Here is a 69,747-nt window from a genome sequence, read left to right as displayed (position 1 = left end):
TTGGTCCCAGAGGCCACTCAGCCAGTCTCCTCTCTGGACACCCTGCCTACTTCTCAGCTGCCATAAGGCTGGGCCCTCTTCGTGGGGTCCCTCTTCCCATCCTTCAAAATCCAATCCAGGGCTTCCCTGGTGGCGCAGTGGTTGAGAGTCCGCCTGCCGATGCAGGGGACACGGGTTCGTGCCCCGGTCTGGGAAGATCCCACATGCCGCGGAGCGGCTGGGCCCATGAGCCATGGCCGCTGAGCCTGCACGTCCGGAGCCTGTGCTTCGCAACGGGAGAGGCCACAACAGCAAGAGGCCCGCGTACCGCACAAAAAATAAAAATAAAAAAAATAAAAAATAAAAAAAAATGATTTAAAAAAAAAAAATCCAATCCACACAGTTGTGCCCTCCAAAGTCGCCCTGATCTGCCCAGGGTTCTGCGAACACTGTTTCCCCAAGGCCAGGCCTGGAGACCTTTGTCCCTCCTGTGGCCTGAATTCCACAGGCCAGCAGTGCACCCCAAATTCCCAGATATTTCCTAGAGAACTATCTTACCGCAATCTTAGCCAGTAAGAAAGACAGACACTGTATGATCTCACTTAGATGTGGAATTTAGAAAAACTACCAAACTCAAAGAAAAAGGATCACATTTGTGGTTACAACAAGCAGGGGTGGGGAGAGGGGAATTGGAGGAAGGTGATTAAAAGGGTACAAACTTCCAGTTATCAGATAAATGAGAACTAGGGATGGGGACTTCCCTGGTGGTCCAGTGGCAAAGACACACTCCCAATGCACGGGACCCGGGTTTGATCCCTTGTCAGGGAAGTAGATGCCACGTGATACAACTAAGAGTTCACATGCTGCAACTCAGCATCCCACAACTAAGACCCAGAACAGTCAAATAAGTTTAAAAAAATTAGGGATGTAATGTACAACATGATGACTCTAGTAAACACTGCTATGTGATAGACAGGAAAGTTGTCAACAGAGTAGATCCTGAGTTCTCATTGCAAGGAGAATTTTTTTCTTTTCTTTTGATTCTATTTGAGATGATGGATGACAACTAAATCCACTGTGGTAATCATTTCACAATACAGTTGACCCTTGAGCAGCAGGGGTTAGAGGAACTGACCCTAGGGCAGTGGAAAATTCACACAGTACTTTACAGTTGGCCTTCCCTATCCACAGTACTATTGTGTACTACCGTAGTATGTACTCATTGAAAAAAATCCAGGTATAAGTGGACCCCCAGTGTTCAAACCCATGTTGTTCAAGGATCAACTGTATGTGTCAATCAAACCATCTTGCTGTACACCCTTTGTTTTTTGGGGTTTTTTTGGCTGCACCGGAGGGCATGTGGGATCTTAGCTCCACCACCAGGGATCGAACCACACCCCCTGCATTGGAAGTGCCTAATCTTAACCACTGGACCACCAGGGAAGTCCCAACACCTTATAGAGTGATGTATGTTAATTATTTCTCAATAAAACTGCAGAAAATAAATTAATTTTAAAAAGCCAGCAGAAGGGGTCCAGTGCACCCTGCGCAGGCTGTGAGCCCGTTAAGACAGGCTCCCCTCTCTTTCTCCCCATGCCTACAGTAGCCCCTGGGGTTAATGAAAAAAACGATTGAACCTGCCCCCTCCCCACAAAGATTCACCTGCCTGGCAGGAAGGCCTATGTGAGGGCGCTTCCAGGCAAGCCCCTTCCAGCAGGCAGAGGGAAGATGCGGGTGGGTCCATCCCTGAGGCTGGCGTCTCCACTCGCCCAAGCCCAAGGCCAGACGGGTCAGGGGGCTCTAGGCGCAGAAAAAGCGCTGAGTCATGTTCCGGGCACGCGACACCCAGAGATCGGGGGCCTTCCGCGCGTGGGGATGCGGGTACGCGAGCACGCCCGGGGCTGCAGGGTGCGCGGGTGCGCAGGCCGCCCACCTGCGTGTGTGGGGCTGCGGGAGCGCGCCCCGAGCGGCGGGGGCGCGCGGGTCGCCCGGCTATGCGATGACCGCAACCTGTCCACCGGCGTCCTCAGTTACCAGGAGTTTCAGGGCCGGAGTGTGGCGGGTGTCAGCACCTGACGTCACCGCTGCCCGCCGGCCCAGACCGTCCCTTTGGGGCCCGTTTGGGGAATGGCGGAAGGGGAGCCCCGCAGAAAGGCCCCGAACGTCGGCCCCAGCCACCCTGTTAGTGCCCCTCTTCCCGCAGGTTCCCTCCTCCGTGTCCTCTCAAGATTTGTCCTCATTTATTTGCTTTCCACGTTCCTCTCCTTTTCAGGGCCCCATTTGCTCCCGTCTTTTCTGTTTCCAGCCATCCACCTGCCTTTAGAGCTCTCTCCTCCTTTCCTTGCACCCCCCGGAGATTCTCGGAAGCGGTGGGAGAGGGTCGCGGTGGAAAGGTACCGGAGGGCGTCGGGCGCCCCCTCGCGGCCCACTTTTCCCGGCCTGGCCTCCGGCCTGGGAGGCGACCGGCCACTCGCCACCCCCCAGCCCCCACCTCCTACCCGCCCAGGTCTGGCGTTCAGCTTCTTGGTTAGCGGGAGCCGCGCGCCCCCCAGCGGCACAGCCACATCCTCAAAACCCACTCTCTGGGTTCTTGAAAGTGGAAAGTGGCTTCCAGAAAAAAGCACCTTGAGACTGAAGATAAGCAGGCTGGGGAAGAGGCAGATGTTGCTGCTAGCTAAGGTAGAAGGAAGAGTAAAGTGTCAATTTTTTTAATAGCTGTTTTGCTATTTTTTTAATTTTTAAAATTTTATTTGATAGTAGAGTATATTTGATTTACCATGTTGTGTTAGTTTCAGGGGTACAGCAAAGTGACTCCTTTATACATATACATATATCCATTCTTTATCAAATTCTTTTCCCATGTAGCTTATTACAGAATATTGAGTAGAGTTCCCTGTGCTCTACAGAATATCCTTGTTGATTATCTACTTAATGTACAGTAGTGTGTATTTGTTAATCCCAAACTCCTAATTTATCCCTCTCCGCCCCACATTTCTCCTTTGGTAACCATAAGTTTGTCTGTGAGTCTGTTTCTGTTTTGTAAATAAGTTCAGAAAAGTCTCAAAATTCTTCACCCATTTTTCCATAGAGTTAGCACAGGGATGTGCTGGGAAGTGTGCAGTTTGAAATGGAGGGAAACGTGTGTGTTTTGGGACAGGGGCAGAGGTGGGGGAATCGAGCCACGAGTAAAGGGACAGGGAGGGAGCAGTAGCCACGAGGAATCATCTGGCCTTGGTGGACTGGGCCTCCCCAGCTGGCCTTCGGCCAGGCCTTAACCCTGGGATCAGAAGAAAATCCCTGCCGTCCTCCAAGCCCCACTGACGAGAGTTTAAAAAGCGAATGGGAAATGTTCCCTCAAGTGTCGGTCCCCCTCCAAATCCAGACAGTGGAGAGCCTCTTGCCTGGCGACCAGGGTCCCTGAGCAAAGGCTCACCAGGCCCAGGGACAGCAGCAGGGCTGTGACACACAGACTCCAGCAGCAGGGAAGTAGCTGGGTGCCTCCTTGACCCACTCTCTCTCTTTGGGACCCGAAAGGCTGAGTCCTTCAGGGTCTCCCCAGGTGGGACGGTGGCTGTGGGCCTGAAGTGTTCCAGCTAGTCCCAGGAGGGTCATTCTGATGTATCTGTGTGAGCCAGCCTGCCACATGATGAAGGATAAAAATGGAGCATCTGCTTCCTGGCTCTGGCATCTTCCAGACACTTCTGTGCACCTTGGTTCCCCCTCCCATTAAAACAAAAATACTCACCTCCCCCCGCAGTACACACAGGTGGTTGTGAGGACTCGGAGGTGACCATTTTAAAGGCTCAGCATGGTGCCAGCACATGGTAGCACTCATACCTCAGGCTTACTTCCTGGTCTGTAAAATGTGGTCAGTGTCACTCATGTGTTCCCCTCAGCCAGTGCCTTGTGGCCTCCGCTCTTTAAACAATCCATCAGCATTTGGGTCTCACTACCTCTTTTTTCCTTTAATTGAAGTATAGTTGATTTACAATGTTGTGTTCGTTTCAGGTGTACAGCAAAGTGATTCAGATATATATATTTTTTCTTTTTCAGATTCTTTTCCCTTATGGGTTATTACAAGATATTGAGTAGAGTTCCCTGTGCTATACAGTAAGTCCTTGTTGGTTCTCTATTTTATATATAGTATTGTGTATATGTTCATCCCAAACTGCTAATTTATCCCTCCCCCCTTTCCCCTTTGGCAACCGTAATTTTGTTTTCTATGTCTGTGAGTCTGTTTCTGTTTTGTAAATAAGTTCATGTGTATCATATTTTAGATTCCACATATACCTGATATCATGTGGCATTGGTCTTTCTCTGTCTGACTCCACTTAGTATGATAATCTCTAGGTCCATCCATGTTGCTGCAGTGGCATTATTTCATTCTTTTTATGGCTGAGTAATATTCTATTGTATATAGAATAGATGTATAGCACATCTTCTTTATCCATTTATCTGTCGATGGACATTTAGGTTACTTCCATATCTTGGCTATTGTAAATAGAGCTTCAGCGAACACTGGGGTCCATCCTTGATCTTTAAGAATGACCTCAGTGGATGGGACCAGGGCCAGGCCACTCAGGATGCTGTCGGTGACTCAGGACTGTTTTGGGGGCAGACAGCAGGAGTTGGTGAGGTTCCAAAGTTCTAGATAAATCAACAATTTGGATCTCAGAACACATTTCTAGGGTACTTCCCTGGCAGTTCAGTGGTAGGGCTCTACGCTTCCACTGCAGGGGGCACAGGTTCAATCCCTGGTCAGGGAACTAAGATCCCATAAGTTGTGCAGCACAGCCAAAAAAAAAGTTCTATGCAGAAATCAATTTAGTTCCTAATATACTCCAGCTATAGCTGGAAAGGCCAGCCAAGGAAGGGCTGGGGTGGACACTGGTTAACATCCCTTGAGCACCTGTTATGTGCCGGGCTCCTTATATTAGCTGTGTCACCTAATTCCCGTGAAATGTTATTTAGAGGGTCCCTCCCTTGGCTGAAGTCACATGGCTCATGGGTGGCAGGGCTGGGAGCAGATGAGCCCATCTGACCTCACACCTGGTTCTCACTCTCCCTATCTCTGCCGTTATCGCCCTGGCTGTGATTGTCACAGGGGTCAGCAACCACGTGGAACACACTCCTATGGGAACACGTGTCCAAAGCCAGACCCCCACCTGCTCCACAGACCTCTCCTGGCACCTCCCCTGGGTAAGGGGACAAGTGAGGGTGGGAGGCTGGGGCGGGGGTCCCCAGAGGGGCAGGAATGGTCACTGATTCTCTCCAGCCACATCTCTGTGGGGTGTTTCTGCCCCTCCTGAGTGGGTTGCTGTAATTCTCAGGGCAGATAGTCTCACGGTGGCCTCAAAAAAGTACACCTGCCCTCTTTCCCCTGCTTCCCCATTCTGGAACACATACCCACCAGTTTCTCTCAGCATTTTGGTCCTCCCTCCAGGCCCCTGCTCCTCCCTTGCCCTCCTGGATTTAGCTGTCACACACTTATTTGTTTCTCACAGATTTGCTGGGCATCCTCTCTGTCAGGCCAAGGCTGGGTGCTCTAGACAGCCCTTTAGAAGGCTGGCCCAAGGTCTTCCTCTCACCTAGCTTTCCTCTCGCTTTTGTCACTCAACTGTGAAGAACAATTGCTTCATGCCTGCCTCTGATCTGCCTTCAGCAAGGCTCCCTTGTCCTGGCCACTCCTCACTCCAGCTCTTGCCTGTGAGGTCCGTCTTCTAGGCGTGGCCACTTAACAGGCTCCACTGGAAGGACTGTGGTCCAGCCTTCCAGCCCTCCCTTTCCAAGCTCACTTTGCCTCCATCCCTCAAGCAGGCATGAATCCCCAAGTGATGTCCCAGCCTTTTTGAGGACCTTCATTCAAACCAGTTTACTCTGGGGACATTCAATTTGCAGTTGTGAAAATAATGTTAAAGCTCACCTGAAAAAAATAAACAAAATTAGAATATCTAGGAAGTTTTTATTAATTAAAAAAAAGGGGAAGAGGGAAGGGTATGCCCACCAAATATTAAATTAAATATAATTAAGTCATAAAGCTACATTACCTTAGCTGGTTTGGTACTGGTGCTGAAATAGGTAAAAGCAGTTCATTTGAATAGAATATGCCCCAAATATCTATGGGGAGTTATTTATGATATAGGTGGCGTTTCAAACCAGTGGTTGAATAATTATTGAAAAAATGATATTGGGACAATTGGGTGTCCATCCAGGAAAATATGCAGATGGCTCAATGTTGTAAACATTAAAAAAAAGCAGATGAAGAAAAAGGAAGAAATTAGTAGAAAAAAACAAGAGCGTTTTTTTTAAAAAAAGAAAGGGCTTCCTTGGTGGTGCAGTGGTTAAGAATCCGCCTGCCAATGCAGGAGACATGGGTTCGAGCCCTGGGTCGGGAAGATCCCACATGCTGCAGAGCAACTAAGCCCATGCACCACAACTACTGAGCCTGTGCCCTAGAGCCCATGAGCCACAAGTACTGAGCCTGTGTGCCACAACTACTGAAGCCCGCATGCCTAGAGCCTATGAGAAGACCGTGCATCGCAATGAAGAGTAGCCCCCACTCGCTGCAACTAGAGAAAAGCCCGCATGCAGCAATGAAAACTCAACGCAGCCAAAAATAAATAATTAAAATAAATACATTTATTAAAACAGAAAAAAAGAAAAAAGCTTAGACCTGGGCAAGCCTTTACAAGCAAGGCACAAAACCAAAAATCTATAAAATAAAAAGTCTGATCAATATGAATAAATTAAAAAATTAAAACACTAGTAGAAAAAAATTAGCAAAAACCAAAATCTAAGCCACATAATAACATAAAAGGAAAAATATTTTCCACATAAATGTTAAAGGCTAATTTCTTTAATATATAAAGAATTCTGGGCTTCCCTGATGACGCAGTGGTTGAGGGTCTGCCTGCTAATGCAGGGGACACGGGTTCGTGCCCCGGTCCGGGAGGATCCCACGTGCTGCGGAGCAGCTGGGCCCGTGAGCCACGGCTTCTGAGCCTGCGCGTCTGGAGCCTGTGCTCCACAGCGGGAGAGGCCGCAATGGTGAGAGGCCCACACACCGCGATGAAGAGTGGCCCCTGCTTGCCACAGCTAGAGAAAGCCCTCACACAGAAACGAAGACCCAACACAGCAAAAATAAATTAATTAATTAATAAACTCCTACCCCCAACATCTTCTTTAAAAAAAAAAAAGAATTCTGAAAAACTAATATGGCCATTAAACAAGAAAGATACTCAACTTTTTTAAAAATATATTTATTTATTTATTTATTTTTGGCTGTGTTGTGTCTTCCTTGCAGAGTGCGCGTTTCTCTCCAGTTGCGGTATGCGGGCGTCTCTTTAGTTGTGGCGCACAGGCTCCAGAGCACAAGGGCTCTGTAGTTTGCAGCACGCAGGCTCTCTTGTTGAGGCACGTGAGCTCAGTAGTTGTGGCACACGGGCTTAGTTGCCCCACGGCATGAGGGATCTTAGTTCCCTGAACAGGGAAGAACACCTGTCTCCTGCATTGTAAGGTGAATTCTTTACCATTGGACCACCAGGGAAGTCCCTCAACTTACTTTTTTTTAAAAGGATTTTATTTATTTATTTATTTATTTTTGGCTGCATTGGGTCTTCACTGCTGTACGCAGGCTTTCTCTAGTTGCAGCGAGCAGGGGCTGCTCTTTGTTGTGGTGCACGGGCTTCTCCTTGCAGTGGCTTCTCTTGTTGCAGAGCACAGGCTCTAGGCGCACAGACTTCAGTAGTTGTGGCACTTGAGATCTAGAGCTCAGGCTCAGTAACTGTGGTGCACGGGCTTAGTTGCTCTGAGGCATGTGGGATCTTCCCGGACCAGGGCTTGAACCCACGTCCCCTGCATTGCCAGGCGGATTCTTAACCACTGTGCCACCAGGGAAGTCCCTCAATTTACTTTTAATTGAAGAGAAAAATTGAACATGAGATGCCATTGAAAGATTTTTTATTAATAGACTTTATTTTTTAGTGAAGTTTTATGTTTACAGAAAAAAAATTGTGCAGAAAGTACAGAGTTCCCATATGCCCCTTCTTTTCTTATTGCATTACCTAGGATTTCTAGTATGATGTTGAAAAAGAGTGGTGAGAAGAGGACATCCTTGCCTTTCTCCCAGTCTTACAGTGAAAGCATCTAGTTTCTCACTATTAAATATGATATTAACTGTAGGTTTGTTGTAGATGTTTTTATCGAATTGCAGAAGTTATTCAGTATTCCTAGTTTGCTGAGAATTTTTATTGCAAATGGATATTGGATCTTGTCAAATGCTCTTTTTTTTTGCATTTGTTGATATGATCATATGATTTTTCTTCTTTAGCTTGTTCATGTGATGGATTACCTTAATTGAGTTTCAAATATTGAACCAGTCTTGCATACCTGAAATTAATCCCGCTTAGTCATGCTGTATAATTTATTTTTATACATTGTTGGATTCTATATGCTAACATTTTGAGTATTTTTGCATCTGTATTCATGAGCGGTATTAGTCTATAGTTTTTCTTTCTTGTAATGTCTTTCACTTTTAGTTAAAGACATTAGTACTAGGGTAATTCTGACTTCACAGAATAAGTTTAGAAGTATTCCCTCTGCTTCTATTTTCTGGAAGAGATTGTAGAGAGTCGGTATCATTTCTTCTTTAAATGTTTGGTAGAATTCACCAGTAAAACCATCTGGGCCTGGTGTTTTCTATTTTGGAAGCTTATTAATGACTGATTCAATTTCTTTAATAGATATAGACCTATTTATTTCTCCTTGTGTGAGTTTTGGGAGATTGTGCCTTTCAAGAAATTGGTCCAATTTCACCTAAGTTATCAAATTTAGGGACATAGAATTGTTCACTGTATTCCTTTATTATCCTTTTAAAGCCCATGGGATCAGTAATGATGACCTGTATTTTATTTCTGATATTAGTAGTTTGTGTCTTCTTTTGGTCTTGTTTAGCCTGACTAGAGGTTATCAATTTTATTCATTTTTTCAAAGAACCAACTTTTTTTTTCTTTTTTTTTGGCTGCTCCATGCAGCAGTGAAAGCACAGAGTCCTAACCACTGGACCAGGGAATTGCCTCAAAGAACCAACTTTTGATTTTCTTGACTTTCTCTACTAATTTCCTGTCTTCTATTTCTTTTCTTCTGCCTATTTCAGATTTAATTTGCTTTGATTATGCTTGTTTCCTAAGGTGGAAGCTTAGATTACTGATTTTAGATCTTTCTTTTCGAATGTATCTATTCAGTGTTATAAATCTCCCTCCAAGCACAATTTTCACTGCATCCCACACGTTTTTGTTTTATTTTCCTTTCCATTTAGTTCAAAAATTAAACATGAGGGACTTCCCTGCTGGTTCGGCGGTTAAGACTCCACACTCCCAATGCAGGGGGCCCAGGTTCGATCCCTGGTCAGGGAACTAGAGCCCGCATGCTGCAACTAAGAGCCCACATTGCCACAAATAAAGATCCCACATGCCACAATGAAGATCCCGCTCATGGCACTGTGCTGCAACTAAGACCCAGAGCAGCCAAATAAATAAATATTTTAAAAACTTAAACATGATATGCCATTTTTCATCTATCAGATTGGACAAAATGTTAAAGCTTGATAATATTTAGTGTGGGTTAAGGTGGTATAAGGGAGTATAAGGCACATTTGTACATTGCTATTGGAAATATAGATTAGTTCAACCATTTTGGATGGCAATTTGTACATATCTGTACAAATTTAAAAGGGGTATACATTTTGATTTAGCAATTCCACTCTCAGAAGGCTGAGAGCAGAGTGTATGTACATACAGGGGGCAGAGTTTGCAATAGTAAAATACCAGGGAACAACCTAAATGTCCAATAATAGAGACTGCTTCAATATATAATATCTATTCAGTGAAATACTATGCAAAGGCTATGCAAAGAATACCCTGTTATTGAAAGATGGTCAAGGTATACTGTTAAGTGAACATGCAGGCTACAAGAATAGTATGTTTAATGAGATAGCATTTGTGGGTTTTTTTTTCTTAAGGATAACTTATTCTGTTTATAATATGCTTGGATTTGTATGGATACATCTGGAAAGTCATAACTGCGGTTATATCTTGAACAGAGGTGCTTGGGGCCAAGGAGGAGGTGGGCACTTTCCGTTCTTCACTTTATACCTTCTTTACAGTTTGAATTTTTAACCTTGAATAAGTATTACATTTAATTTGAAGAGCAGATTTAAACCCAAATTGCAGATTTGAGCCCACAGGTGGCTTGAAGGATGCTAAGCATTTCCTTTGCTGTCTCTGCCTTATATGAGAGCATGAGAAAGGCTGCCGATCCCTGGGCTTTGGGCACCCTGGTCCTTTCTCTCATTTTATATATAAGAGGATTTCAAGAGAAAAAAAAGAAAGAAAACCCTCCTGACCACTGTGTCAGATGGCACTGTTGATGGCTGGCTGGCGGTTTGTAAATGAAGAAAAGAGAGTCATTTTAATCACTACAGAAAAAATGAAGATTTGTTTTCTTCCTTTTGGTTTTCTTTTTTGGCCATGTGGGATCTTAGTTCCCTGACCAGGGACTGAACCTGAGCCCTTGGTAGTGAAAGTACAGGGTCCTAACCACTGGACTGCCAGGGAATTCCCTAGATTTGTTTTCTTAGATGTGTTTTTATAGAAAGGTAATTTAAACTCATCATCTTTAGAAACTAGAGAAAAAGAATCATCCATCTCCTCTACTTACCATTTTAGTGTTTTGTGGTGTTTTCCTGACTTTTTTTTTGCAATGCAGCTATCATATTTTAAATGGCTGTCATCCCAGGGAACATATACTCTTGTGATCTGCTTTTGTGGCTGTTATGTCATACCGTATTCATTTTCAATATTGCTGCAGGGCCAGGAAACATTAATTTAGAGGAATTATATAGCTAATTCCTCAGAAAGAGCACAAAGTCCAGAATTCGGAAGTTACCAAACTAAAGAACAGGCTGTTGGGACTTCCCTGGTGGTGCAGTAGTTAAGAACCTGCCTGCCAGTGCAGGGGACATGGGTTTGATCCCTGGTCCAGGAAGATCCCACATGCCGCAGAGCAACTAAACCCATGAGCCACAACTATTGAGCCTGCACTCTACAGCCCGCAAGCCAAAACTACTGAGCCCGTGGGCCACAACTACTGAAGTCCACACACCTAGAGCCCATACTCCACAACAAGAGAAGCCACCTCAATGAGAAGCCCACGCACTGCAACAAAGAGTAGCTCCTGCTCGCTGCAACTAGAGAAAGCCCACACGCAGCAATGAAGACCCAATGCAGCCAAAAATAAATAAAATAAATAAATTTATTTTTTAAAAAAAGAACAGCCTATTGGGGAACAAGCTCTTCCTCCCCCCTCCCTGTGGAAAGAGCATCTCTGTGAGTGGGCAGCTGAGGGCTCCCTGGTGACCTGCACCTTTGTGTTCTGAACAAGTTTGCGAATGAAAGCCAAGCTTCTGAGGCTGCAGCTGAAACAGCACTTGCTCCTTTTGCTAAAGCAGCTTGTGCTGAGCATAGTTGGGGAATTACAGCTTTTACTGAGTCAATGTCCACTTGTCAACATCAGCCTGACATTGGATTGGGAATCATTGGAACTCATCTTTTCATTCTGTCTACCCTTTACTAGATATGGTTGCTATAAAAATAATAACTTGCTTTTCACAGTGGATTTTCTTGAAAATCAGATTGGCAGTTTTGCATAACAACAATCAGAACTCCTAAGCTACCCAGCATGGGGAGACCGAGAACAGCCTTAGCTGTACCGTGTCCTGGCCAGCTGTGCTGACTCAGTGCAGCTGACCTCTCTGAGCCTGACCTTCCTTGTCTGCAGAAGGGAGACAATAGCTGTGCCTGACTGGTGAGTTTATTGTGAGGATTAGACAAGATAACACAAGGTGGGGCTTGTAACAGAGATGGGCAAACAGAAGGCTCTCAACTGAGTTGGCTACCAAATTACCCTTAGAGAAGGAAATTGGAGAAAATATAAAAACCCACACACATGTGTAGTTTATTTACAAAATTGCAGTGATAATATACAAAGCTCAAAGTATTTGTTCACAACCATAGAGGATTTTTATTTTAATTAATTTATTTAGTTTTGGCTGTGTTGGGTCTTCCTTGCTGCGTACGTGCTTTCTCTAGTTGCGGCGAGCGGAGGCTACTCTTCGTTGCGGTGCATGGGTTTCTCATTGTGGTGGCTTTTCTTGTTGCGGAGCATGGGCTCTAGGCATGCAGGCTTCCATAGTTGTGGCTCACAGGCCCTAGAGCGCAGGCTCAGTAGTTGTGGCACATGGGCTTCGTTGCTCTGCGACATGTGAGAACTTCCCGGATCAGGGCTTGAACCCTTGTCCCCTGCATTGGCAGGCGGATTCTTTTTGTTTTGTTTTGTTTTGTTTTGTTTTTTGGGGGTACGCGGGCCTCTCAGTGTTGTGGCCTCTCCCGTTGCGGAGCACATGCTCCAGACACGCAGGTTAATCGGCCATGGTTCACGGGCCCAGCCGCTCCATGGCATGTGGGATCTTCCCAGACCGGGGCACGAACCCGTGTCCCCTGCATCAGCAGGCTGACTCTCAAGACACTGCGCCACCAGGGAAGCCTGGAAGGTGAATTCTTAACCACTGTGCCACCAGGGAAGCCCCATAGAGGATTTCTTCCTGAGACCTATAGAGCAAGATGTTATCAATAGTTTCTGAAGCATTTTTTTGTCTTGTTTTGTTTTTTTGGCTGTGCCGCATGGTGTGTGGGATCTTAGATCCCCCACCAGGGATTGAACTCGGGCCGTGGCAGTGAAAGTGTCGAGTCCTAACCACTGGACGCCAGTGCCACCCTCTAGCCCACTTATTCTTTACTGTGGCCCCTAGCAGTTTAAACTTCTCCCTTCACTTAGTTCTCAGGACTGCACAAGGACCACCTCAGCTAAATCATCCTAGGTATCCTTACACAAGGACTCTGCCTTTTTATCTCCCTCATCTGCAATAGGGCTGCACCTCCTGGATATTTCCTTCATCAGCACTTTCACGGCCACCCACCAGATCTGAAATTGTCCTCTTGCCCCAGAAGAGCTGCCTAATCCTCCTGCAGGCTCTCTGTCCCACTTCGTTCTCCTCTTTGTGGAACTGGGTCCTGGGAGGGCCTTGGGAACTCTATGGCTTGGTGCCCACCAGCGTATGCCTCATCGTCTATCTACCTGTACCTGGATGTCAGGTCCACAGACGAACTGAACAAAGCTGTGTGGCCACTTACTTCCCCAGGGCTGGGGGCAGAGACAGGGTGAACAGGGAAGGGATGGAGGAAGGAGTAACTAGGTTTTGCAGGAGCTGGCTCTGGTGGTGAATCCAGAACATCCATCCCTGCAGGAACCTTGATTCAGGTCCCCCTTCCCGCCCCAGAGCTGTACTTAGAGGAGAGTCTGGGCAGAGGAACTGAGACATTCTGGCACCCTGCAGCAGGGACCCTAGCAGCTCTCCAAGCCTTTCTGATTTCCTCAGAGGCCCTGTGAGCAATGCTCCCCGTGTGTCTGAATACCTGCAGGCAGGCCTCAACCTCTCCTTAACTGACACCACCACCTGGGCCCCAAGCCCTCAGACAGGTCTGGGCTCTTTCAGCCTTCCCCTTGCACTGTTTCCAGGTGTAGGAAAACTCCCCGCTGAAGCCACTTCTCTACCCGTCCAGGTCCTCAGCCCCGTCACCCGCCCCCTCCCCCCAGCAGGGTCCTCACCACCAGCAAATAAAACCACACAGTTCTCTACAAAACAGACTGCTTCCAGTGGAGCTTGGGGCTTGCTCTCCGGTCCCATCCAAATCCCTGGGATGGACGCACCGAGAACTCCCGCCACAGGAATTTGGCTGAGCCCCTCCACAAGGCAGGATTGTAGTTATGGGTGCCGCTGGGACCATGGGCGACCACTCTGTCCCCATACGAGGGCTTGCACACAGGGCCCGTTCCATGAGCTTTAGGGCCGAAGGTGGACAAGATTATACAGGCTCCTTGTTCATTAAATGGGCACACATTAGGCGCCTGCTGTGTGATAAACTCTGTGCTATGCTTTGTGGGGAGTGCGACATCGATGCCTGGATCCAGACTTCGATCTGGAGAAACGAATTTGTCATTGATCTTTGTGAGAAGAGTCAGCCTTCCCACGAAGACGACAAGTGAGTTGTAACTGTTGTGACAATACACCGCTCAAGAGAACCTTCTCTGTTGAGGGTGGAAACCCGCATCAAGGATAAACCCGAACACTGTTCTCTGCCACACCCAAGATGGCCACCTGCCCGGTGCCCCTGTACTGAGTTGCACGCAGGCGCACTCAGCCTGCCACTCCTAACATGGCACATCAGCGCGGCAACTCAGAGCGGGGCCACGGGCGGAAGTGGGTGTGACAGGAATGGGAGCCCAGAGGGCACTCGGAGGCGAGGTACTGGGCAGTGAGAGCCGCTGGGAGGGTCGAAGTCATGATCCCCCCACAGGAGGCGTCCACCTGGCGGCGGGAGATCGAGGACAAGCTGAAGCAGGTGGGGCTGGAGCTGGGGAGGCGGGGGAGGAGGTGAGGGAGGGGGGCGAGATGCGGGCCGGGCCTCTACTCAGGGAGGCGGCGGGAGTGGGAGGGGGCCCTCCCTGCGAGGAGACCTTGTCTCCTAGGGGCGAGGCCGTGGATCTAGGACGCGGTGGTCTCCTTTAGCCTTCGGCTTCTGGTGATGTCCTTGCATGCGCTCCCCCCAGGAGGAGGAGACGCTGTCCTTCATCCGAGACAGACTGGAGAAGAGTGACCAGCTTTCCAAGAACATGGTGAGTAACCCCTCAGCTGGGAGGGCTTCCAGACGCTGGAGGAGAACCCTGCGACCCGGTAGTTCTGGCACCTAAGGCCTGGAGGTGTGGGTCTGGGTAGTGGTGGTGGTAACCTGTGGGTTTCTCTAGCAACAGTGTGACACGTCTCTTAACACTCCCTTCCCCTTGTCCGCCCCTTCGCTGAGGATGCTGCAGCCCCCACTGGCCTGGACTTTCTGCTTTCTGCCTAAGTTCTCCATTCTTCCTTCTCTCCTTCTGCAGACATTTAGTGAGACTGACTTAGGTGGGCTGGGTACTGGCCATGCGTCATCGTCAATTCAAGTGAGGGTTGGACGGCTGGGTTACCACTTCTGAGATTACTGAGGGCAGAAAAAGACTCAGCCTTCACCCCAGAGGGCTTGAGGTGTAAAATGAGCTCTGAAGTCAGAGAGATCTGGGGTCTAGTCCCCGCCCCTCCACCTATTTGTGTGTGGCCCCTGACAGGTAACTCTGAGCCTCAGTTACTTCCTCTGCTAAAACAGACGATGCCAACCTCCAGTGTAACTGTGAAGGTCATAGAAGCCAATGCATGCAGATGCATTTTCATAGTACCTGGTATACAATAGGTCCTCAGTAAATATGAGTTTCCTTCCTTGTTCCTAGAGAAGACTGGAAAAGCACAAACTGAGCAGATACAAACTTGAGTATGTTTTTAATAATACAGTCATCAGGTGCTAGGCCTTACTTAATGAGATTCACTCTTAGAGAGAAAGGGTTTTGAAGGTACCAGCAATGCATTTGAGGCTACTCTGTATGAAACTATTTCCTGTTCAGTCCAGGAAAGCATCAGAGAGAATAGAGATTGAGATTTGGCTTCAAAGGTTGGAAGGGAAGCCATCCTGAGGTGTTATCTGAGGAGGAGTTAATTTAATGCTTGACTTGCCTTCAAATCAAACTTCAGCCAATTTATTTGGGCCACCTCCTATGTGCCAGGCACAGGGTAGGTTCTGGGGATACAGTGGTGAACAGATATACCCTGTCCCTTCCCTCATGGAGCTTATTGTCTAGAAAACCAGAGAAGAGGCAGCAATTGCCAAAGACCTGGTGGGTGGCAGAAGCAGTGCTGGGACAACCCTGAGGCCTGAGAGCATGGAGCTTCCCCCCGCAGGTGTCTATCCTGTCATCCATTGAGAGTCGCCTTATGAAGCTGGAGAACATCATCCCTGTGCACAAACAGACGGAGAACCTGCAGTGGCTGCAGGAGAATGTTGAGAAGACCCTGTCCTGTCTGGACCACGTTATCAGCTACTACCATGTGGCCAGTGACACTAAGAAGATTATCAGGGAGGGGTGAGCTAGGGCCAGAAGGTCACATTCCTAAGGCCTCTTGCACCAGTGGCTGTAGGCCTTGGAAGGGAGGAGTAGATATATTTGAGCCTCGAGTCCCCTGTGTTAATTCTCTTCTCCCCTTTCCAAATACCATTCTCTTGGTCCTTCCTCTTCAACTTCCATCTGCCCAGGCTAATAGGACTTTTCTCCTTTCCAGCCCCCCAGGTAGGCTGGAAGAGTACCTGGGCAGCATGGCTAAGATTCAGAAGGCTGTGGAGTATTTCCAGGACAACATCCCAGACAGCCCAGAGCTCAACAAAGTGGTAAGGGGCCAGCAGAGTGATGTGAGAGGTTTGGGGACACGAGTCACAGCCCTGGTCTCATGAGAGACACTGAACCAGCTTAAAAGAGAATATAGTAGAATAAACAGAAGTATATAATACCATACACATACTGTAGGCATTAAGATCTCTGTCTCAGAAATTACAGGTATACATTTTTATTGCATCTTAATAATTTAACTAAATTATAAGTTAAATATGAAGTATAAGTTTAACATTTGATTTTTATAAATGCATGGGTATTTTTTTATTGTAGCAAAAAATGCATAATATAAAATTTGCCTTTTTAACCATCTTTAAAGGAACAGTTCAGTGACATTAAGTACGTTCACACTGTCGTATAACCATCTCCAGAATTCTTTTCATCATCTCAGACTGAAACCCTGTACCCATTAAACACTAACTCCTCTTTCTCCTCCCCACCAATCCCTGGCCATCATCACTCTACTTTCTGACTCAATGAATTTGACTAGTCAGGGGACCTGCATTCATGTTTTCATATTCAATTTTTTTGTGTCATATCTTTGTGTTTAAGTTTTGGGGTCTTTAGATCACCAGAGGGAGATGGAGAAGGGCTGGGAAGTGAGATTTACTCAATGCATTGAGGAAAGGAGAGAATGCAGACAGGAGAAAAGGTGGGAGCAGAGGCCCAGACATCCCAGCCACTGAGGAACATTAGAGGGCAGGCCAGCTTGGACCCCCAGTCACCTGGCACACCTTCCTGGTGGCACCACAGTTCTTGCCCTGAGGCGTGTGTCTTACCCAGAAGAGGGGGTGGGCTGGGGAACAAAGATGGGAAACTGGCTTTTCTCCCACCCAGAAAGCTGTTGCTTAGAACAGTGCCTCCCAGCTTTTCTCCCATCGTGGCTCCATCAGAAATGAGAATGTTTGTGTGGCACACTGGGGTAAAGTAACTAGCCAGTGGTCTCTGGCTGTACACAGCGCCACCTGGCTACCCGGAGGACTGATAAGATCAATACCTCGGCACACCAGTAATGCAGTGGGCACACACCAGTAAAACCATAATACTGCAGCCCTTGGGTGGGCAGCCTGGACTCAGAGATTGGGATGCCAGGGGCTGGAGAACTTGATTCTTGAGGGTCTCTACCAAGTTTGGATCACAGAGTGAAGAGCTCTGTGCTAGAACTTGGGTGTGGGAGTGGATTAGAGAAGGAGAATACAAAAAATATGCTATAGGTTTACCCTAGGGGACGTACTTTTCATTTAAGCAGAAATGCTCCAACTCCTCTCTCTATTTTTAAAACATCTTTACTGAGATATAATTCACATACCATAAAATTTACCCATTTAAAGTATAAAACGCAGTAGTTTTAGTATAATCACAGAGTTGTGCAACAACACCGGAATAACTTTTATAACATTTTCATTGCCTAAAAAAAGAAATCCATTGGCAGTCACTCTTCTTCCCTTCCCTCCCCCATTCACCCAGCCTCTGGTAATCACTCAGCTATTTTCTGTCTCTGTAAATTTACCTATTCTGGACTTCTCCTGAAAATGGAATCACACAATATGTGACCTTTTGTGTCTGGCTTCCTTCACTTAGCATAATGTTTTCAAGGTTCATCTATGTGGTAGCGTGTGGCAGTGTTTCATTCCATTGTATGGTTGAATAATATTGCATTGTATGGATCTGCCACGTTTTGTTTATCCGTCCATCACTTGGTGGACACTCCACTTTTTGGCTGTTATGAACAGTGTTGCTATGAACCCTTGTGTATGAACTTTTCTGTGAACATATATTTTCAATTCTCTTATCTGCTCTGGATACCTGTCACTTGTCAGATACATGACTTGCAAGTATTTCCTCTCATTCTGTGAATTGTATTTTCACTTTTTTGATGGTGTCATTTACAGCACAAAAGTTTTTAATTTGATGTAGTCCAATTTATCTATTTTTTTTCTTTTGCAAACCCTTTTCTAACAAGAACACAAATTAATGGTACAATGAGAAAATAATCAGCTGATATCTGTGAAGCACCTACTTCTTGTAAAACTCTGGGTTTCACCTATGAACATCCATTTTGAGAGAACACAAGGGAAATAAATAATCAAGGAAAGCTTCCCGGCATTTATTCTCTGGGAAAAAGGAAGTGAAGGCAGAGGAGGGCCGAGGCCCTGACTCAGGAAGGCAAAGGAAGGGGATGGGGAGGCGAGGGCCTGCTGAATGCTGGAACAGCCGTGGACCCTCTTTCTTCTCTCTGTCCTCCCTTCCTTCCTTCTTCCCTGTAGAAGCTGCTGTTTGAGAGGGGGAAGGAGTTGCTGGAGTCCGAGTTCTGCAGCCTGATGACACGGCATAGCAAGGTCTTGTACCCTGTGCTCACCCTGGATCTGATCAGCGGTAAGGACGACCTGGAGGTACAGGAGGAGGTGCCCCTAGAGCATCTGCCTGAGAGCGTGCTGCAGGACGTGATCCGCATCTCCCGCTGGCTGGTGGAATATGGATGCAACCAAGGTGAGGTGTCCTGGGGAGGCGGGGGCCCAGGTGGCAGGGCCAGAGGGAGTGGACTTTGCCCTCTGTTTCTTTAATCCACCTGCATTTCTTTTAAAACAAAGGAGTTTATTAGGAAACAATATGAGCAATAAGTCTACAGCTTATGTATCAAATTATGAATCTAGCTAAATTCAAGCTTTTTTTGTATACCTTACTTTCCTGTTTCTTTCCTTTTTTTGATTAATTATAAAAACTTCAAATGGCACAGAAAGGCTTAGGTGAAAAGCAAAAGTCCATCTCCCCACTTCCCTGATGCTTGCAGTATCATAACCCAAAGATGAGTACTGTTAAGGTTATTTATACCCTTCCAAAAAATTCTTTATGCCACTGTGTGTGTGTGTGTGTGTGTGTGTGTGTGTGTGAGAGAGAGAGAGAGAGAGAGAGAGAGAGAATAAATATGTGTGTATCTGCTCCTCGTTCCCAAGTGGAAGGAAGCATACTAAACACTCCCCTAAGATTGTTTTTTTGGATTTTGCTTTCAAATTAGTATTATATCTTGAGTGTGTTCCACATCAGTACATGTATATTTGCTTCATTCTTTTTGGCAGCTGCATAATATTCCATGGTATGTTGGTGCATCATTTCTTTAAATCCAGTCCCAGAATTTTTTTCTAAATCCCAAGTTAAGCAAAAAATTAAAAAACACCCCAACAGTAATGAATATTCAATTTTAAGCTTTTTAGCCCCCCCACACCCTTCTTCTCTTTGTTAGTTTGTACACATACCAAGTTGTCAGTGTGCGTTATCACTATCCCTGCCTTCCCTCAAGGACTCTGTGGTGCCAGGTCTCAGGGCCGCCTGTACTGACCACACGGCATGTCTGAGGCTCACGAGCTGCACTGTGGGAGCTGAGGGCTCAGCAGGAGCTTTTCAGGGGCTCCCTTGGGATAAGCCAGAGGCCAGTAGATGCCTCCAGACCCCTCAGTCCCCTTCAGTCAGAGCCTCAGTGCTTTGTTCCATTTTTCACATTGGCGACACACTCGTTGGGAACTGCTAAAATGTACCATGGCATATTCGTATCTTTTTCCTTGCTCATTTGCATTTTTGGATTTTCCAGTTTTCCAATATCGACAAATAGTGCTGCAGTGAGCACAATTGGATGGCTTGCTTTTCTTATTTAGGAAGTTCTCTGAGATATTTTCTCAAAGGTGCAGTTATCAGGCAGAACTGTCTGAACAGATCTGAAACCTTCTTGCTGTCTTGAGTTCATCTCCGGGTAGGTGGGGCCAGTCAACTGACCCATCGAAAATCCCACAGCTATTTGTTCTTCATTAGCTTTATTTATCTTAGCTATTTGACAGGGTTTTCACAATCCTCTAATTTTTTTAAATTTGCATTTCATTCATGGCTAAAGAAATGGTGTGTTTTTAAATTCAGTGACACTTGTCTCTTTATCGCATATACATTGCTCACATCCTTTGACCCCTTACCAAGTTGAAGCTGGATGTTAACTTTACATTTTTTTAATCTAAAAAAAACCTTACTGTGGACTTCCTTGGCAGTCCAGTGGTTAAGACTCTGCACTTCCAGTGCAGGGGACATGGGTTCAATCCCTGGTCAGGGAAGATGCCATGTGGCATGGCAAAAAAACAAAACAAAACAAAAACCTTACAGGGAATTCCCTGGCGGTTCAGTAGTTAGGACTTGGCACTTTCACTGCCAGGGGCCCGGGTTCAATCCCTGGCTAGAGACCTAATATCCCACAGGCCACACGGCGCGGCCAAAAATAAATAAATAAAATAAAAAATAACAACTAACTGTTGGTTCTGTTGGGGGATACTTTCCCTTTTAAGCCTTTGATTTGGGACGGACGAGGCCATGTGGGAGGCCACTAGAAAGGGGGTAGCAAGGAGCAGTGGCGGGCACCAGTGCTGCCCTGCGGAGCTGCGTCTGGAAGTGAGAGGGAGGCCCTGGGCCAGGCAGAGGCAGGGACCCCAGCTGTCGCCCATCTCTCCTCAGACTTCATGAACGTCTACTACCAGATCCGCTCCAGCCAGCTGGACCGCTCCATCAAAGGCCTGAAGGAGCATTTCCGGAAGAGCAGTTCTTCGTCCGGGGTCCCCTGCTCCCCTGCTGTCCCCAACGAGAGGAAGGACACACCTACCAAGAAGCCGGTCAAGCAGCCAGGTGAGTCCCCACCCTGGCCCACCTCAGAACCAGACAGAAGCTCTGTGGGACCCGGGTTACCTTTGGCCACCCTGGGGGTAGCAGCCGCTACAGCTTGACCTCACAGCGACCCCCAACTATAGGTATGCAGGACAGAAAGCAGGTGTCTGCCCACCTAGCAAGGCCCCATCCGGTGAGCTTCTCTCTACCCAGCCGAGTCTGGGGGCTACATAAGTGTCCTTGGAGTGGAGGGTCACAGGCACGGAGAGGTGGGCTGACAGGGGTGCCGGGGCAGAGCCCCTTGCTGGACCCCCTTCTCCTCCCTGCGTCAGGAGGCCAGGCACGCTGCTGCTGCCAAAACCGTGGACAGGACAGGGGCAGGCACTGCAGCCGTCACCTTGCAGAAAGCCAGGGTGGCTTGAAAAAGTGGATAGGGGAGAGTTTCCACTTTCACAGTCACCCAGAAAGGAAAATAACCCCACGCCTTCTCCAAAGAACTTAATCCGGCTTTTGGGCCCCACTCGAAAGTTAGTGCCTTGCGGCGGGAGAGTCAAGGGAGGGGTGTTGAGGTGGGAGACATCTGGGCTGTGGACGTTGGTATCCTGGGCAAAGAGCTCACTGTCTGTCCTTCTTCCCGTCATCATGTCCCCTGTAGTCTACGCTCCAGGTAAACAGTGTTCCTGGGTGTCAGCTTCCGCTTGGCAAGCCTGGCTGTGTCTGGCTGCTGAGAGATGTGACCCTCAAGAGGCTGGGTGATTCCAGGGTGTGGGGCTGCTGCAGGCCCCAGGGAGAGAGAGCCAGTGAGGCTGGGGGCTGCTCCCACCCTAGCCTTCCCTGTCCAGCTGCTGCTGTGGGCACACACCCCACGTGCCCTGGTGGGACACGCCCCTCATGACGGCGTTTTCCTTACCTGCCCCTCAGAGAATGAAGGACCTGTTGACAGTCGCCGCGAGCACCTGCTCCTCCTCAGGCCTTTGTTCAGGCTTTGGAGATACGGCTGAGCCGAGGGTGCCTGCAGGGGCGCAGGGGAATAGAGCATAAGGGAATCTGGGTGGCCCCAGCAGGAAGAGCACTGCCTTCCCCCTCCCCAGTGTGGATATCCTGGCCGACCCCCTGGGGAACCTGCCACAAACGGTGACCCTACTAAGCCAGGCTGCGCAGCCACAGCTGGCTGCACCTGGGCCTGTCCGTCTCTGTGCCTTGGTTCTGGGAGGCTGTGAGGCTGCCTGGGCCTTGGCCTGTCTGTGCTCTCTTCCCCTCTGTCTCTTCTCTGATGGGCCCAGTGGGGGCCCCAGGACCCAGTCTGCATCCAAGAGTGCTGCTGGCCATGCAGGGAGCAGGGATCTGATCTCGGGGCCCCCAGTGGGCCTAATCTAGCTTGGCTTAGAGCCCCAAGAGGAAAACTCAGGCTTTGAGCATCCCTCTGGTTTCTGTGGGCTTTCAAGAGTTGTCAGGAGCTGGGGGGCTCAGGACTGACGTCAGGAACTAAGGAATCAGGCCCCTGGGACATCAGTTCCCAGCCCTTGAAGAGAGGAGCAGGGAGGCCTCAGTGGGTAATGAAGCACCGACCTCAACGTCGTTCATGGTAATTGTGCTCCTGATGGGTTTGGCGGCTGCCGGATCAGTGTCCCCAGCCCACGTCCACGCGAGCATACTGGGGAGGCTCCTGGAGGCCCGGCGGGCCCCCCTGCTCCTGGTCGGTTGTGGGGCAGGGCACTGACTCGCTCATTAGCGGGGCTGCTCACTGAAGGGGCAGAACCCAGCGAGACAGATGCTGAGCCCAAGCCCCAAACTTGGTTATTAGTAACTACTTGTGGTTGGTGCAAACAGAAAGAAACGAGCCGCTCCAGACTCTGTCCCTTCTCCACTAGCTTTCTGGGGAGCTGCCAGGACCCAAGAAGCCTCACTGTGTTCAGAGGTGCAAGTGGGCACCTGGGAGTCCCCAGGGAAGAGGGACGGAGTTACACTCATGGGTGCCTCCCCTGCCCCAGTACATTTTATTAACAGGGCAGCTGTACGCATCTGTTTTAAATGCTGTTTTATTTCCCCACGTTTTCTGCCCTGTGATGTCTCGTTCCCACAGAGGTAGCTGACCCTGGAGGCTGTGGGTGCTGCAGTTTTGTTTTCATTGTTCTCACTTGTGATACTAACTGTTGGTTCCCCCCCCCATGCCAAGAGCATGTGCCCTTTCCTGCTGCCCTCCCTCCTGCTCTCTGTGTGATGGCTCCTATTAATTTCTTTTTGGCTTTTGAGTTTTCCCCAATTGCTTTGGCGGTTTGGGTCCCTCCCATGGTATATGGGGCCAGTCTGCTTCTGGGTCTCCAAGCCTTCCGTCTTGGGCGCTGCTGTCCCAGGAAGCTCAGTCCCATTTCACCAACTCCTGGGTGATGCTTTCCTTTGGCTACTGTTTAGCTGCGTCCCAGCACTGAGCATGCCTGGAGACCTCTGCCTGCCCTTTGGGGAGGAGCCATGGGCCTGCCCACTTCAAGGTGCCCCCAGGCTCTGCCACTTGGTCTCGCCTTCTAGGTGTGAGAGCTCCATCGCTAGCTCCTCCATCCCAGGCCCTTGTCTATTTCTGAGTTAAGTGCCACTCAGTACTGTTTTTTATTTTTGGCTTCTCCTGGTGGATCTTGGCCCATCTCATCTCCTTCACCCTCTGCACTTCCTAAAATGAACTCAGATCTGGAACAGTGAGGGTCGCTGGCAGGATCAGGAGCTCCACTGGGGGAACGAAATGTGTCCGTTCCTCCATCTCCTTCCGCGGGACCTCCGGCGGGCCTGGGAGAGGCCTGCTGAGAGAGATGGCACCCAGGCGTGCTCTCTGCTGGGGGAGGGCGTGGGCCTGGGGGGCAGGGGGAGGGCTGCTGCTGTTTTCTCTCACTCGTTTCCTAGGTCTTCTTATCTCCTCTCTGTGTGGCTCTGGTGACAGGGATGATCCATAAGGCTCAGAACCTTCTGAAACAATATTCCCAGCATGGTCTATATGGGAAAAAGGGGGGCTCTAACCTCATTCCTCTGGAAGGTAATCGTCCTGTGTTCCTCTCCTCTTCCCTCCTCCTCCACAGTGTGTCCACTCACGTGGTAGGGCAGAGCCTCCAAACCCCCAGAGGGCCTCGGGCACAACCCTGAGAGGGGAGCAGGGGTGGGAACTGAGGTCCTGGGCCTCTGACCCCAGCTGGCTCAGGGGCAGCTTTCATGGCCCTCGGCCTGGCCCTGTCTGGCTGACGGCAGCTCTGCCCGCCCAGAGGCTTCCCGCTCCCTCCCCTCCCTGTCTCTGTCCTTGTCTCCTGTTTGAACTCAGAGAAAGTTCTTTGTCACGGGCAGCCCTTTCACGCTCAGACCAGCAGTGGCAGGACCAAGGCGGCCGAGGCCTCCTGGCCGCCCCCCTCCACCTGAAAGGCGAGCATGTGCCACAGGGAACAGGCAGCCCATACACCATGTCCCTGCCTCCCTCCCATCAGAGGAAGGACAGCCCTGCCCTAGTGGAACAGATCCACCTTCAAAAGAATGACCCTGGGGGCAAAAAGAAGCCTGTCCCCATTCACTGGGCAGTGACATTTCTCTAACTGGATCTCTCCCGAAATATGGTGAGATAAACCCCCTGGGGCTGAGCATCAGACCTTCCGCAGCTGCTGGAAACTTCAGAAACCCGGCTTTCTCTTAGCCTCCAGGCTTGGGGAAACCAGCTCCCGAGGATGGTCCGAGGCACTGCAAGTCAGGCTTGAAACGGCTGTTCCCAAGGTGGTCTGAGCAGAAGAGGGGCTCAGAGCCCTCTCCAATGCCCCTTCCTCTACACCCCATCTCACATCCCCCCCTGGAGATCGAGGGCTTCTTCCCAGTCCCCTGAGAGGCAGCCACCCCGCCCCTGGATAAATGCTGCTTGTGTTTGTGGCCGACGTTTCGCTAGGTCAGGAGCATGATTTCCGAGTTAAGCACCTGTCTGAGGCCCTGAACGACAAGCACGGTCCACTGGCTGGTGAGTACTGCAGCCCAGCCTGAGGGCAGCCATCGCTGCATTCATGGCCGTCCCCAGAGGGCCTGCTCCGACCTGGCCTAGCCGGCTGCTCCGCTCCAAGGATGAGCCCGGCCTACTCGCCTCTCTCTCTCTCCAGTCTGTCTCTCTTTTGGGCACTAGGTCTCCTTGCCTCTCTCCAGGTGGGAGTGCACACCTGGCTCTCAGGGCCTGGGCCAAGGGCAGAAGTTGCCACCACTTGGAAGGTGGACAGAGAGGGCATGCGGGCCCCTGGAGGGCAGGGAACGACAACACCTGACTCCAGCGATGGCTCCAAACCTCTAACCCCTCGGAGCCCATCCCTCGGCACATAGGACCAGGTTGCCAGCAGGCACCCCTGCCCCAGCCTCCAATGCAGTAGCGGGATCCTGTCTCCTGCTGGGGCAGCTGACAACCAGGGAGCCCTCCCCCTCTGAGGCTCATTTTGCCTCTTCTCCAGTTTTGATGCCATGCCAGCTAGCCTTATGGACCAGAGCCCACTGCCTTTTTATACGTTCCAGAAGGCCTGGCGGGGCTGGTATCTGGCTCCAGAGGCCCAGCATTTTCGGAGATGGATGACCACAGTGCCTGCCTCCTTGAGGTGGACGCGGCCACTTGCCCATCCCTGGGTGTCCTCTTTCCAGTACAATTCAGAATCCTCAGTCTTGGGGTCAGGCATGTCTTATCCAGGAAGTCGACTGGGGGATCTTCTTATCCTTTTTATCCATCTCCCCAACACCTCTCGTACCTGACATTCTGGAACAAAGGCTGGACTCAGCCCGTTTTCCCCCTCGCACCCTGTCGGGCCTGCTGGAGTTCTCTCAGCTTTCTGCCGGCACAGTCTTCTTCCCCATCTGCTGCTAGTCTGGCTACAGGCCAGGAACTGGGGAGACTCGTGCCCCACCCCACAGCAGGGAGAGGGTCTGCCCCAAGCCAGTAGCTCAGCGGCGCTGCTTTTCCCCCAGGGAGAGATGACCTGCTGGACGTGGAGACCGACGCCTACATTCACTGCGTCAGTGCCTTTGTCAAGCTGGCCCAGAGCGAGTACCAGCTGCTGACGGACGTCATCCCTGAGCACCATCAGAAAAAGACCTTTGACTCTTTGATACAGGTCCTGCCCCACCCGACCCTGCCCCTGGGCCCTGACCAGATGCCCCAGCAAGAGCTGTCACTTTGGAAGCTTGAGTTCGGTCCAGGCATGCGGTCCATAGCCCTCAAGTCCAGCCACCACCTCCACCTCCCGTCCTGGGGATCTGTCCTGGGTGGCGTGTCCTGGTCGGGACCACCCCATTGGGGGCATACTTCCCCCACGCCCCTCCAGGTGCCCTCACCGTCCCTGGGAACCGGCTGTCTGCCCCCTCCCCTGAGCCCTCTCCCTGCCCCGCTCTCTCAGGATGCCCTGGATGGGCTGATGCTTGAAGGGGAGAACATTGTGGCTGCTGCCCGGAAGGCCATCATCCGACACGAATTCTCGGCTGTGCTCACCGTCTTCCCCATCCTGCGGCACCTCAAGCAGACCAAGCCTGAGTTTGACCAGGTGCTCCAGGTATGTGGGTGAGGATGCCCTTGGGGACTCCGGGAGGAGGAATCCTGTTGCCCGGCACAGCCTCCCAGGAGAACTGTGTTCTCTACCCCCATGCGTCTGCTCTGAGGGTGAATGGCGACAGCTTCCTCAGGGCCCCGGGCATGTGGAGGTGCTCTCAGGGTGAGTGAAGAGGGGAGACAGTCCCCTGGGGTGAGGGGCTGGGAAGGAGCAGGGCCCCAGGCACAGCCTATAGCCGGGTTCTGCGCCCTGTGCAACCATGTGCTTCCTCAGGGGACGGCCGCCAGCACCAAGAGCAAGCTGCCCAGCCTCATCACTTCCATGGAGACCGTTGGAGCCAAAACATTGGAGGACTTTGCTGACAACATCAAGGTGCCCTCCCTCCCTCTGCTGCCATGCAGGACGGCCCATGGGGCTGTGGGCAGGGCCACCCGTGACCTGGCTTGGGAACTTTCTGAAAGCAGGCCTCCAAGAGGGGCGGGCCTGCCCTGTGGGGAAGCTGGCCGTGCTGCTAGTCTCCACTGTCCTCAACACTGCTTTATCTCTTGTGCACAAAGCCTGCCCAGTTTCATACCATTTAATTTGGACCACTTCATGAGCTGAGCTCTTCCTCCCTGGTACTGTAATTAATGCCATTTCGTCCAAGATGCTCTTGAAGAGATCTGTTGGTTCCATCAGGATCCCCACACCACCCACCAGAGTTCCTGGCACACAGTATGTGTTCATGAGAGGTATGTCGCTGGAAAAAGGATTATAGGTATGTGAAGAGGGGAAAGGGGAAGCTGGACATACTCCATCTCTACAGAATTTAAGTTCACAGTTGAATCTTGGCCTGCTGAAATTTTCCCAAAGCTCCAAGTTTAACCTCCGAGGCCCAAAGGGTCCCCAGAGCCCATCCCTTCCCCTTCCTGGACCATCCCCTTCCTTCTCTGAGGGGATCCTTCAGAGGAGGGGGACCAGGAAGCAGAGGCCACCCTCCTGTCAAAGAGTCCCAGGTAGCACTGGCATAAGACCGAGACCTCCCTCTCTTTAATTGCCTGTGCCTCCATTTCACTCTCCAGTAAACAGTGTTAAGACTCCCAAGTTGAGTCTGGTGAGGTACACACCCCAGTGATGGGGAACACACAATGGGACATCAGATCACTGCCAAAGGTGACAGAGAAAGGAGAGACACAGCCACTCTGAGGACCAGGATCAGTGAGAGTAACACAACAGATGGATTTCTAGGGGGTCAAGCAAATCTAGAAGCACTCTGCAAATGATGTGTTTGTGGAGGGGCCTGAAGCTGCGTGATCCAAAAGAGAAACTGGCCCAGAGAAAGAAGCCTTCAGCAGCCCAATTCCTGCCCCAGAGCCAGTAATCTCCAGGAACTAAATAGGAGGAAGGTAACCTCCACATCCACCAGGCCATGGGAGGAAAAACAAACGGGGGCAGGTATCTTTTGCTATGGCCAAGTCCATTTGGCTATGCAGAGGCAGCAGATAATTCACCTGGGATGCTGAGTGTACTTTATTTTAATCAAGCAGAGTGCATTTGTAGTTTTTCTTCTGGGCATCCTTGTGCTTTCAACCTTGCTCGCTTACCCAGTAAGAAATGTTTAAGTAGGAAGGAAGTTAAAGAGAAGGTGGAAAAGAGACGAAGAGGGTGACAGAAAACTGGGAACAACACCCAGGCCAGCAGAATGGTACCTTTTTGTGGATTTCCTCTGGTGAATAATGAACTAGTACTGGCAGTTTGAAACTTTGAAAAATCCCTTAAATGCTTTTCAGTCTTCCCTCATGTAAGGTTTGCACCACCTGCAGAAAGCAAAACGTGTGTGTACAGGGGTGACTATAAAGTATGTACTGAGACTGTCTTCATCCTTTTTACATTATAGTCCCATCCTCTGTGGAGAGACAAACTTGTACGTATAGCATTGCCCAGGCTTTATAGCATATCTGTGATATGACTTTAGGATAACTTATAACGGTAATCACTTATAAGGTAAACCCTGCTTATCAGCTTAATCAAATGGGGAAAGGAGGAATTTTGTTAGAAATGCAGATTTCCAGGCCTTGTCCAGACCTGCAGAATTAGGGAGGAAGAAAGTGAGGGGTAAAGAACATGTACATGAGGAAAATATACAGCAGAATGAGATTATATGTGGAAGGAGCAATTGGAAGCACTTGATATTTCCCCTGGAGTGAAGACTCCCTCGGGTCTTCTCAGAGTTTCTTCCGCCTGGTGGTGGGCGCGCTTCAGCATCCACCCACTTCCTCTCCATTGCTCCAGACAGCAGACAAGGCTGCCCAGCCCTCGGGGTCTCCCCGCACTGGGAGCAACTCAGGCCCTGTGCGCAAGCCCTTCTCCCCACCCCGACCTTGGAAACCCTCTCACTCGTGGCTATTCCAACCCTCTTACGTCACAAAGAGATCAATTCCGTTTCCTGAAGAGCATCAGTCGCTGCGGTAACTTCCGGGAAGTGCAAATGGAAACACACCCGCTCCCCAAAAGAGCGGAGACAAGATAAACACCGCCCAGCTAAGACTAGGGGGACGTCCCAGGGAAAGAGGGAATCTTCTCCGCGAGTCCGCCCCCAGGAGGCCAGACTTGGGACCTGTCATTCAGAAAATTCCCTCGTTTCGGTCCCCCTTAGGGAGACACACTCCCAGAAGGGCCACCTGTCGGGGAAATGCCCCTTGCCTTTTGCCACTAGCCAGAGACCAGAGTGAAACCGGAGGAAAGATGCCTCCTCCAAAGCTGGGAAGAAGGGAAAAGGGAAAGACGGGGTGATGAAGGCCGAAGGTGCGAAGTCCTGCCACACGCGGCCGGCTCTGAAGGCGGCCCTCCGCAGCCTGGAGTCCCGGGCAGGGTTGCACAGAGGCCAAGGCACTGCCCCAGAGAGGAGAGGGATAGGTGGGTGGAGGGTGGTGGCCCGGGGCCCTGGGAAAGAGAGGACCTGAGTGGGACGCAGTTCCACAGCGGCCCCTGAGAAGCACCCAGATGCTGACGGGGGTGGTCAAACAATGGATCCCGGTCGCCCATGGCAAAACCCTGCCCCTGCCCTCCTAATGACTCTACCCGCTGCCCTGGCCACGGTTCCAGCGGAAATCGTCTGTCCTCCCTCCTTGCTCTCAGTCCTCTCCGGCAAGTGGCAAAGGGAAGGGGGCATTTCCCTGGACCATGAACCCTGATTCTGACCCCCAGCGCTGCAGAGAAGCCCCAGCTTGCTCGTCCAGTCTGGCTGATACTTCCAGACCCTGGGAGCGTGCCTCTTCCCACAGCACGGACAGGGAAACTGAGGCCTAGAGAGGGACAAAGTCACCCACAGAGAACTAGGAGGTAGAAGTCAGGCAAATAACACCGCTGGGGCTCTGGCTTGGGAGCGCTTAGTCTGCCTGGGACGAGGGCTTGAGGCCAGGGGTTCGAACGAACCTTTCCCGGATCGAGCCTGCAGACTCTCGGGTTTCCTCTGGGGTGGTCCCCAGATAAGAATAGATCCCATTTGTTGGAGGTTTTATGGGCATAAACTCACTGAATTCCCACAACAGACAAACAAGGTAGGTAAGTTCACCCCTATTTTACAGGTGAGAAAACTGACGCTCTGTGATTAAAATGAAACTTGCCCACAGCTGCATTGCTAATAAACTCGCTGAGCCGAAATTTCTCCAGAGCCTATATATGCTGTGAACCTTGGATCCAAACCACTCACCCAGCTTCGGTGCTCATCTCCCGCATTCGCCTTGGTGCTTGCCCCCCATGGCTCGAAGATCCCTTTAGCTCTTGGGCCTGTAGTTATCCTGGATGACAAAGGAGCATGGGTGCAAGTTGTCTCCCCGAAGGCAGGCAGCAGAGAGTAGAGAGGAGGGTAAACGGTTCTGAAAAGCCATAATACGCGGACTGCACGCGCATTGCAGTGGTCGGATACAGATGCCCGCGACTCTCGGGGCCGCCAGTGGCAGGTCGCGCTAGGGTCGTGCCAGCTCCATCCCTGGCTCTGCCACATTTGTTATGTGACCTCCAGTTAGCCGCTTCTCCCCAGCCCTAGCTGAAATTTTAGAGCTCCAGGCGCACGCAAAGTCGCCTAATTGAAATAGACTAAATAAAAGACTGCGGGGAAGACCGGGACGCCCATCAGAGGGCAAAAATCTGGACACCTGCGGACGTGCTTTAATGGAGGAAGGCCACATGTCCTTGGAATGACCATAGCTAAAAGCTGAAGTTACTCTGTGCAGAGACAACACAGGGGCACTGCCAGAAAGGTCCCAGTCCAAGGCTGCCCCAGGGCGCGACCTTACCCCTCCCCAGACCCTTCCACACAGTCCTCCAGCCGGTGGGATTGGAGTTGATCAGGCTGCTTGATTCTGGAGTCTGAATGGCCCTCTCTCCCCGCACGGAAGGAGACTCCAGGGTGGGAGAACAGGGTTGCCGGGCTGTTTGGAAATTAGCATCCCTTCAGTAGTGCAGATCCGAAAGAAGGAAACTGAGGCCTCCGAGGATTTGGAGCGGAAGGGAAGGAGAAGGCCTGTTTGCTTAGAGGAAAGTAGAAGGGGGGAGGAGTTTAGCAGACAAGCCCGAGATGTCGCAGTCACAAAAAGTTCTCGAGTGTGTTTTCTTTAAGGTGCAATTCACTGGGTGTTTACGCACCGCTCCGCACTTGGAGGTCTTTGCTGGATGTGTGTGATGTGAGTGTGCAAATATGTTTGTACAAACGAAGAGTGGTTGTATATCGTGGGTCTGTGGAATACGAGTCTGTGGCATTGAGTGACATCACGCACTTGGGTGCATGTGTGCACATGTTCTTGAGGAGGATTGTTGCACACAAAGGTGAGTACACGAGTGCATGTGTATAGTGTGTGCATGTGTCACGTGTAGACATTCCTCCTTTATGTGAGCGGGTGTGCATGTAATGTGTGTGCAAAAGCATGGTACATGTGTCTGAGCCTGAGCTCATATGTGATTCGTGTGTCCATATGTGCATGTGAAATCCAGCAAAGTAGTCCCCCAAAGATCTCAGGTCCAGTCAGAGGAAAGGTGCAGACAGGCTGCGGACTGAGCGCCCCACGGCAGGTGTGGAAACTGTGGATCCTTTGGCCTGCAGGTAGCAGGAGGTCGCCCACGGGGCGCAGGAGCCGCCCAGAGGCTACAGGTTAGCGCCCAGCTCGGCTCCAGGCGGGCGAGGCAGGTTCCGCCAGGGTCCGCAAATTATGTGGGATGCGCGCGCACTGATCCCTGGCGGACAGTTCCGCGCTCTCAATTGTTCCTCGCACACGGTTTCTGATTATTGATGCCGTGTGTCCTAGAAGAGACTGCTTCGGGTTATCTGCATATTTATTATCTTTATCACCGTCATTATTTGGTGGCTGTATGAAGATGGTGCCAAGCCCACCAAGACCGCCGTGCCCCACCTCCCTGAGGCTGCCCTGGATGCGCAGTGACCAGGGGCGCCCGAATCTTCCCTTTACGTGGAGCCACAGAGCCACCTCGAGACCACCCTGCCTCCCTCCCATCACTGCCGCCCAAGGCAGAGCCTTTCCTGGTCCAGACCGCCCAAGTTCCCATTCCTGGCTTTCTATTCGCTTTTCATGGGAGAAGAGTAGATGTTAAGGAATTCGGTAATGGGGTAAAAAATGGAGAAGGAAAAAATAAGGGCAATTAAAAGTAAAAGACTGGAGGAGAGGAGAAATAGTAAGAAGGAGAATGAAGATAAGGAATCATTGACAAACAAAAGGTGGAAATAGAAAGTAAGTCAATGTGGATCGGGGAGATAAGGAGGACCCAGGAAGACTTGAAGAAAGGCTGCTAGTTCAGGCAGAATGGAGAGAACAAATAAGGAAAGGCAATTCTTACATGACGGTGAAGATGCCATGGTAGGCGTTAGGTTCTGGCTTAGGCACACTGTGGAGCTTCTGCTTTGGGCTGAGACCAACACATGACAACGTCTCATTTTTGCAGGTACAGAGCTCACATATGCTGATGTTTGTGGTGGCATTCTGTTATGGCTGTTTCTTTTCTGGGGTATATTTTATACCAGGAAGACCTGTGGATACTGAATACTGAGTCGAAGGAAAAAGAACTGTCTCAGATGGCCTTGGTTGCTGAGATATGTTAACTCCAAGGTCCACAGGTGGAAGTGTGATTGTGTCAGGTTTGGTTGTGCAAGTGCCACCTCAGGGTGTTTTGGAGGGGGAGCTGTAGTCTGCTGTAGGGCTGTAGAATGTCCAGCCTCCACAGTGGGTTCTGGAGTTGTGGCTTGCTCTAGGTCCACATGATGAACTGTGACGCTGGATGATGTTGAATGCTGACCTTGATGCTTGCTTGGAGTTGGAACTGTCACCTCCTGCTGGAATGGAGATGGAACTACAACGTCCTGAGGTGCCTCTTGAGGCTGAGTTGGGGTCTTCTGCATGATTGGAGAAGGTAGAGTCTCCATATTGGATCCTGCAGTAACGGTAAGCTCCACATCCATAGGTTGAATTGTGACTTGAGTCAGGTTTGTCTGTGCAAGTGTCAACATTTCACCTGACTCAGCAGGTAGAAAGTAGCTGTTTGGCCCCTCCTAAGGAATGCAATAGCCTCCTTCGCTGCCCCTTGTCTACGTCCCCTTACCTCCTTTTCTGAAGAGGCTAGTGGTTTGCAGCTTCCCTCTTAAGGTTAGCTACAAAGGCTGGGAAGAGAATGGATAGGAAGATTCAACAGGTAACTTCTTCCTGCTGCTGGCAAGGCCACGCCCCTAAATTATAAGCACACCTCTTTTGGGAGACTGTCGGGGTGGTTCCGGACCAGCCCGGCCTCCAGTCAGAGTTCAGTCACTCCTTTCACTCTGCAGAGATCTCACGGCTACCCTGGGAGTTGTAGTTTGTCTTCAAAGCTACCAGGGCATTGGGGCCACGCACCCACATCCTTTCCTGTTCCGTTGAGGTAGTGCCTGATGGAAGTTGTAGTTTCTATGGAGATAAACTCTGCTGTGTTTTTACAAGGCCAGGTCAACCGCACAAACACTCCTTGGGGTTAGAACAGAGGCCTAATAGGATGGATCTGAATAACAATAATGAGGGGCATACACTAGGGCATGCGGAGAAATAAGGGACTCTACATCTCACTTGGGAGTAGGGGCGCCCTGGTCATTTGAATCTAGAAGGGTTCTTGTGTGCAATTATAACTTCAGATAGAGATGAGACTGCAAGCCTAGAAAGGTTGCACATGACTTGCCCAAGGTCGGAGCTGAGCCAGAGAGGTGTTGGAAATGGGCTCTCCAGCTGGGACGTATCTCCTTGGAATCGGTGGTGGTAACGTTAGACAAGAACACACCGATAGTGTGCATGTAGTGACCCACGGATGGACATCTGACTCAGGGAAGGGACACATTAGTCTTGCCCACCTCAGACACACAAGTGGTGGCAGGGAAAAACACTTTGGAATCTCGCAGCTTATGCGTGTATACAGAAGAGTTATCAGGACTGAAAATCAAGTCCAGAGGAAACCCCAGCTGGGCTAGGGCACGGCAATGAAAAATTATCAGGGGAAGGAAATGGCTTTCAGCAAACAGTGCTATCATGGACACAGCTTAAGTCCAGGATGAAACTAGGAGCCAGAATAATAGGACAGAAAGAAAGGACACCAGAGACACGCTCACAGATTAGACCAATGCATACTGGACCAGGAATTCTTACATTCCTTTTTCCCAGGGTTCTGTCTCCACAGTGAACTAGGCCTAAGTCCATGGGCAAGAAAATTAAGTGCAGACGCCTCGAAAAAATTGAGGCCTATGAAGGAGGGGACCCTCAGAATCCAGGCCTCAATTTGGGGAGCCTAAAACACAAGGTTTCCTACTCACTGACAAAGAGAGGTCTTCTCCCTCAGTAACCAAGAGCCCAAAACACAGCCCAGCATGTGGGGGCAAGTTTCCATACATGTGGTCGTGACTCAAGAGACCAGATGAGGAAAACTGAAGCCTGGGCTCTTTCTCACAGGCTGGGGAAATCAGGCATTGTGTGTCCATCCCTACATCTTACCTCCTCCCCAGAGGGTGGCTTCTGAGCCACCCTAAAAAGAACTAAGTTTTCTGCACTCTGGGGGAGATTTAAGATGCTGGGGGTGTGTGACAGGGAAAGGAAAATTGCTCTAAACTCTAAAGCACTGCTCTCCAATAGCATTTTCCATTACGATGGAAATGTTCTAAATCTGTGCCGTCCAATACAGTAGCCACTAGCTCCATGTGGCTACTGAGCACTTAGAAGATCATGGCACTGATGAACAGAATTTTCTCTTTTGTTTCTGTCCAAGCCATGAAGCTTGTGGGGTCTGATTTCCCTGACCACGGATTGAACCCCAGCCACAGCAGTGAAAACGCCAAGTCTCAACAACTGGACTGCCAGGGAACAGAATTGGATGCCAGGGAAATTCTGTTCCCTGAGGAAGAGAATTTTTAAATTTTAACTTAATTTTTAATAGAATTAATTTTCCTTACTTTTAACTAATTTACATTCTAATAGGCATTTGGATAGTGGCTACTGTAAATGACAATGCAGCTCTAGGGCCTTGGGGATAACGGATTTAGCTAGACAGTGATGGAAGGAAAGCAGGGATAGTTTAGGTCCTCATCAGGACCTGTGTGATGGGGCTCGGTTGGATGTCCTCAAACAACCACAAACGAATTCTCTTGTCTCTTTATTCCTCATGCATATCTGTCCCCTCTTTTTCTAGGTTTCTCATCACACACTGATATCCCCACTACTTGATGGTCTCCGGTGAGTTGTTGGATGTCTCTCAGTGAAGGCGCCTGGGAGACAGAGCTTTGCACTTGTCCCTGCCTGCTCTGAACTGTCTCTGGCGGGAGTCAAAGATCACACGCCCTAGCTGCATACCTGATAGTTGTGGCAGGCTGGAGGAACTGTATCCATGGGGTGGTACACCTAGTCTTGGCTGCCTGATTGCTGCGAGGAGGTTAGCAGGTCATTGCAGGCCCCTTGAGCCTTGGAAGAGCAGGAGTTGTGACTGGGTGGGACAGAAGTCCATGGTACGTGCTGCCCTGCATCCTCCTTTCGAGGAACTGCCTCAGATATAAATGACTTTTGGGTCTGGTGTGCGCCCAAAACTTGGACAGAGTCAGTTCCCACAGGGTTCTTGTGTAGGCCAGGATCTCGATTAATTCCTGAGTACTTGTGGAAGTTAGGGTCATGGATATGGTCTGAGCTCCTGTAAATTCCACCACCTTGGGTAAGGCCACATCTCCTTTTGCCTTCAGTGGCTTGGGAAAGGCCTGGATTCTTATGGAGATCAGAATCTTGAGTAAGGCCTTGGCTCCTGCAGACTCCAGAATCTTGGGTCAGACCTGGATTCTTGTAGTCTCCTGAGTCTCAGGTAAGGCTTGAGCCCTTATGGAGGCGAGGGGTTTGCACAAGGCCTGGGCTCTTATGGAGACCACATGCCGGGCAAAGGACTGAGCTCTTGTTGAATGCAGAGTCTTGGGCAAGGTATGGACTCTTCTGTGTCCCAGAATCTTGGGTAAAGTCTGGACTCCTAGAGACTGCTGAATCTTGGGCATTACCTGTACTCTTGTCACATCCAAAATCTTGAAAAGGGTGTGGGCTATGATGGAAGAGAGTTTTTTCAGAAAGCCCTCGACTTTTATAGAGTACAGTCTCTTGGTTTCGTTCTAGATTCCTATAGACTCCAGAATCATGCATAAAGGCTGAGCTCCTCTGAATGTAAGAACTTTGGAGAACTGATGTGTTCTTGTGGAGGTCAGAGGGTTGGATGATATATAGCCTTTTAAAGAAACGTCCATATAGAGTAGAACCTAAGATCTTCTGGGAGCCAGAATCTTGGGTAATGACTGGATTCTTCTGAAGGTCAGAGTCTTGGGAAAGGCTTGAATTCTTGAAGAGGTAAAGGTCTTCGGTAAGGCATCAAAGTTCGTGGAGGCCTGGATCTTGAGCAAGGCCTGGGTTCGTGGGGAGGCCTGTGACTCTGGTAAGGCCCTGGTTCTTGTGGAAGCCCAGATTTGGAGTAAGGCCTGCATTTCTGGAAACTCTACAGCCTTTAGAAGCTCCTGGTGTCCTTTGGAGGACAGAACCTTGGTTGAGGCCTAGACTCTCATGAAGTTCATGGGTTTGGGGCTTGTTTGGGGTTTGAGAAGTAGTGGATAACTGGGGAGGGATGGGGCCCTGGGGAGAGAGGACAGACTGAGGAGACTTGGAGGTTGGGGGAAAGGTGGGGGGTTTGTATTAATCTGGAGGGCTTCTGGTGGTTGCTGTGTTGATGAAGGACAAAGGATCTTGGAAAACAAGAGGCAGAGAAAGAGTGCATGGTGGAGGCATGGGGCATGGTGAGCTCTGGGCACCAGTCGGAGAATGGAAGCAAGGTTGAGAAGGTGCAGCATCCTTGGAGTACACCAGGAATTTGGGGCAGACGGGAGTCTGGGGATCCGTGTTTCTCTTCTCAGACCTGCAAGGATGGAAGCGAAGGTCTTGAACTGTACAAATTTGTCTTTGGCATCATTTGAAATCTTCCATTCCATAGTCGCCAACTCCACGTAACCCAGTATGGACCCTGTGGAGGGCTTGGCACTGTCCCCACTACATTGCTTCAGTGTTTGCTCAGCTGTACCAGAGCTCACCAGACCATGCCCCTCTTGGGGCCTGGAGAGGGTACCCAAGTCATTTCTGGAGTACCCAGAGTTCTGAGGGGGACACACATGGAATAAGTTCTGCTTTACACTCCGGGCATCATAGACCACATGCCCGGAGGAGAGGCCCTGGCTGAAGGCGGACAAGGTAGAGGGAATAGAATCTAGGATGGGGGTACGGGTGGTGGAAGGGACTGGAGGGGTCGTCAGGGCCATGACCAGTGCTGGGACAGAGGTTGTGGCAGAGATCGGGACAGGGGCTGGTGTAGGGACTAGGGCAGGAGTAGTAGCAGGGGCAGAAGTTGGGGGAGGGACCAGAGTGTTGGCATGGGTATAGGTCAGATGAGCATGGGTCAGGGTGCAGAGAGAAGTGTGGCCCAGGGACTGGGCTGAGGCATGTGAGGGGGCCTGGGCTTGGGCCTGGGCTGGGGTATGGGCTGAGGTGTGCTCAAGGCCAGGGACCTGGGCAGGGCTGTGCTCAGGGTTGAGGGCTGGTGAGGGGGTCTGGACCTGGGCGATAGTGTGCTCACGGGTTTGTAATGTGAAGCAAGTCTGGGCCTGAGGTGGGGCGTGCACAGAGAGGTGGTTGTAGGAGAGGGTCTGGGCCTTGGTAGGAGAATGTGCAGGGAGCTGAACTGGGGGGCAGTTCTGGACCCGGGCTGGGGCCTGGGCTGAGTCATAGTCTGGGGTCTTAATCTTGCTCTTTGGGGCAGGCGCATTGGAACCATGTTCACCTTGCTTATCCTGCGGAGCTTGGAAGATGTCTCTCAGCTGGAGTTAAAGGTGGCTTGGGACTTAAAGGCTGTGAACGGAGGGGCCTCCCCAGCTCCCACTACCCCCCTCCTTCCACAGTCCCCGTGGAGCCTCCGTGGAAGCACAAGGAGTCCGCACTGAGGAGGCATCCAGCAGCACTTAGAAGCCGTCTCATCATCTATTTCTGGTATCCAGCAGTCAAGGTGTTTTGGGTGCCTGAGCCAAAAGCTTGGGCAATGGCGGAACCAGGGAGAAACTCTTGAACACATGTTCTTTGGATCCACGGAGCAGCGCATGCACATGCGATGGCTGCCTACACAGCTGGCTTGCTTGTCTGCAGGGAAAAGTGAATTGGGACAGGGCCTAGGTTCCTGAGGGGCTGAGAATCAAGGCAGGGATAGAAGAAAGGGGACAGGCCCACATCCCCTGAGGCCACGCTGCTGCCCACTCATCTTTGTGGAAAATACGATTGAAACGTGCCCACAAGAATCTCTTCAGATGCATCCAGAGCTGAGGAAAGAAGGGGAGGGGGGAGGCCGGGATCAAGGTGAGACCTGGAATCCAACCCTTCTATGGCCAAACCCCAGAAGCACTCCCAACTCCGACCCTTTACAACTCCAGTGCTCCCCCAACCCCACTGCCCAGATCCTGCCCTCACCAGAGTCACCACGTTGATCCACACGTTGAGCAAGATGATGCTGACCAGGATCAAAGGAGTTGAGTCTCCTAGGTCTTGGCATTTCCTGGGTGTGGTGCCAGAGCACGCTAGGCTAGGTAATGGGTTTGCTCAGCCATGGCCGGGGGTCCCAGGACTGCCTGGGTCCGCTGGCCTCCATATATGTATACTGGGAGACAGACTGGGTCATAATGGGGCAGGTGGTGGCGTCACAGTGAGGGAGGGGGACGAAAAGGAGGGCCAGGCGTGGCATTCCATGGTTCCCCGGGTGAGGTAAGCTGAGCCTGGACAGCCAAACAGGGCCCGGAGGCCGGCACACCTCCCCTCGAGGTGTCAAACATTCGCTCACCGCCCACTGACTCACTTGTTCAAATGTCACATTCCATCTCTTGGCCCCTCCTGAGACTAGAAAGACCTTGGCCTCAGAGCCCTGCGGAAGGCCTGGCTGGAGTCCAGAGCCTCAGCCTTCTTCATGCCCTTCACTGGCTGTGGAGCTCGACCTGCCCAGATGTGGAACCTCCCAGTTTGGAAGCAGCTTCTTGTTTGAGGCTCTTTGGGGACAGGGACAGCTGAGACACAGAGGAGGTGCCCAGAGACCAGTGGTGTGGAGACTGCAGCTGCAGATCTACTTAGTGCATGGTATCGGACCAGGAGGGGCCTGCTGGCAGGACTGTGGCCACCAAACCAAGGGGACCCTCAGGCCCAGAAGGGGACACTGGCTTCTTATTGCAGGAAGCCAAAGGCAGGGACCCAAGCTGGCAGAAGGAGTGGCGCTTCCAAGCCACAGACCGCCAATGTTTTCTGGACCATGGCGCTCTTTATTCCTCTCTCCATGCCCTGCCGCTCCCCACCCGCCCCCATTAGCTGCTGGCCAGTTCATTTTCCCAGTCTGGCTTCCGTGCAGAGAGGGCCTCGAGGCCGAGGTGGAAGGTAGCAGCGAGTTGGCCCGCGCTTGGCTTCCCGCACTTGCCGCTTCAACTCCAGGCTGTCATACACCTGGTAGTTGGCATTTCCCCCTGGGTTCCGGCTGAGTGGCATGAAGGTGGGCGGGGGTGGAGGGTGTTCGGTAGCCTGGACGTCGGGCAGAGTCTGGGAGGGGCGGAGGAGCAGCGCTGAGCTGGAATCCGAGGCCCGCTGGTAGAGGCCTCGGCCAGCACCGTGAGGGAGGCGGAGGCGGCCAGAGGGTGCCGCACAGGCAGCATCTCTGCCCATTCGGCCGCCCAGCGCCGCACCTCGTGGGGATCCCGGGAGTAGTTCAAGTGTCCCGTGGAGTGGCGCGGGCTGTGGTTGGGCTGGCTGTGAGCACAGCTGTGGAGGCTCCGCCCGTGGGCCGGTGGGGAGTTGCGCTGCCAGGCTTCGGGCCGGTAGCCCTGAGGCACCAGAGCTGATGGAGGCTCAGAGCCCTCCAGACCACGCCGCCGCTGATCCCAGGAGTCATACGGGAGATGGCCCCCTGAGGGGTAAGTTCTGTGCCCCCCAGGGACCCACGAGCTGTTAGGGGGCAGCCGTCGGGTAAGTGGTGGAGACGAGGTCCACTGGTCAGCATCCACATTGCCCCAGATGCGGGATGGCGAGCAAGGGGCCCCGAAGGACTGCAGCCCTAGCTCAGACTTGGCCTCCACACGCTTGGGCATGCGGTGCAGCTCGGGCGACAGGTAGAGACAGGCTGGTGGCTGGATGGCCAGGATCCCACCCTGTCGACCCCAGAGGCCCACGTTGGAGGGCAGACCCATCTGCCGGTAGAGCCCTCCCCAGCACCCCCACGGGTACTTGGGTTGTGGGAAGGAAAGCTGGTCCTCCTCCTCCAGGTAGGAGTCCGGGTCCTCCCAGCTAAAGGAGGGCATCGGAGGCAGCTGTGACATCCCGTGGAGGCGATGCGGCCTACGGAAGCCTGAGCAGCTGGAGGGGAATTTTCTAAATTCTTGGGCCTCCCCTGGTGGCTTCAGGGGTGGCGGCTGCAGCTGCGGCTACGGTTGCGGAGATGGTGGTAGGAGGACGAGGAGTAGCAAGTGGACCGGGCCATTCTCACTTCCACAGGGTCCAGGGTGCAGTGCATGTGGATGTCTTGGGCCTTGGCTGGAGGATGTTTGGAGGAACTTTCACAAGCCTGTGAGATTTCATCTGTGGGAGTCGAGAGTCCGTGAGGGCAGGGCAACTGTCAGAAGATTTCAGGGTTGGGAACCTGGGAGCCTGGGTTTCTAGGGCCCTGGGAATGGCGAGGCGGGGTGCCTCCTAGCTGTCTTCTGTAGTTACTTTTCTGAATAATACAATACATGGTCTTGTCTAAGGCATTCTGGAGCCCATGCCATATCTGGGGTGGGGTGGGGTGGGGTGGGTGAAAATGAAGGCCAGGCTCTCTACCCTCACCACCACTCCCAGCCAAGACCGTTCCTGCAGACGGAGGTGCAGGCTGCAGCTGGTTCCCACCCTCAGCCATCTTCACCCCTACTGGTGATCCCCAACCATCGCTGACCATAGTTGCCATGCTGATCCCAATGCTGACAAGAATGACAATGCCCAGCAACAGGAGTAGGAAGTCCTCCGCATTCTGGGTACTTTCTTGGTATTGATGGCAGCACCCCAGGTTGTCATACCAGAGCTGGTGTTCCATGGTGGGCGGGTCCTAGGGCCGCCTGAGCCGTGGGATGCCCCACCCCCCCCAACCCCACCGGCCCTGACCCACACTGCACTCATGCCAGGACCTGGGGACACCCACCAACAGGTGAGGGACCATGGTCATAATGAGGCACATTGCAGGGAGTCACAATGCGGAGTTGTCCAATCTTTCATCCACTCAGCTGGTCCTTTAGGTGGCCGTCTCTGCCCTCGGCTCCCACTACATGGAGCCTAGTCCCCAGAGTTCAGTCTGTCCTTCTGTCTCCATGGGGCCTTGCTTAACTTGATTTGCAAGCAGGGTTGCTACAGATGAGAGACAGTCTTCATAGTGACTGGATCATGCATATAGGATTTCCTCCATTTCATTGTTCAAGACATTAGGACCGCTTACGTAGCCTGTTGGGCTTCTTAGAACTAGCCTGCAGTTCTTAAAAAGTTTCAAGGGAAGCCAGAAATCCAAATTGCTCTGTGAAATATCCACATTTTAGAAGTAGCAAACCAATTCAAATTTTAAACTCTGCTGGCCAACAACATGGGCCACACAAAACACACCAGTTTGTAACCTCTGACGTATACTGTATAATGCTTTTGTTCTCATCTTCTCATATGATCCTCAGACTAGGGGGCAGATACTATTATTCGCTTCATTTTACAGATGGAGAAACTGAGGCACAGAGCAGTTTAGTAGCTTGTCCAAAGTTTGAGCATCAAAGCTGGAACTTGAGGTTTTTACAGTGTGCTTTTTTATCCTCATTACAAATGCATCCTTTTAGAAAGAACCTTTTCTTATCCTAAAGATAATACATATTACAAAATACAATAAAGTACAGAAAGGTCAAAACAAAGAAAAAACGACCACTAGTCCCAACATGCCCACATAAGCACTATTACTTAGTGTATTTCCTTACAGAAAACATAATTTCCCTCTTCATTCAATCAGAGGTACCGGCTGTATAGGTTAGGATCTGTGCTCGGTGCTGGGGATATTACAGTGAACAGCCATAGTTCCTGCCCTCAGAAGGCTTACAATCTAGTTCTTGTTCTTTGTTCCATTCATTGCCAACCTAGATGTGAATATCCAATGGGGCTTCTTCAAGAAGCAAAAGAGTAAATAAGCAGATAGTGCATGTCAGGTGGGCCCAAGGCCCCCAGCTGCCCAGTCCCACTTGGGCTTCCTCCCTAGAAACGAAATGAGGAGAGGATTGGACTCCTAGTGAAGGAGTTAAGATGCAGAAAGGGATAGGACTTGAGAGTACTATCAAACTCTCAACTCAAGTGGCCGAGGTCCTCGGTCTCGGCCCTCTCGTCCTCAAGGAAAGGGGTCGGGAGGGGGCAAGTGGTACGTGGCATCCAGAAAGATGACGAGGGTCCACAGGAAGAGGCGGTCCACCACCATGGCCACAAACTGCCAGTCCTCCTTCAACTGGGGGTAGGAAGATTAAACTGTTCCTGGGCTCCAGACAACCAGGGAAGGCGGCCTCAAGGCCCTGTACCGCACCCAGGTCCTCATACCACAGCTTTGAGACAAGGGCGGGCCCGCAGAATAGCAGAGAGCGAAACTGCAGGCGACGGATGTGAGTAAAGAACAAGTGGGAAGCCAGGGGGCGGGACCAAGTGAGGCAAACTTCCAATCAGAAAAATAATCGAGTTCTGGGGGCGGAGCCTAAGTTTGCCGGTGGAGCCAAGGCCACCCAGGCCTTGCCTTAACCCACCCTCTTTGGAGTCACAGCTTCGTGGTCCTCCTGTTCCCGCAGCTGTTGAGCGGTGTAGCTGATTGAAGAAACGACCTCCCGTAGGTCGGGAGGCAGGCACACAGCCCGGCTTGGACCATCGATAAATGGCCGCAGGTCCGGGGCAGACAGTTCAGGCTGGAACGTGGAAGAGGCGAGTCTGTTTGGCCACGACCGGGGCACAAAGACGGCCTGCGTGGGTGCTCTAGGCCCCGCCCCAGCTCCCTCCTCCAACGCCCATCCAGGTTTCAAAACGTGAGAGAGCCCTTCAGGTTCTCTTCAGCAGCGGCGACCTCTCTAGCCTTCCGCAATTCCTCCTATTCCCTTACGCTTTAGTTCCCACCTCCCCGCAAAGTGGGCAACAGAAGGGGTACTACAACTCCCATGATGCTCAACCACGACATCCTCTGAGAGCTTAGGACGCCTGCCTCCGCACAGTCTTCTGGGAACTGTAGTTCTCCCTCTCCCTTCTACGTGGGCCATGGGGAGTAGATACTACCTGTTGGGTTTGGGGAAGAGAAAATCATGTGGTGGCTTGCGGATGAAATATTCATCTGTTCCCCGACCCCAGCCACTTCCTGGAGAATCCCTGAGAGGTATAGGAGGTGGCTCCGGTATCTGGTCTCTCTCAGGTTTGGGTCTCTTCAGACCCAGATACGGAGGGAGTTTGTGGATAAAGATCTGCTGAGTAGAAGAAGAGCCGTCTTGGAGGGGGCTCTTATGCTTTCAGACCAGAAGGGAAGCCGCCAACCACCCCCACGGCACGTGCCCATTCCTGCGCATGCGTGCATGCATCCCACAGATGAAATGCAACTACACAGCCCAAGAGTCCTTAAGGGGGTTAGGAGGCATCCTGACTGGAAAGAAAAGTTCTGAGGGCTTCCACCCTGATAGTACCTAACCCTGAGAATGCTTCCTTGGGACCCACGAAGGAGAGAAGTATTGATGAAGAGAGTCTGGGATCTACGCAATGTTAATGATGGGAGGATAAAATTAATTGGGCAACATTTCAACACCCAAAGACCTTGGCACTTTGACACTCTACCAGGAGTTGTAGTTCTCCCTCAGGTCTGTGAGAGGGAAGGTTGAAAGTTGGTGGGAGTGAGGAGCGATACCTGGACAAAAAGCCAAATACTAGGATTGAGAGTTAACACAGGTTGGAGAGGAGATCTTCTTACCTGACGGACCCAAAGGGGCATTTGGTGGGTGTGGGGTGAGCGATGGTGCAGGTTGAGGACTACGATGTTAAGGATGACTGAGAAGGTGACGAGGACCATGGTAAACATGAGGTATTTGATAATGACGGGGACAGACAGGGAGGTCTCAGGCACTTTGTCTGCCAGCAGCAGCAGGAACACAGTAAGGGTCAGCAGGGCAAAGATCGAGAGCCCCATCTGCTCTACTTGGGGGACAGAGGGGAAGGCGGAAGGATTAGGCTTTGCCAGAAAGCAATCTCCCTGGCATAATCAGTGACCGTGTTTCCAGCCCACTCAAGGACAGGCTTTTGGAAGGGCCAACTGCATGCAAATAACTCCTACATTTATACCTCCAACCTGGACTGATTCCCCTAAATTCCACACTTGTATCCACCTGCCTACTTAACCTCTCCATTTGGGTGTCCAATAGACACCTCGACCTTAACATGTCCAAAACTTAATTCCCTCACCACCGACTCCCCACACAGTCTTCCTCAGGTCATAAATGACAACTCGATCTTTCCTGTGGCTCAGGCCAAATCCCTTGGAGTCATTCTCAGCTCTCCTCTCTCTCATCCCATATCCAATCCATACCAAACCCTATTGGCTCTACCTTCAACATATATCCTGAAACTGATGACTTATCCCATCTACCACTACCATCCTGGTACAAGCCACCATTACCTCAGATCTGAGTTATTACAAAGGCCTCCTCTTTGATTCATCCTTTGTCCCCCCTGCTGACTGTTCTCAACAGAGCAGCCACATTGATCCCGTTAAAATGTAAATCAGATCAACCAAGAGCCCCAAACACAGCCCAGAATGGGGGAGGCAAGTTTGCATACATCTGGTCGTGACCCAAGAGACCAGATGAGGAAAACTGAAGCCTGGGCTCTCTCTCACAGTCTGGGGAAATCAGGCATTGGGTGTCCATCCCTACATCTTACCTCCTCCCCAGAGGGTGGCTTCTGAGCCACCCTAAAAAGAACTAAGTTCTCTGCGGTCTGGGGGAGCTTTAAGATGCTGGGCGTGGGTGACAGGGAAAGGAAAATTGCTCTAAACTCTAAAGCACTGCTCTCCAATAGCATTTTTCCTGATGATGGAAATGTTCTAAATCTGTGCCGTCCAATGCAGTAGCCACTAGCTCCATGTGGCTACTGAGCACTTAGAAGATCATGGCACTGAGGAAGAGAATTTCTTTTTTTTTTCTGGCCAAGCCATGAAGCTTGCGGGGTCTGAATTCCCCGACCAGGGATTGAACCACCGCCACATCAGTGAAAGCGCCAAGTCCCAACAACTGGACTGCCAGGGAACAGAATTGGATGTCAGGGAAATTCTGTTCCCTGAGGAAGAGAATTTTTAACTTTTTAACTTAATTTTTAATAGAATTAATTTTCCTTAACTTTAAGTAATTTACATTCTAATAGGCCTTTGGCTAGTGGCTACTGTAATTGACAGTGCAGCTCTAGGGCCTTGGGGATAACGGATTTAGCTAGACAGCGATGGAGGGAAAGCAGGGATAGTTTAGGTCCTCATCAGGCCCTGTGGGATGGGGCTGGGTTGGATGTCCTCAAAAGTCCACAGAACACTTCTCTTGTCTCTTTATTCCTCATGCTTATCTGTCCCCTCTTTTTCTAAGTTTCTCATCACACACTGATATCCCCACTCCTTGATGGTCTCTGGTGAGTTGTTGGATGTTGGAAGCCATCCTGGAGCCATTGCACCATGACAAAGTCATGAAGCAACGGAAGGCGAAACTGCAAGGCAGCGCCGTGCCAGGAAGGTGGACTACAGCTCTGTTGTTATGTTTTATGATAATAAGTTTAAATATAGGGGCAATTTTGGGGGGATGTTGCTCCACGTGAAAGAAAAATTCCTCTAGGACTCCCCCTCCTGAAACTACCACAGAATGGGAAGTACCCACTAAAGACCCAGGGAAATGGGTAAAGAATTAAGAGCCTGGAACTAAAGGGATATTTTTTTAATGAAAAACACCCTCTAGTATGGAGTTATGGCCATGGGCTGGAGTTCCTGATCACATAGGAAATTTATGGTTCTATTATAAAGGAAGATTAATTCTAGAAAAGCAAATGCCTAGAGCAGAATTAGTTGCTAGGATAGGGAGAAAGCACTGTCTCAGTTGAAGGAAACAACGAGAAAGGGCATGCAGGGTACATTGTAAATATTTTCGTGGAACCATTGTAAAAGGTTGCCCATGCAAGAAGAGAAATAGGAACAAGTAGCTTCAACTTTTACAACTAAAATAATCATATAACTGCTTGGCTTGGTTACTAAGAAATAACCTGTGATTAATGGGAACTTGGGAAATATTTTAATAGGACATCTAGAAACTAGGGGATATTTTTTTTTTTAAAAAAAATCTTTATAGAACATTTTGAGGTTTGATTGTGCTAAGATTGTTTGGTCACATACCTGGTAATGTAATCAACTACAATATATAAACCTGTGATTGTAAACAATAAAGAAGAGAGAGAAACATGCAATGCTGATACTTTAAGAAGTGTAATAGATTTATTTCCTTCGCCGACGCTATCCATCCCTCGGGTATCCCTTGACTCGCTGGAGCTGGACTCCGGCAGCTGGATGTGGCCCTATGAAGGCGCCTGGGAGACAGAGCTTCGCACTTGACCCTGTCTGCTGTCTCTGGCGGGCATCAAAGACCACATGCCCTAGCCGGGTGCCTGCTGGTTTTGGGAGGCGTAGACATCTGGCGATAGTTCTGGCAGGCTGGGGGGATGGTATCGGGTGGTACACCCAGGCTTGGCTGCCTGTTCGCTGCGAGGAGGTTAGCAGGTCATTGTAGGCCCCCTGAGCCTTGGCAGAGCAGGAGTTGTGACTGGGTGGGACAGAAGTCCATGGTATGTGCTGCCCTGCATCCTCCTTTCGAGGAACTGTCTCAGATATAAATGACTTTTGGGTCTGACGTGGGCCCAAAACTTGGACAGAGTCAGTTCCTAGAGGGTTCTTGTGGAGGCCAGGGTTTGGGATAAGGCCTGAGTTGTTATGGAGGCCTCGTCTCTTGGATAAGCCAGAGTCTTGAGTAAGGGCTGGACCCTTATGGGGGCCAGGATCTCGATTAATTCCTGAGTCCTCGTGGAAGTTAGGGTCATGGGTATGTTCTGAGCTCCTGTAAATTCCAGCATCTTGGGTAAGGCCAGGATTCTTATGGAGGTCAGAATCTTGAGTAAGGCCTTGGCTCCTGCAGACTCCAGAAGCTTGGGTCAGGCCTGGATTCTTGTAGTCTCCGGAGTCTCGGGTAAGGCTTGAGCCCTTATGGAGGCGAGCGGTTTGCACAGGACCTGGGCTCTTATGGAGATCAGACTCCTGGCAAAGGACTGAGCTCTTGTTGACTGCAGAGTCTTGGGCATGGCATGGACTCTTCTGTGGCCAAGAATCTTGGGTAATGACTGGATTCTTCTGAAGGTCAGAGTCTTGGGAAAGGCTTGGATTCTTGCAGAGGTAAGGGTCTTTGGTAAGGCCTCGAAGTTCGTGGAGGCCTGGATCTTGAGCAAGGCCTGGGTTCTTGGGGAGGCCTGTGTCTCCGGTAAGGCCTGGGGTCCTTTGGAGGACAGAGCATTGGTTGAGACCTAGACTCTCATGAAGTTCTGGGGGTTGGGGCTGGTTTGGGGTTTGGGAAGTAGTGGATAACTGGGGAGGGATGGGGCCCTGGGGAGAGAGGACAGACTGAGGAGACTTGGAGGTTGGGGGAAAGGTGGGGGTTTGTATTAAGGCGGAGGGCTTCTGGTGGTTGCTGTGTTGATGAAGGACAAAGGATCTGGGAAAACAAGAGGCAGAGAAAGAGTGCATGGTGGAGGCATGGTGCATGGTGAGCTCTGGGCACTGGTCGGAGAATGGAAGCAAGGTTGAGAAGGTGCAGCATCCTTGGAGTACACCAGGAATTTGGGGTAGACTGGAGTCTGGGGATCCGTGTTTCTCTTCTCAGACTGGCAAGGGTGGGAGCTACAGTGAGTGAAGGTCTTGGACTGTACAAATTTGTCTTTGGCATCATTTGGGATCTTCCATTCCATAGTCCCCAACTCCACGTAACCCAGTATGGACCCTGTGGAGGGCTTGGCACTGTCCCCACTACATTGCTTCAGTGTTTGCTCAGCTGTACCAGAGCTCACCAGACCATGCCCCTCTTGGGGCCTGGAGAGGGTACCCAAGTCATTTCTGGAGTACCCAGAGTTCTGAGGGGGACACACATGGAATAAGTTCTGCTTTATGCTGCGGGCATAGTAGACCACATGGCCAGAGGAGAGGGCTTGGTCGAAGGTAGACAAGGTAGAGAGAATAGAATCTAGGATGGGGGTACGGGTGGTGGAAGGGACTGGAGGGGTCGTCAGGGCCATGACCAGTGCTGGGACAGAGGTTGTGGCAGAGATCGGGACAGGGGCTGGTGTAGGGGCTAGGGCAGGAGTAGTAGCAGGGGCAGAAGTTGGGGGAGGGACCAGAGTGTTGGCATGGGTATAGGTCAGATGAGCATGGGTCAGGGTGCAGAGAGAAGTGTGGCCCAGGAATTGGGCTGAGGCATGTGAGGGGGCCTGGGCTTGGGCCTGGGCTGGGGTATGGGCTGAGGTATGCTCCGGGCCATGGACCTGGGCAGGGCTGTGCTCAGGGGTGAGGGCTGGTGAGGGGGTCTGGGCCTGGGGGGTAGTGTGCTCAGGGAGGTGGAGTGTGGAGCAAGTCTGGGCCTGAGGTGGGGCGTGCACAGAGGGGTGCTTGTAGGAGAAGGTCTGGGCCTTGGCAGGAGAATGTGCAGGGAGCTGAACTGGGGGGCAGGTCTGGGCCCGGGCTGGGGCCTGGGCTGAGTCATAGTCTGGGGTCTTAGTCTTGCTCTCTTGGGGCAGGCAGAGTGGAACCACGTCCACCTTGCTTATCCTGCGGAGCTTGGAAGATGTCTCTCACCTGGAGTTAAAGGTGGCTTGGGACTTTAAGGCTGTGAACGGAGGGGCCTCCCCAGCTCCCACTACCCCCTCCTTCCACAGTCCCCGTGGAGCCTCCGTGGAAGCCCGAGCCCGTCCACACTGCGGCGGCATCCAGCAGCACTTAGAAGCCGTCTCATCATCTGTTTCTGGTATCCAGGATTCAAGGTGGTTTGGGTGCCTGTGCAGGAAGCTCGGGCGATGGCGGAAGCAGGGAGAAACTCTTGAACACAGGTTCTTGGGATCCACGGAGCAGCACATGCGATGGCTGCCTCCACAGCTGGCTTGCTTGTCTGCAGGGAAAGGCGAGATGGGACAGGGCCTGGGTTCCTGAGGGGCTGAGAATCAAGGCAGGGATAGAAGAAAGGGGACAGGCCCACATCCCCTGAGGCCACACTGGCGCCCACTTACCTTTGGGGAAAATACGGTTGAAACCTGCCCGCAAGAATCTCTTCAGATGCATCCAGAGCTGAGGGAAGCAAGGGAGCGTGGAGTACGGGATCAGGGTGAGCCCTGAAATCCAACCCTTGTCCGGCCACACTGCAGCAGCCATCCCATCTCAGCCCCTTCAAGACCCCAGGGCTCCCCCAACCACACTGCCCAGATCCTGCCCTCACCAGAGTCACCACGTTGATCCACACATTGAGCAAGATGATGCTGACCAGGATCAGAAGAATTGAGTCTCCTAGGTCTTGGCATTTCCTGGGTGTGGTGCCAGAGCACGCCTCGGCTAGGTAATGGGTTTGCTCAGCCATGGCCGGGGGTCCCAGGACTGCCTGGGTCCGCTGGCCTCCATATATGTATACTGGGAGACAGACTGGGTCATAATGGGGCAGGTGGTGGCGTCACAGTGAGGGAGGGGGACGAAAAGGAGGGCCAGGCGTGGCATTCCATGGTTCCCCGGGTGAGGTAAGCTGAGCCTGGACAGCCAAACAGGGCCCGGAGGCCGGCACACCTCCCCTCGAGGTGTCAAACATTCGCTCACCGCCCACTGACTCACTTGTTCAAATGTCACATTCCATCTCTTGGCCCCTCCTGAGACTAGAAAGACCTTGGCCTCAGAGCCCTGCGGAAGGCCTGGCTGGAGTCCAGAGCCTCAGCCTTCTTCATGCCCTTCACTGGCTGTGGAGCTCGACCTGCCCAGATGTGGAACCTCCCAGTTTGGAAGCAGCTTCTTGTTTGAGGCTCTTTGGGGACAGGGACAGCTGAGACACAGAGGAGGTGCCCAGAGACCAGTGGTGTGGAGACTGCAGCTGCAGATCTACTTAGTGCATGGTATCGGACCAGGAGGGGCCTGCTGGCAGGACTGTGGCCACTAAACCAAGGGGACCCTCAGGCCCAGAAGGGGACACTGGCTTCTTATTGCAGGAAGCCAAAGGCAGGGACCCAAGCTGGCAGAAGGAGTGGCGCTTCCAAGCCACAGACCGCCAATGTTTTCTGGACCATGGCGCTCTTTATTCGTCTCTCCATGCCCTGCCGCTCCCCACCCGCCCCCATTAGCTGCTGGCCAGTTCATTTTCCCAGTCTGGCTTCCGTGCAGAGAGGGCCTCGAGGCCGAGGTGGAAGGTAGCAGCGAGTTGGCCCGCGCTTGGCTTCCCGCACTTGCCGCTTCAACTCCAGGCTGTCATACACCTGGTAGTTGGCATTTCCCCCTGGGTTCCGGCTGAGTGGCATGAAGGTGGGCGGGGGTGGAGGGTGTTCGGTAGCCTGGACGTCGGGCAGAGTCTGGGAGGGGCGGAGGAGCAGCGCTGAGCTGGAATCCGAGGCCCGCTGGTAGAGGCCTCGGCCAGCACCGTGAGGGAGGCGGAGGCGGCCAGAGGGTGCCGCACAGGCAGCATCTCTGCCCATTCGGCCGCCCAGCGCCGCACCTCGTGGGGATCCCGGGAGTAGTTCAAGTGTCCCGTGGAGTGGCGCGGGCTGTGGTTGGGCTGGCTGTGAGCACAGCTGTGGAGGCTCCGCCCGTGGGCCGGTGGGGAGTTGCGCTGCCAGGCTTCGGGCCGGTAGCCCTGAGGCACCAGAGCTGATGGAGGCTCAGAGCCCTCCAGACCACGCCGCCGCTGATCCCAGGAGTCATACGGGAGATGGCCCCCTGAGGGGTAAGTTCTGTGCCCCCCAGGGACCCACGAGCTGTTAGGGGGCAGCCGTCGGGTAAGTGGTGGAGACGAGGTCCACTGGTCAGCATCCACATTGCCCCAGATGCGGGATGGCGAGCAAGGGGCCCCGAAGGACTGCAGCCCTAGCTCAGACTTGGCCTCCACACGCTTGGGCATGCGGTGCAGCTCGGGCGACAGGTAGAGACAGGCTGGTGGCTGGATGGCCAGGATCCCACCCTGTCGACCCCAGAGGCCCACGTTGGAGGGCAGACCCATCTGCCGGTAGAGCCCTCCCCAGCACCCCCACGGGTACTTGGGTTGTGGGAAGGAAAGCTGGTCCTCCTCCTCCAGGTAGGAGTCCGGGTCCTCCCAGCTAAAGGAGGGCATCGGAGGCAGCTGTGACATCCCGTGGAGGCGATGCGGCCTACGGAAGCCTGAGCAGCTGGAGGGGAATTTTCTAAATTCTTGGGCCTCCCCTGGTGGCTTCAGGGGTGGCGGCTGCAGCTGCGGCTACGGTTGCGGAGATGGTGGTAGGAGGACGAGGAGTAGCAAGTGGACCGGGCCATTCTCACTTCCACAGGGTCCAGGGTGCAGTGCATGTGGATGTCTTGGGCCTTGGCTGGAGGATGTTTGGAGGAACTTTCACAAGCCTGTGAGATTTCATCTGTGGGAGTCGAGAGTCCGTGAGGGCAGGGCAACTGTCAGAAGATTTCAGGGTTGGGAACCTGGGAGCCTGGGTTTCTAGGGCCCTGGGAATGGCGAGGCGGGGTGCCTCCTAGCTGTCTTCTGTAGTTACTTTTCTGAATAATACAATACATGGTCTTGTCTAAGGCATTCTGGAGCCCATGCCATATCTGGGGTGGGGTGGGGTGGGGTGGGTGAAAATGAAGGCCAGGCTCTCTACCCTCACCACCACTCCCAGCCAAGACCGTTCCTGCAGACGGAGGTGCAGGCTGCAGCTGGTTCCCACCCTCAGCCATCTTCACCCCTACTGGTGATCCCCAACCATCGCTGACCATAGTTGCCATGCTGATCCCAATGCTGACAAGAATGACAATGCCCAGCAACAGGAGTAGGAAGTCCTCCGCATTCTGGGTACTTTCTTGGTATTGATGGCAGCACCCCAGGTTGTCATACCAGAGCTGGTGTTCCATGGTGGGCGGGTCCTAGGGCCGCCTGAGCCGTGGGACGCCCCACCCCCCCCAACCCCACCGGCCCTGACCCACACTGCACTCATGCCAGGACCTGGGGACACCCACCAACAGGTGAGGGACCATGGTCATAATGAGGCACATTGCAGGGAGCCACAATGCGGAGTTGTCCAATCTTTCATCCACTCAGCTGGTCCTTTAGGTGGCCGTCTCTGCCCTCGGCTCCCACTACATGGAGCCTAGTCCCCAGAGTTCAGTCTGTCCTTCTGTCTCCATGGGGCCTTGCTTAACTTGATTTGCAAGCAGGGTTGCTACAGATGAGAGACAGTCTTCATAGTGACTGGATCATGCATATAGGATTTCCTCCATTTCATTGTTCAAGACATTAGGACCGCTTACGTAGCCTGTTGGGCTTCTTAGAACTAGCCTGCAGTTCTTAAAAAGTTTCAAGGGAAGCCAGAAATCCAAATTGCTCTGTGAAATATCCACATTTTAGAAGTAGCAAACCAATTCAAATTTTAAACTCTGCTGGCCAACAACATGGGCCACACAAAACACACCAGTTTGTAACCTCTGACGTATACTGTATAATGCTTTTGTTCTCATCTTCTCATATGATCCTCAGACTAGGGGGCAGATACTATTATTCGCTTCATTTTACAGATGGAGAAACTGAGGCACAGAGCAGTTTAGTAGCTTGTCCAAAGTTTGAGCATCAAAGCTGGAACTTGAGGTTTTTACAGTGTGCTTTTTTATCCTCATTACAAATGCATCCTTTTAGAAAGAACCTTTTCTTATCCTAAAGATAATACATATTACAAAATACAATAAAGTACAGAAAGGTCAAAACAAAGAAAAAACGACCACTAGTCCCAACATGCCCACATAAGCACTATTACTTAGTGTATTTCCTTACAGAAAACATAATTTCCCTCTTCATTCAATCAGAGGTACCGGCTGTATAGGTTAGGATCTGTGCTCGGTGCTGGGGATATTACAGTGAACAGCCATAGTTCCTGCCCTCAGAAGGCTTACAATCTAGTTCTTGTTCTTTGTTCCATTCATTGCCAACCTAGATGTGAATATCCAATGGGGCTTCTTCAAGAAGCAAAAGAGTAAATAAGCAGATAGTGCATGTCAGGTGGGCCCAAGGCCCCCAGCTGCCCAGTCCCACTTGGGCTTCCTCCCTAGAAACGAAATGAGGAGAGGATTGGACTCCTAGTGAAGGAGTTAAGATGCAGAAAGGGATAGGACTTGAGAGTACTATCAAACTCTCAACTCAAGTGGCCGAGGTCCTCGGTCTCGGCCCTCTCGTCCTCAAGGAAAGGGGTCGGGAGGGGGCAAGTGGTACGTGGCATCCAGAAAGATGACGAGGGTCCACAGGAAGAGGCACTCCACCACCATGGCCACAAACTGCCAGTCCTCCTTCATCTGGGCGTAGGAAGATTAAATTGTTCCTGAGCTCCAGACCCCCAGAGAAGACGGCTTCAAGGCCCTGTACCGCACCCATGTCTTCCTACCATGGCTTTGAGACAAGGGCGGGCCCGCAGAATAGCAGAGAGAGAAACTGCGGGCGATGGCTTCCCTAGTGAAGCAGTGGTTGAGAGCCTGCCTGCCAATGCAGGGGACACGGGATCGTGCCCCGGTCCGGGAAGATCCCACATGCCGCGGAGTGGCTAGGCCTGTGAGCCACCGCCGCTGAGCCTGCGCGTCCGGAGCCTGTGTTCCGCCAAGGGAGAGGCCACAACAGTGAGAGGCCTGCGTACTGAAAAAAAAAAGCATACCACCATCATCCCAAGCAGATTACAAAATAGCAAGCAGATTATAAAATAATAGTCTACAAGCCTGCTTTTTAAAATACATATCTAAATGCATTGAATATCTTATATAAAAAGCCAAGAGATAGAGATGAAACAAAATACTAAAAGTAAACATCTCCCTCCCCAAAACGCTAACTGCCTTCCAGTCATGAGGAGAACATCACACAAACCCAAGCTGAAGGAAAGTCTATGAAATACGTGAACCAGGACTCTTCAAAATTGTCATTAAGAAAATCAAAGTTTGGGACTTTCCTAGTGGTGCAGTCGTTAAGAATCCGTCTGCCAGTGCAGGGGACATGGTTCCAGCCCTGTTCTGGGAAGATCCCACATGCCGCAGAGCAACTCAACCCATACGTCACAACTACTGAGCCTGCGCTCTAGAGCCCGCGAGCCACAACTACTGAGGCCACACGCCGCAACTACTGAAGCCCGCGCACTCTAGGGCCTGTGTGATGCAACTACTGAGCCCAGGTGCTGCAATTACTGAAGCCCGCACAGTTAGAGCCCGTGCTCCACAACAAGAGAAACCACAACAATCAGCAGTCCACGTACCACAACAAACAGTGGCCCCCACATGCCACAACGAGAGAAAGCCCACGCACAGCAACAAAGACCCAACACAGCAAAATATAAACAATAATAAAAATAAATAAAGGCATCATCACAGAAAAATAAATGAGGAAATAATTTTTCTTTAAAAAGAATAACTGGTGGGGCAGTGGTTAAGAACCCGCCTGCCAGTGCACGGGACACGGGTTTGAGCCCTGTTCCTGGAAGATCCCACATGCTGAAGAGCAACTAAGCCCGTGAACCCCAACTATTCAGCCTGCACGTCTGGAGCCTGTGCTCCGCAACAAGAGGGGCCGCAGCATTGAGAGGCCCACGCACCACGATGAGGAGTGGCCCCTGTTAAATGCAACTAGAGAAGGCCCTCACACAGAAAGAAGACCCAACACAGCCAAAAATAAATAAAAAATAAATAAAAATAAATACATTGAAAAGGAAAACCTATACATTTCCCTTTCTGCAAATGTAGGTTTTCGAGGCAAGAGTAGAGCCTCAGAAAGAATGTCTGCCAACAGAACAATCACTAGTTCACTAAATACAAATTGTAGGATACTTTTGAAGAATCCCATCACAGCTAGATAATTGGTCCAGAATCAAAAGTAAATACTGGAAGAAAAATGAAATCAATGGTATACCACAGAGGTGGTAGGCAGACTGGCCTGGACTAAGACATCTTCAGTCATAGATAATAAGGGTGCTGATTTGTAAGCATCATTCTCGTCCCACTGTGGACTTCCTTCTGCGACAGTATAAGGATACCACCAGATCATCTTGAAATCAAGTCATGAAATGTACTTTTGTATTTTTAAGAATCAATTCTTGTCCTTAAATTAACTTTTCTTCTTAGTTTAGTCATGGTCCTCTATTACTTCTAAAACATTAAATCTTATTTGATTAGAGACAGAGTTCAAAAAATAAAAATAAACTGTGATCAAATAGCAGGAACAAACTGTAGTAACCGAAATTACTTCAATCTAAACTGAAGATGATTTCTGTATCTCTGTCTTTTACAGTTGTCTCCATTAGGGGAAAAATTATATACCTAATAATTAACTTAGCTGGAATGAGTCAGACTGCACTTGTAAAAGTTTCAGAAGACCAATGAGCTGTGCTAAACAGTACCACTATCCACCTGATCAGAAATTACCCTCCAAAAGTTTCTTTAGATAAGTAACAAAACAAAAATTTAAACAAAAGTAGAACTACTAGAAAAAAATCAGAGATTCATTGTTTAAGTCAGTAATTTGCCTTTAGTCAGTAATTTGCCTCATACATTATGATTTTCCCTGTGGAAACCCAATTATTATCCTGAAAACAAGACCACTTTAGAAAGCAAATGCATCGTGACAAAAGAAAGAAAAGGCAGATTGATACATTATTAAAATAACTCACACGCCATACCCTGAGGAGTAAGGAAGCCATGGCAGAGCAGGCCCCCTTCTCCTCAATGGACAGCACAGCTGTGGGGAATACACTGCAGCTAGCAGAAGCGTGTCACACTTCCTCAGGGAGGAAGCAAGTTACAGACCACTCTAGAGAGGGCGCCGATAAACTGACGGCCACGCTCATTACCCAACGTCCAGGCCACCCACAGGCTGACTGCAACCCAACTTTCCCACCATTCCCACACAGGCCCCAGGAACCGTCAGGCCTCTGAGGCTCTGCCAATGCCCTTCCCTCTACCCAAATATCCTTTCCCTCCTCTCTCCGGACCTCAATCCTGCCCAGCTCTAAATGAACACTCCAAGGCCTCTTTCCCTAAGAATGCCTCTCTCAAAACCAAAATTACTTCCTAGAGAATGATCTGCCTCTTACTCATCCATCATTATCTTGGATTCAATACATCATGTAAGATGCCTTATCTGACCAACACAACAATTTTAGAATTAAGAGTCATGTTTTGTACCATCTATGACATGACACGACAACCATTCAGCTCACTAAAACCATTCAATAAATACTCTAATTGAATTTCCCAAAGAGTTGACCAAAAATAACCTAAATGCCAAGCATTCCAAGAACCATCCTGAACCAAATTCACTTCTCATTCGAATGCCAATGTCATACACAGGGATGTTGTATTGTCTTGAAATGTACTTGCCTTTATCCAAAACTAGAATATCTGATGAATCAATGGGACACACATGTAAAATATTCTGCAAAGTCAAAAAGCTTTATTTATTGTACTGTGCTTAATATTCAGCCAGACCTGCATTTTTCTCTAAAGCTTATACAATTACTGAGTATGCAAGAAGCATTAGAAGAGAGACTAAGTCTATTGAGAAGAAAACTGGAAGCGAAGGTCATCAATCATTTTCTACTTTGAATAATCTCTTTCATAAAGAGGTAAATTCTCCTAAATTCCAGAATGAATGAAATTCAATACAGCAAAGTAAAATGCTTTAAATACATAAAATAAATATCTTGGTGGACCTTCCACCATCTGTTTTAGGAACTTAAATTATAAAACAACCCCTAAATTTAAGAAACAGTGTATCAACAGCTAAAATTGAGATTGTTTTTTCCATCTATTACATTGCTTTTCCTGACCAATTTTTGAGAATTGTCACCATTCTGGATCAATAATTCCAAATTATTTCTTGAAGAGAGTGAGATTCCTACCAAGTCATTTAACATGCTTACTAATCAATAAAGATATGAAAAAACAAAAAAACCCCATATTTATGAAGCAAGCAAATTATATTAAAAGACTGACTTAGAGAAAAGGTTGCTGCTTGCCAAGAAAATTTTATTATTATAAAACATTTTCTGTCATTTGTATTTCAGTAGTTTCCCTTCCAGATTATCTGTGTAGCCTTGTAAACACATCATAATCCAAAGCAGTTGAGCTTTATCAATAAAATGTAAATCAACGCAAGAGAGCCAACTGCATAATTAAAACAAAATTGTACTGGGCTTCCCCGGTGAAGCAGTGTTTGAGAGCCTGCCTGCCGAAGAAGGGGACACGGGTTCGTGCCCCGGTCCGGGAAGATCCCACATGCCACGGAGTGGCTAGTCCTGTGAGCTACGGCCGCTGAGCCTGCGCGTCCGGAGCCTGTGTTCCGCAAAGGCAGAGGCCACAACAGTGAGAGGCCTGCGTACTGAAAAATAAAAAGCATACCACCATCATCCCAAGCAGATTACAAAATAGAAAGCAGATTATAAAATAATAGTCTACAAGCCTGCTTATTTCAATATATATCTAAATGCATTGAATATCTTATATAAAAAGCCAAGAGATAGAGAGGAAACAAAATATTAAAAGTAAACATCTCCCTCCCCAAAACCCAAACTCCCTTCCAGTCATGAGGAGAACATCACACAAACCCAAGCTGAGGGACAGTCTATGAAATACGTGAACCAGGACTCTTCAAAATTGTCATTAAGAAAAGGAAAGTCTGGGACTTTCCTGGTGGTGCAGTGGGTAAGATTCTGACTGCTAGTGCAGGGGACATGGGTTCCAGCCCTGTTCCGGGAAGATCCCACATGCCACAGAGCAACTAAGACCACAGGTCACAACTACTGAGCCTGCGCTCTAGAGCCCGCAATCCACAACTACTGAGGCCACAGGACGCAACTACTGAGCCCAGGTGCTGCAATTACTGAAGCCCGCACAGTTAGAGCCCGTGCTCCACAACAAGAGAAACCAAAACAATCAGCAGTCCACGCACCACAACAAAGAGTGGCCCCCACATGCCACAACCAGAGAAAGCCCGCACGCAGCAACAAAGACCCAACACAGCCAAATATAAACAATAATAAAAATAAATAAATAAAGGCATCATCACTTAAAAACAAATGAGGAAATAATTTTTTTTAAAGAATAACTGGTGCGACAGTGGTTCAGAAACCGCCTGCCAGTGCAGGGGACACGGATTTGAGCCCTGGTCCGGGAAGATCCCACATGCTGCAGCGCATCTAAGCCAGTGAGCCACAACTACTCAGCCTGCGGGTCTGGAGCCTGTGCTCTGCAACAAGAGGGGACGCGGCAGTGACACGCCGACGCACCACCATGAGGAGTGGCCCGTGTTCACCACAATTAGAGAAGGCCCTTGCACAGAAACGAAGACCCAACACAACGAAAAATAAATAAAAATAAATAAAAATAAATACATTTAAAAGGAAAACCTATACATTTCCCTATCTGCAAATGTAGGTTTTCGAGGCAAGAGTAGAGCTTCAGAAAGAATGTCTGCAAACAGAACAATCACTAGTTCACTAAGTACAAATTGTAGGATACTTTTGAAGAATCCCATCACAGCTAGATAACTGGTCAAGAACCAAAAGTAAATACTGGAAGAAAAATGAAATCAACAGTGTACCACAGAGGTGGTAGGCAGACTGGCCTGGACTAAGACATCTTCAGAAATAGATAATAAGGGTGCTGATTTGTAAGCATCATTCTCGTCCCACTGTGGACTTCCTTCTGCGACAGTATAAGGATACCACGAAATCATCTTGAAATCAAGTCATAAAACGTACTTTTATATTTTTAAAAATCAATTCTTGTCCTTAAATTAACTTTTCTTATCAGTTTAGTCATGGTCCTCTATTACTTCTAAAACATTAAATCTTATTTGATTAGAAACAGACTTTAAAAAAATAAAAATAAACTGTGATCAAACAGCAGGAACGAAGAGTAGTAACTAAAATTTCTTCAATCTAAACTGAAGATGATTTCTGTATCTCTTTCTTTTACATTTGTCTCCATTAGGGGAAAAAATTATGTACCTCATAATTAACTTGGCTGGAATGAATCAGACTGCATTTGTAAATGTTTCAAAAGACCAATGAGCTGTGCTAAACAGTACCACTATCCACCTGAGCAGAAATAACTATACATAAGTTTCTTTACATAACTAACAAAACAAAAATTTAAACAAAAGAAGAACAACTAGAACAAAATTAGAGATTCATTTTTTAAGTCAGTAATTTGCGTCATACATTGTGACTTTCCCTGTGGAAACCCAATTATTATCCTGAAAACAAGACCACTTTAGAAAGCAAGTGCATTGTGACCAAAGAAAGAAAAGGCAGATTGATACATTATTAAAATAACTCACACGCCATACCCTGAGGAGTAAGGAAGCCATGGCAGAGGAGGCCCCTTTCTCCTCCATGGACAGCACAGCTGTGGGGAAGACACTGCAGCTAGCAGAAGCGTGTCACACTTCCTCAGGGAGGAAGCAAGTTACAGACCACTCTAGAGAGGGCGCCCATAAACTGACGGCCACGCTCATTACCCAACGTCGAGGCCACCCACAGGCTGACTGCAACCCAACTTTCCCACCATTCCCACACAGGCCCCAGGAACCGTCAGGCCTCTGAGGCTCTGCCAATGCCCTTCCCTCTACCCAAATATCCTTTCCCTCCTCTCTCCGGACCTCAATCCTGCCCAGCTCTAAATGAACACTCCAAGGCCTCTTTCCCTAAGAATGCCTCTCTCAAAACCAAAATTACTTCCTAGAGAATGATCTGCCTCTTACTCATCCATCAATATCTTGGATTAAATACATCATGTAAGATGCCTTATCTGACCAACACAACTAGTTTAGAAATAAGAGTCATGTTTTAGACCATCTATGACATGACATGACAACCATTCAGCTCACTAAAACCATTCAATAAATACTCTAATTGAATTTCCCAAAGAGTTGACCTAAAATAACCTAAATGCCAAGCATTCCAAGAACCGTCCTGAACCAAATTCACTTCTCATTCGAATGTCAATGTCATACACAGGGATGTTGTATTGTCTTTAAATGTACTTGCCTTTATCCAAAACTAGAATCTCTGACGAATCAATGGGACACACATGTAAAATATTCTGAAAAGGAAAAAAGCTTTATTTATTGTACTGTGCTTAATATTCAGCCAGACCTGCATTTTTCTCTAAAACTTATACAATTACTGAGGATACAAGTAGCATTTGAAGAGAGACTAAGTCTATTGAGAAGAAAATTGGAAGCGAAGGTCATCAATCATTTTCTACTTTGAAAAATCTCTTTCATAAAGAGGTAAATTCTCCTAAATACCAGAATGAATGGAATTCAATACAGCAAAGTAAAATGCTTTAAATACATAAAATAAATATCTTGGTGGACCTTCCACCATCTGTTTTAGTAACTTAAATTTTAAAAAATCTTTAAATTTAAGAAAAGTTATATTAACAGCTAAAATTGAGATTTTTTTCCATCTATTACTTTAATTTTACTGACCCATTTTTGAGAATTGTCAGCATTCTGGTTCAATAATTCCAAATTATTTCTTGAAGAGTGTGCGATTCCTCCCAAGTCATTTAACATGCTTACCAATCAATAAAGATATGAAAAAACAAAAAAAACCCATATTTATGAATCAAGCAAATTATCTGAAAAGAGTGACTTAGAGAAAATGTTGCTGCTTGCCAAGAAAATTTTATTATTATAAAACAGTTTCTGTCATTTGTTTTTCTTCATTGTCACTTCCAGATTATCTCTGTAGACTTGTAAACACATAATAATCCAAAGCAGTTGAGCTTTATCAATAAAATGTAAATCAACGAAAGAGAGCCAACTGCATAATTAAAAGAAAAGTGTACCGGGCTTCCCTGGTGGAGCAGTGGTTGAGAGCCTGCCTGCCGAGGCAGGGGCCACGGGTTTGTGCCCCGGCCCGGGAAGATCCCACATGCCACGGAGCGGCAAGGCCCGTGAGCCATGGCCGCTGAGCCTGCACGTCCGTGTCCTGTGTTCCGCATGGGAGAGGAAACAACAGTGAGAAGCCGGCGTACTGAAAAAAAAAAGCATACCACCATCATCCCAAGCAGATTACAAAACAGCAAGCAGATTATAAAATAATAGTCTACAAGCCTGCTTATTTCAATATATATCTAAATGCATTGGATGTCTTATATAAAAAGCCAAGAGATAGAGATGAAACAAAATACTAAAAGTAAACATCTCCCTCCCCAAAACCCTAACTCCCTTCCAGTCATGAGGAGAACATCTCACAAACCCAAGTTGAGGGACAGTCTATGAAATACGTGAACCAGGACTCTTCAAAATTGGCATTAAGGAAAGGAAAGTCTGGGACATGCTTGGTGGTGCAGTGGTTAAGAATCCGTCTGCCAGTGCAGGGGACATGGGTTCCAGCCCTGGTCCGGGAAGATCCCACATGCCGCCGAGCAACTAAGCCCGTACGTCACAACTACTGAGCCTGTGCTCTACAGCCCGCGAGCCACAACGACTGAGGCCACACGCCGCAACTACTGAAGCCCGCGCACTCTAGGGTCTGTGTGCCGCAACTACTGAGCCCAGGTGCTGCAATTACTGAAGCCCGCACACTTAGAGCCCGTGCTCCGCAACAAAAGAAGCCACCACAATCAGAAGTCTGCGCACCACAACAAAGAGTAGCCCCCACTTGCCACAACCAGAGAAAGCCCGCGCGCAGCAACAAAGACCCAACACAGCCAAATATAAACAATAATAAAAATAAATAAATAAAGGCATCATAACATAAAAACAAAGGAGGAAGTAATTATTTTTTTAAAAAGAATAACGGGTGGGGCAGTGGTTAAGAATCCGCCTGGCAGTGCAGGGGAAACGGCTTTGAGCCCTGGTCCGGGAAGATCCCACATGCTGCAGAGCAAGTAAGCCCGTGAGCCCCAACTATTCAGCCAGTGCGTCTGGAGCCTGTGCTACGCAACAAGAGGGGCCGCAGCATTGAGAGGCCCATGCACCACGATGAGGAGGGGCCCCTGCTAAACGCAACTAGAGAAGGCCCTCACACAGAAACGAAGACCCAACACAGCCAAAAATAAATAAAAAATAAATAAAAATAAATACATTGAAAAGGAAAACCTATACATTTCCCTTTCTGCAAATGTAGGTTTTCGAGGCAAGAGTAGAGCTTCAGAAAGAATGTCGGCAAACAGAACAATCACTAGTTCACTAAGTACAAATTGTAGGATACTTTTGAAGAATCCCATCACAGCTAGATAATTGGTCCAGAATCAAAAGTAAATACTGGAAGAAAAATGAAATCAATGGTGTACCACAGAGGTGGTAGGCAGACTGGCCTGGACTAAGACATGTTCAGTCATAGATAATAAGGGTGCTGATTTGTAAGCATCATTCTCGTCCCACTGTGGACTTCCTTCTGCGACAGTATAAGGATACCACCAGATCATCTTGAAATCAAGTCATGAAATGTACTTTTATATTTTTAAAAATCAATTCTTGTCCTTAAATTAACATTTCTTCTTAGTTTAGTCATGGTCCTCTATTACTTCTAAAACATTAAATCTGAATTGATTAGAGACAGACTTCAAAAAATAAAAATAAACTGTGATCAAATAGCAGGAACAAACAGTAGTAACTGAAATTACTTCAATCTAAACTGAAGATGATTTCTGTATCTCTGTCTTTTACATTTGTCTCCATTAGGGGAAAAAATTATGTACCTCATAATTAACTTGGCTGGAACGAGTCAGACTGCATTGGTCAAAGTTTCAGAAGACCAATGAGCTGAGCTAAACAGTACCACTATCCACCTGAGCAGAAATTACTCTCCATAAGTTTCTTTACATAAGTAACAAAACAAAAATTTAAACAAAAGAAGAACTACTAGAAAAAAGTTAGAGATTCATTGTTTAAGTCAGTAATTTGCCTCATACATTATGATTTTCCCTGTGGAAACCCAATTATTATCCTGAAAACAAGACCACTTTAGAAAGCAAATGCATCGTGACAAAAGAAAGAAAAGGCAGATTGATACATTATTAAAATAACTCACACGCCATACCCTGAGGAGTAAGGAAGCCATGGCAGAGGAGGCCCCTTTCTCCTCCATGGACAGCACAGCTGTGGGGAAGACACTGCAGCTAGCAGAAGCGTGTCACACTTCCTCAGGGAGGAAGCAAGTTACAGACCACTCTAGAGAGGGCGCACATAAACTGACGGCCACGCTCATTACCCAACGTCGAGGCCACCCACAGGCTGACTGCAACCCAACTTTCCCACCATTCCCACACAGGCCCCAGGAACCGTCAGGCCTCTGAGGCTCTGCCAATGCCCTTCCCTCTACCCAAATATCCTTTCCCTCCTCTCTCGGGACTTCAATCCTGCCCAGCTCTAAATGAACACTCCAAGGCCTCTTTCCCTAAGAATGCCTCTCTCAAAACCAAAATTACTTCCTAAAGAAAGATCTGCCTCTTACTCATCCATCATTATCTTGGATTCAATACATCATGTAAGATGCCTTATCAGACCAACACAACTATTTTAGAAATAAGAGTCATGTTTTAGACCATCTATGACATGACACGACAACCATTCAGCTCACTAAAACCATTCAATAAATACTCTAATTGAATTTCCCAAAGAGTTGACCTAAAATAACCTAAATGCCAAGCATTCCAAGAACCATACTGAACCAAATTCACTTCTCATTCGAATGCCAATGTCATACACAGGGATGTTGTATTGTCTTGAAATGTACTTGCCTTTATCCAAAACTAGAATCTCTGACGAATCTATGGGACACACATGTAAAATATTCTGCAAAGTCAAAAAGCTTTATTTAGTGTCCTGTGCTTAATATTCAGCCAGACCTGCATTTTTCTCTAAAGCTTATACAATTACTGAGTATGCAAGAAGCATTAGAAGAGAGACTAAGTCTATTGAGAAGAAAACTGGAAGCGTAGGTCATCAATCATTTTCTACTTTGAATAATCTCTTTCATAAAGAGGTAAATTCTCCTAAATTCCAGAATGAATGACATTCAATAGAGCAAAGTAAAATGCTTTAAATACATAAAATAAATATCTTGATGGACCTTCCACCATCTGTTTTAGGAACTTAAATTATAAAAGAACCCCTAAATTTAAGAAAACTTATATCAACAGCTAAAATTGAGATTGTTTTTTCCATCTATTACTTTGATTTTCCTGACCCATTTTTGAGAATTGCCACCATTCTGGATCAATAATTCCAAATAATTTCTTGAAGAGAGTGAGATTCCTCCCAAGTCATTTAACATGCTTACTAATCAATAAAGATATGAAAAAAGAAAAAAACCCCATATATATGAAGGAAGCAAATTATATTAAAAGACTGACTTTGAGAAAAGGTTGCTGCTTGCCAAGAAAATTTTATTATTATAAAATATTTTCTGTCATTTGTTTTTCTTCTTTGTCACTTACAGTTTATCTCTGTAGACTTGTAAACACATCATAATCCAAAGCAGTTGAGCTTATCAATAAAATGCAAATCAGCGCAAGAGAGCCAACTGCATAATTAAAACAAAAGTGTACCGGGCTTCCCTGGTGGAGCAGTGGTTGAGAGCCTGCCTGCCGATGCAGGGGCCACGGGTTTGTGCCCCGGTCCGGGAAGATCACACATGCCGCGCAGCGGCGAGGCCCGTGAGCCCTGGCCGCTTAGCCTGCATGTCCGGGGCCTGTGTTCCGCATGGGAGAGGACACAACAGTGAGAGGCCCGCGTACTGAAAAATAAAAAGCATACCACCATCATCCCAAGCAGATTACAAAATAGCAAGCAGATTATAAAATAATAGTCTACAAGCCTGCTTTTTTAAATATATATCTAAATGCATTGAATGTCTTATATAAAAAGCCAAGAGATAGAGATGAAACAAAATACTAAAAGTAAACATCTCCCTCCCCAAAACCATAACTCCCTTCCAGTCATGAGGAGAACATCACACAAACCCAAGTTGAGGGACAGTCTATGAAATACGTGAACCAGGACTCTTCAAAATTGTCATTAAGAAAATGAAAGTCTGGGACTTTCCTGGTGGTGCAGTGGTTAAGAATCCGTCTGCCAGTGGAGGGGACATGGGTTCCAGCCCTGGTCCGGGAAGATCCCTCATGCCGCAGAGCAACTAAGCCCGTACGTCACAACTACTGAGCCTGCGCTCTACAGCCCGCGAGCCACAACGACTGAGACCACACGCCGCAACTACTGAAGCCCGCGCACTCTAGGGTCTGTGTGCCGCATCTACTGAGCCCAGTTGCTGCAATTACTGAAGCCCGCACACTTAGAGCCTGTGCTCCGCAACAAAAGAAGCCACCACAATCAGAAGTCCGCGCACCACAACAAAGAGTAGCCCCCACTTGCCACAACTAGAGAAAGCCCGCGTGCAGCAACAAAGACCCAACACAGCCAAATATAAACAATAATAAAAATAAATAAATAAAGGCATCATAACATAAAAACAAATGAGGAAGTAATTATTTTTTAAAAAAGAATAACGGGTGGGGCAGTGGTTAAGAATCCACCTGGCAGTGCAGGGGAAACGGCTTTGAGCCCTGGTCCGGGAAGATCCCACATGCTGCAGAGCAAGTAAGCCCGTGAGCCCCAACTATTCAGCCAGTGCGTCTGGAGCCTGTGCTACGCAACAAGAGGCGCCACGGCAGTGAGAGGCCCACGAACCACGATGAGGAGTGGCCCCTGCTCGCCACAACTAGAGAAGGCCCTCGCACAGAAACGAAGACCCAACACAGCCAAAAATAAATAAAATATAAATAAAAATAAATACATTTAAAAGGAAAACCTATACATTTCCCTTTCTGCAAATGTAGGTTTTCGAGGCAAGAGTAGAGCCTCAGAAAGAATGTCTGCAAACAGAACAATCACTAGTTCACTAAGTACAAAATGTAGGATACTTTTGGAGAATCCCATCACAGCTAGATAATTGGTCCAGGACCAAAAGTAACTACTGGAAGAAAAATGAAATCAACAGTGTACCACAGAGGTGGTAGGCACACTGGCCTGGACTAAGACATGTTCAGTCATAGATAATAAGGGTGGTGATTTTTAAGCATCATTCTCGTCCCACTGTGGACTTCCTTCTGCAGCAGTATAAGGATACCACCAGATCATCTTGAAATCAAGTCATGAAATGTACCTTTATATTTCTAAAAATCAATGATTGTCCTTAAATTAACTTTTCTTATTAATTTAGTCATGGTGCTCTTTTACTTCTAAAACATTAAATCTTATTTGATTAGAGACAGACTTCAAAAAATAAAAATAAACTGTGATCAAATAGCAGGAACAAACAGTAGTAACTAAAATTTCTTCAATCTAAACTGGAGATGATTTCTGTATCTCTGTCTTTTACATTTGTCTCCATTAGGGGAAAAAATATGTACCTCATAATTAACTTGGCTGGAATGAATCAGACTGCATTTGTAAAAGTCTCAGAAGACCAATGAGCTGTGCTAAACAGTACCAGTATCCACCTGAGCAGAAATTACTATCCTTAAGTTTCTATACATAACTAACACAACAAAAATTTAAACAAAAGAAGAACTACTAGAAACAAATTAGAGATTCATGTTTTTAAGACAGTAATTTGCCTTTAGTCAGTAATTTGCCTCATACATTATGATTTTCCCTGTGGAAACCCAATTATTATCCTGAAAACAAGACCACTTTAGAAAGCAAATGCATTGTGACAAAAGAAAGAAAAGGCAGATTGATACATTATTAAAATAATTCACACGCCATACCCTGAGGAGAAAGGAAGCCATGGCAGAGCAGGCCCCCTTCTCCTCAATGGACAGCACAGCTGTGGGGAAGACACTGCAGCTAGCAGAAGCGTGTCACACTTCCTCAGAGAGGAAGCAAGTTACAGACAACTCTACAGAGGGCACCCATAAACTGACGGCCACGCTCATTACCCAACGTCCAGGCCACCCACAGGCTGACTGCAGCCCAACTTTCCCACCATTCCCACACAGGCCCCAGGAACCGTCAGGCCTCTGAGGCTCTGCCAATGCCCTTCCCTCCACCCAAATATCCTTTCCCTCCTCTCTCCGGACCTCAATCCTGCCCAGCTCTAAATGAGCACTGCAAGGCCTATTTCCCTAAGAATGCCTCTCTCAAAACCAAAATTACTTCCTCGAGAATGATCTGCCTCTTACTCATCCATCATTATCTTGGATTAAATACTTCATGTAAGATGCCTTATCTGACCAACACAACTAGTTTAGAAATAAGAGTCATGTTTTAGACCATCTATGACATGACATGACAACCATTCAGCTCACTAAAACCATTCAATAAATACTCTAATTGAATTTCCCAAAGAGTTGACCTAAAATAACCTAAATGCCAAGCATTCCAAGAACCGTCCTGAACCAAATTCACTTCTCATTCGAATGTCAATGTCATACACAGGGATGTTGTATTGTCTTTAAATGTACTTGCCTTTATCCAAAACTAGAATCTCTGACGAATCAATGGGACACACATGTAAAATATTCTGAAAAGGAAAAAAGCTTTATTTATTGTACTGTGCTTAATATTCAGCCAGACCTGCATTTTTCTCTAAAACTTATACAATTACTGAGGATACAAGTAGCATTTGAAGAGAGACTAAGTCTATTGAGAAGAAAATTGGAAGCGAAGGTCATCAATCATTTTCTACTTTGAAAAATCTCTTTCATAAAGAGGTAAATTCTCCTAAATACCAGAATGAATGGAATTCAATACAGCAAAGTAAAATGCTTTAAATACATAAAATAAATATCTTGGTGGACCTTCCACCATCTGTTTTAGTAACTTAAATTTTAAAAAATCTTTAAATTTAAGAAAAGTTATATCAACAGCTAAAATTGAGATTTTTTTCCATCTATTACTTTAATTTTACTGACCCATTTTTGAGAATTGTCAGCATTCTGGTTCAATAATTCCAAATTATTTCTTGAAGAGTGTGCGATTCCTCCCAAGTCATTTAACATGCTTACCAATCAATAAAGATATGAAAAAACAAAAAAAACCCATATTTATGAATCAAGCAAATTATCTGAAAAGAGTGACTTAGAGAAAATGTTGCTGCTTGCCAAGAAAATTTTATTATTATAAAACAGTTTCTGTCATTTGTTTTTCTTCATTGTCACTTCCAGATTATCTCTGTAGACTTGTAAACACATAATAATCCAAAGCAGTTGAGCTTTATCAATAAAATGTAAATCAACGAAAGAGAGCCAACTGCATAATTAAAAGAAAAGTGTACCGGGCTTCCCTGGTGGAGCAGTGGTTGAGAGCCTGCCTGCCGAGGCAGGGGCCACGGGTTTGTGCCCCGGCCCGGGAAGATCCCACATGCCACGGAGCGGCAAGGCCCGTGAGCCATGGCCGCTGAGCCTGCACGTCCGTGTCCTGTGTTCCGCATGGGAGAGGAAACAACAGTGAGAAGCCGGCGTACTGAAAAAAAAAAGCATACCACCATCATCCCAAGCAGATTACAAAACAGCAAGCAGATTATAAAATAATAGTCTACAAGCCTGCTTATTTCAATATATATCTAAATGCATTGGATGTCTTATATAAAAAGCCAAGAGATAGAGATGAAACAAAATACTAAAAGTAAACATCTCCCTCCCCAAAACCCTAACTCCCTTCCAGTCATGAGGAGAACATCTCACAAACCCAAGTTGAGGGACAGTCTATGAAATACGTGAACCAGGACTCTTCAAAATTGGCATTAAGGAAAGGAAAGTCTGGGACATGCTTGGTGGTGCAGTGGTTAAGAATCCGTCTGCCAGTGCAGGGGACATGGGTTCCAGCCCTGGTCCGGGAAGATCCCACATGCCGCCGAGCAACTAAGCCCGTACGTCACAACTACTGAGCCTGTGCTCTACAGCCCGCGAGCCACAACGACTGAGGCCACACGCCGCAACTACTGAAGCCCGCGCACTCTAGGGTCTGTGTGCCGCAACTACTGAGCCCAGGTGCTGCAATTACTGAAGCCCGCACACTTAGAGCCCGTGCTCCGCAACAAAAGAAGCCACCACAATCAGAAGTCTGCGCACCACAACAAAGAGTAGCCCCCACTTGCCACAACCAGAGAAAGCCCGCGCGCAGCAACAAAGACCCAACACAGCCAAATATAAACAATAATAAAAATAAATAAATAAAGGCATCATAACATAAAAACAAAGGAGGAAGTAATTATTTTTTTAAAAAGAATAACGGGTGGGGCAGTGGTTAAGAATCCGCCTGGCAGTGCAGGGGAAA

General features: G+C 49.1%; 3 protein-coding genes and 3 pseudogenes across 6 annotated transcripts; 1 reads left to right on the top strand and 5 right to left on the bottom strand.

Moving 5' to 3' along the window:
• Positions 1-14,421: 14,421 nt before the first annotated feature.
• LOC308611100 (exocyst complex component 7-like) lies at positions 14,422-16,463 on the top strand (the record flags this gene model as incomplete). The annotated part of the gene is made up of 4 exons (XM_081260018.1): positions 14,422-14,495; positions 14,704-14,769; positions 15,917-16,098; positions 16,295-16,463. The coding sequence occupies exons 1-4, from the start codon at positions 14,436-14,438 to the stop codon at positions 16,461-16,463; spliced, it is 477 nt and encodes a 158-aa protein (XP_081116144.1). The 5' UTR covers positions 14,422-14,435.
• A 19,997-nt stretch (positions 16,464-36,460) lies between these two features.
• LOC308611108 lies at positions 36,461-39,082 on the bottom strand (annotated as a pseudogene). The gene is made up of 3 exons: positions 39,024-39,082; positions 38,591-38,675; positions 36,461-37,950 (listed from the first exon to the last, which is right to left on the bottom strand). The product of its transcript is annotated as an uncharacterized misc_RNA (transcript).
• A 151-nt stretch (positions 39,083-39,233) lies between these two features.
• On the bottom strand, positions 39,234-41,230 carry LOC308611107 (uncharacterized protein SPEM2-like; annotated as a pseudogene). Its single transcript has 3 exons — positions 41,082-41,230; positions 40,862-40,919; positions 39,234-40,729 (listed from the first exon to the last, which is right to left on the bottom strand). The product of its transcript is annotated as an uncharacterized protein SPEM2-like (transcript).
• A 42-nt stretch (positions 41,231-41,272) lies between these two features.
• On the bottom strand, positions 41,273-44,762 carry LOC308611102 (acetylcholine receptor subunit beta-like). The gene is made up of 4 exons (XM_081260020.1): positions 44,133-44,762; positions 43,454-43,635; positions 42,952-43,114; positions 41,273-42,647 (listed from the first exon to the last, which is right to left on the bottom strand). Exons 1-4 carry the CDS (start codon positions 44,346-44,348, stop codon positions 42,534-42,536), a joined length of 675 nt encoding a protein of 224 aa, XP_081116146.1. The 5' UTR covers positions 44,349-44,762; the 3' UTR covers positions 41,273-42,533.
• A 1,885-nt stretch (positions 44,763-46,647) lies between these two features.
• LOC308611101 (uncharacterized protein) lies at positions 46,648-50,211 on the bottom strand. Its single transcript, XM_081260019.1, has 4 exons — positions 49,714-50,211; positions 49,508-49,565; positions 49,080-49,389; positions 46,648-47,730 (listed from the first exon to the last, which is right to left on the bottom strand). Exons 1-4 carry the CDS (start codon positions 49,849-49,851, stop codon positions 46,701-46,703), a joined length of 1,536 nt encoding a protein of 511 aa, XP_081116145.1. The 5' UTR covers positions 49,852-50,211; the 3' UTR covers positions 46,648-46,700.
• On the bottom strand, positions 50,212-52,346 carry LOC308611106 (uncharacterized protein SPEM2-like; annotated as a pseudogene). The gene is made up of 4 exons: positions 52,206-52,346; positions 51,986-52,043; positions 50,522-51,853; positions 50,212-50,357 (listed from the first exon to the last, which is right to left on the bottom strand). The product of its transcript is annotated as an uncharacterized protein SPEM2-like (transcript).
• Between the last annotated feature and the right edge of the window lie 17,401 nt (positions 52,347-69,747).

The sequence above is a fragment of the Mesoplodon bidens genome, assembly GCF_964165515.1.
Source record: "Mesoplodon bidens genome assembly, contig: HAP1_SCAFFOLD_195, whole genome shotgun sequence".
NCBI lineage: Eukaryota > Metazoa > Chordata > Mammalia > Artiodactyla > Ziphiidae > Mesoplodon > Mesoplodon bidens.
This window is presented reverse-complemented; position numbering and strand designations above follow the sequence as displayed.

Bases quoted from the DNA above. Each gene is read 5' to 3' on its own strand.
- LOC308611102 (XM_081260020.1), bottom strand. From the start codon at position 44,348: ATGGGGCTCTCGATCTTTGCCCTGCTGACCCTTACTGTGTTCCTGCTG. The intron at 43,115-43,453 runs GTAGTATCTACT...GTGGCCAAACAG, and splicing joins CTCTTCCCCAAACCCAACAG to ACTCGCCTCTTCCACGTTCC. The intron at 42,648-42,951 runs GTGACTCCAAAG...TCCTACCCCCAG, and splicing joins AACAGGAGGACCACGAAGCT to TTGAAGGAGGACTGGCAGTT.
- LOC308611101 (XM_081260019.1), bottom strand. From the start codon at position 49,851: ATGGCTGAGCAAACCCATTACCTAGCCGAGGCGTGCTCTGGCACCACA. The intron at 49,390-49,507 runs GTAAGTGGGCGC...CTTTCCCTGCAG, and splicing joins CAACCGTATTTTCCCCAAAG to ACAAGCAAGCCAGCTGTGGA. The intron at 47,731-49,079 runs GTGAGAGACATC...TGTCCTCCAAAG, and splicing joins CAAGCCACCTTTAACTCCAG to GACCCCAGGCCTTACCGGAG.